We start from the raw sequence: 68,303 nt of genomic DNA, 5'->3' as shown, positions 1-68,303 counted from the left end.
CTAAAAGGGTAGGAATCCCCCAAACCTCTGGCAGGAGTCTGTTTTGAAAGCTGGGGTAGCTACAGAGATGGAGTCTCTCTGATACCTCATCAAGATGAGAGCATTAAAGGGGAGGGATCTGGAGTGCCACCATCCTAACTGCCTAGTGGGACAGGCTGATATTCATGGAGAGAGACAATCCCACAATTAATCTAGCCCTGCACCATGTATAGTTTAAAGGTGATAAGCAGCACCTTGAATTGCACCCAGAAGCAACAGAGAGCCAGTGTAGTTCACACAATAGCAGTGTAACTTGGACAAACTTTAACGGAGAGAGGGAGGCAAAAAGGATTGTGTGGCTGTATTCTGCAATGGTTGCATGTTATGGATGATTTTTCAGGGCAACCCCATGTAGAATGGATTGCAGTATTCGAGTCAGGATTTCTCCTCTCATCCGGACATTATTTAAAGGCAGCCTCAATAAGTATAATATCTGTTTGTCACCTATTCCCATGAAGCAAAATCAGGGACTTCAATGACTGGAAATGAAGGTGATAGGATGGGGATGAGTAAATGAGGGCTGCAATTTTTATGCTGGTATATGGGTTTTGGTTTTTGTGGGTTTTTTTTTTTTTTTGCTGAGTTTAGAATGGGTGGAGAGCGCTTAAATTCAGCTGTGGGGAAAGGCATGAAGACAAAACTGAGCAAAATCAGAGACTGAAAATAATGTGACTTATCCCACCAATCAGATTTGCGGTATTCCCAGAAAAATAAGGAAACTAAAAGGAAGGTCACTCAGAACTGTACAACTAACTGCAACCCAAATTATTTGGCAGATTAATTTCTGGCTCATGCTTTCTTGCTTACTAAAGTCAAAGATGATCTCACTACATACCCACTTTGCTTCTGGGCAAATGGACTTGGTTTCTCAGGCCTTGTTGATGAGAAGGCCAACAAAAAGCAACAAAGATGATCAGGGGACTGGAGGCTAAAACATATAAGGAATGGTTGCTGAAATTGGGTATGTCTAGTGAGTCTAATGAAGAGAAGGAAGAGAGGTGACATGATAGCAGTGTTCCAATATCTCAGGGGCTGCTATAAAGAAGAGGGAGTCAAGCTATTCTCCAAAGCATTTGAAGGCAGGACAAGAAGCAACGGATGGAAACTAACCAAAGAAAGAAGCAACCTAGAACTAAGGAATAATTTTCTGACAGTTAGAATAATTAATCAGTGGAACAACCTGCTTCCAGAAGCTATGAATGCTCCAACACTGGAAGTTTTTAAGAAGAGACTGGACAACCATTTGTCTGAAATGGTATAGGGTTTCCTGTCTGAGCAGGGAGTTGGACTAGATGACCTCCAAGGTCCCTTCCAACATCATCATCATCATCACCACCACCACCACCACCACAACCACCACCACCACCACCACCACCACCACCACCACCACCACCACCACCACTACTATTGTCAGATCTGGCATATTTCCAAATGTACCTTGCTTCCTAGAATCACATCAGCCATTTAGGCCATCTACTCCAACACCATCTAAGAAATTCAAATGAAAGCATGCTAGATAAATGCCTTCCTATCCTCTTGTTTTAAGGGTAACCAAGAAGGTAGGAAACAACTTTTGCAAATCTTTCTGTTCCTTTACCTCAAAGATTGAAGACTTTTTGTTCTCGAGCAATAGAGTTGGAAATATGCATTATTCTTGTATTGGTGAAATGGTCTGCAACTGAACAGTCTGATTGCTCATTTGGACAATTGTAATATAGATAGTCCTCAACTTACAGCAATCTATTTAATGACTCTTCAAAGTTACAATGGCCCTGAAAAAAGTGACTTATGACCAATTTTCACACTTAGTATCATTGCAGAATTCCGATGGTCACATGATTAGAATGTGGGTGTTTGGCAACTGGCATGTATTTATGATAGTTGCATTGTCCTCTGATCAGGTGATCACCATTTGTAGGCTTCCTTGCAGGCTTTCGACAAGCAAAATCAATAGAGGAAGCCACATTTGCTTAATGACCGCATGATACACTTAACAAATGCACTGCTTCACTTAAGAACTGTGCCAAAATTGGTTGTAAAATGGGGCACAACTCACTTAACAACTGCCCTGCTTAGCAATGGAAATTTTGGGCTCAATTGTGGTTGTAAGTTGAGGACTACCTGTACATTTTCCAGAATGGAATCTACACTGCTTGTGCTGGCTTTGGAAAAACAAAGGTATATATGTAATCTGTTATTGCAGTTGGCAAATAGGTGATAGGCAAGAAGAGGAATTTTGCATCCCAGCCAGCAATGTAATGGGTATGATGTTAGAGAGAGGTCGAAGCATGTTCTATGCAATTGATGACCAAGCAGAGGCTCTTGTGGCTTTTCTTCACAAGGCTACATGTAAATCTGTAATCTAAGAAATATGAAGAAAAAGTCAGTCAATGGATTATCTGTCTATAATAGTTCTATATTTTATGTAGAAAAAAATATCAGGATTCCAACTCTCTGTTCTGAGAGAATGGCACAGTGAGATAGAAGGTGCCAGATACCCTTGTTGTGTACAAACAATGAAGAGCAAATAATAAAAACTCTCTCTTCAGCCCAAAGAGGTAGCTGAAAATATTTCTGATACTTTAATAGTGGAAAGGCTAGGGTAAGGACTATCAACTCAAGGCTTGGCCCTATCATGAAGTGAACTGAGATAATCACATCAACATGATTATTTATCATGTTATTGTATTTGTACTGTGCAAAAAAGGCTCCCTCTTAGGCCCAGTACTCTTCAATATCTTTATAAATGACTTAGATGAGGGAATAGAAGGGGAACTCATCAAATTTGCAGATGACACTAAACTGGCAGGAATAGCCAACTCCCAGAAGACAAGCTCAGGATCCAAAAAGATCTTGACAAACTTGAACAATGGGCCCTGTCCAATAAAATGAATTATAATGAGGAGAAAAGCAAAGTTTTACATTTAGGCAGGAAAAATCAAAGGTTTAAGTACAGATTAGACAAGACCTGGCTCAAAAATAGTGGTTGTGAGCGGGACCTTGAAGTCCTAGTAGATGATTAATTGAATATGATCCAGCAGTGTGCAACAGCAGCTAAAAAAGCTAATACAATCCTGGATTGTATAAACAGAGGCATAGAATCAAAATCATGCAAAGTATTAGAACCTCTTTATAAACTTCCTAACAGTGAGGACAATTAACCAGTGGAACAGCTTGCCTTCAGAAGTTGTGGGTGCTCCATCACTGGAAGTTTTTAAGAAGAGACTAGACAGTCACTTATCTGAAATGGTATAGGTTCTCCTGCTTGAGCAGGGGACTGGACTGTAAGACACTAAGAAAAAGACACAAGCATATCTTGAGCAGAGGTTTGAAGCTGCAGGACACAGCTTGACAAACTCTGAGTTTATTGCTTCTTATATACTTGTTACATACATAGGCTTTACCATTAAATGCTGACAAAGGTTTCTTCATTGGAATATGTCTTCATGTAAGCAACTATTTTCTAGTAACACATTACATGGTCAAAGACCAGGTAAGAACAAATACAGGGAAATGAAAGCAGAAGGAACTAACAAAGACAGGAAGAGATAGGAAGGAACTTAAGCATATTATCTGTTTAGGTAGGTGAGGCATAAAGTCAAAAGAGTATGACCTTCTGGCTGCTTCACTGGGACAAAGGGTATCAAAAGGTTATGAGATTTGTGGGGGGGGGGGGGGAAGCACGGCAGTTTGCTGCGCATGCATTTTTCCCCACATCTCACTCTTCTCTATTTTATTAGTGAGGACATTATCCTAAGCTGGAGTAGTTAGTGGGTCTTAGTCAGGGGACATATAATTTGGCATTTGTTTATACATAACATAACTTGTTCCTGAGGTAAGTTAATGGTAGTTTAGTATGGAAAATTGAAAGTAGAGAAAAAAAGACATTGAATAACCATATATGTGCATTATTAAAGGATACCTCTTGAAAAGAGGTACAATTTAAAATTCTTTGACTGACATGTATGCAATGAGGTTTTTTAGGTGAAGTAGTACAATTGACAATTTTTGCACAAGTAAGATTTGTAGGAACAGCTATAGTTGGTGTATGCAAAACAATAGCATCAAGGGGTAACATGTAAGAAGCATGTTACCCCTTGATAACATGATAACATGTACAGGAACTTGATAAAAGCTTGACATAGTTGCATAATGAAATTCATTGTCTGATAGAAAATTGCTTAAACCAGTATAATTTTTTTAAAAACTGAAGCTGGAACACACAAAGGTATAAGACAGGTAGAGAGTAGATTTTCCATATCATATGATTCAGAAATACAAAAGTCTGTCACTTGTGTTACATTAGCTAATTGCACCCAAATATTACATTTCATCTGTGATTCTAAAGGATGAGGTGGGAGAGCTTGAGCCCCCACACAACAATTAAGAAGGAAAGAGAGGCAAAGAATGACTAAGGAATTTGCAGTCAAAACCACAAATATGGCAGCGCATAAATTCTCTGGTGTAGGTTCTTTTCCCTGTTGCCGCAGAACCTCCTGCACTTTGGATATTAGGTTCTTCACATCACCCCAGGTTGTTGGTCAACTGCGATGGCGAGAGCGAAAGGGACGTTGTGCTGTCTGAAGAGTCACCTGCTTCATTTCTAGTATTGGGTTCTGGACTTGATGCCGTGACATCTTTGGCTGGTTGCGCACACTGGGCTGGAATCCAGAGAGGGCCTGTAGGAGTAAGCACAGCAGCATAGCCTGGCCCCCAAGTTAGTAAGGGAAATGGACCTAACCAGGTTTTATCAGGCAATTGCCGATAACATACCAATGGATTAGGAAGCGCAGCTTTCTGCTGAAAGTGACGCTGGTGGGCAGTAGTTTTTTTAAAAGAAATATTTAGCTGATTTAAAATTATTAGGACTTTATTGATTTGATGAATTATCCATGCCAAATTAGGTACCCTTGATCCCTCCTTTTTTATTTGTTTGTGAAGGCAGTCCTTAAAGGACTGATGCGTATGCGAGAAACAAAGGATAGCTGCTGTAAAGTTAAAAACAAAGCCATAAGATTGGGGTTGATCCTGGGCATGATATAAGCACCTGGAAAATTAAAAATAAGTTGGCACACATAATGAGAATGAGAGATTAAGTTAAAAGTCTGTTGAGAAAAGGTGTGGAAAGCTAAAATAGCAGCAGATAATTCTGAGCATTGTGGTGAGGATTGCACTGCAGTGTAGGCAGATGATATGAAATACAGCCTATATAGTCAGCTCTGAAGAGATAAGTTATTCTGAAAATAAAATTGAAAATCAAATTTTGGGATAGGAAGGACAATATTAATTAAATCAGTCCCATTTCAAGGACAAGCTCGATTGTGTCCTAAGGTTATTATTTCAGCAACAGCCTGGATAAAAGATAAAACATTTTGGGATGGGATAAGTAAAGCCATTCAATACAATATACTTTTTGCGCTTCTAACACAGTTAATACTCCTGTAAGTAGCTTACTAGTAAGAAATATCAAAAGTGTTAAGTGACAATTTTTTTGTGGAATTCGGTCCACAAATTGAGTACTCAAGTACTTAATTTGCTCAACTGTGGTAAATGCTGAAAGTGGAACTACAATGAGATATCCAGGTTGTTTTCCTTTGGTCAATAAGTCAAATTCCAAGTTAATCAAATACCATTCAGATGAAAACAAATTTCTATTAAGTATGTTAAACATTTACAAAGCTAAGCAAAACAATTTCTTTTGGTTGATAGATATATAAGTCTAACTAAACAATTTAAACTCAACACTCCCCCCCCCAAAAATGTCCAACAATTACTGTCTCCTCTTTCGAGTAAAACTTTGTAATCTAAAACTGCAAGAGTGGGCATTAAAGTTCATCTTCATTCTCAAACCAGAATTCTAAGCAGAGAGGAAAAAAAGTTTAAAACAAACAGTCCCCCGCCTCTTCTTTCTGTCTCTCTTGCTCTTAAAGCAACACATCCAGTTGAAAAACAAAAGAGACAGGAAAAGTTTTTCTTACAAACTTCTCACCACTAATAAATAGTTTTCTCTCCTTCACATGCATTTTCCATAAATTCTCTCACACATTCTCCATGGGACTCTTCTCATGCAAACACTTACTATTACTTTTCAATTTACTTTTACAACAATAAAATATTTCTCTCACAGCCTGGGAGAGAGTGGGTGGGGGGGGGGGTGGGGTTTGAGGGCTAACACACACACTTAGGTATCAACAAATTAATTCATTCATTTTCATTCTAACTGCTTGTATAAACAATTCCACATACAAATATTTCATTTCATACTTTCTCCAGGCAAACTATTTATTTTTAAATAAGGCTTTTTTGTGTGATGTTATCAGAGAGGGTTTTGACCCTCTTCCAAGTCTTGGAAATAACACAGAACACAGACAAACGTATATATACACAAATACATAAACAAAACACATATCAATTTGGGGTTTGAGGCTACAACAGGCCTCCTCTTTTAATTAAAAAGGAGGGGAACATTTATGGTTACTTCCAATTTATCCCAGCAACTTCAAAAGACATTGGGGAAAGACTAAAAGGAATATTGAAAGCATGAAGGGTGAGGGGAAAGTAGCAGCCTCCTCTCCTCACCTCTGATAAAGGGGAATTGAATAGAGCCAGATTAAAAGGGGGAAAAGGAAAGAAAAAAAACTTGCTTTCAGTTCTTTGAATTTTCTTTTCTTTTTCTTCCATGGCTTTAGTTGTTATCAGATAAACTAGCCAACTGGAGGTTTACAAAGTTTTTCAATGTTGTCTTCTTAAAGATTATTTATACTTCTACACATCAACACAAAGCACTACCAGACATTGTCTGACAGGGTTAAACTTAACAGCTACTTGAAGTTTCAAAACATCCCAATTGTTCAAAACACATTGCAGAGGAGTACATTTTGATTTAATTTGTTTCTTTAAATTCCTCTGACAATTCCCCATATATATTTTTTCTACTTCAAGATTGTTCCTCTAATATTTTCCTTATGGGGGTGTATGGTGGCTGTAAGGAGGCAAAAGAATTAGCCTCTTCAGAAGGAGCTGAAAATCCAATTAAAGATGCTTTCGAAGGCACAGTTTTTACTTGATCCTAATCAGATGTGGGGCTTGTAGTTAATTGTTGCCCTGAGCCAAATTTTTCCACTGCTTGATGGCACTGATGCCATTGATGTAATACCTATACTGGAGTCCAAGATTCAAGATGTAAAGTATGCCTTATCTTTTCCCAATCTTGTAACCTAAGCGTCCAGCACTTAGGATATCAAGGGGAATGTTTCCCTACCTCATCCACCAGCTTCCTTATGTCTGCCTCAGGTGCTTTCACGCCTGATTTGTGTAACAGGAATCTGAGTTCCTGTACATGTTTCTGCTGATGCTGAGATAGATTGCAACCCTTACTTACCACTGAGGGGTCCCATAGGCCGAAAGTGCACTTAGGGGTCTATTCCAGACACTGGTAAGTATGTTGGCTGTTGCTCCCTCGGAAGGGGGGGGGGCTGTCCCAGTTGCTCCATGGGGGGCTGTCCCTGTTCAGGCGCCAGATGTAAGACGCTAAGAAAAAGACACAGGCATGTCTTGAGCAGAGGTTTGCAGGACACAGCTTGACAAACCTTGAGTTTATTGCTTCTGATATACTTGTTACATACATAGGCTTTACCATTAAATGCTGACAAAGGTTTCTTCATTGGAAAATGTCTTCATGTAAGCAACTATTTTCTAGTAACACATTACATGGTCAAAGACCAGGTAAGAACAAATACAGGGAAATGAAAGCAGAAGGAACTAACAAAGACAGGAAGAGATAGGAAGGAACTTAAGCATATTATCTGTTTAGGTAGGTGAGGCATAAAGTCAAAAGGGTATGACCTTCTGGCTGCTTCACTGGGACAAAGGGTATCAAAAGGTTATGAGATTTGTGTGTGGGGGGGAAACCATGGCAGTTTGCTGCGTGTGCATTTCCCCCCCCCACTGGACTAGAAGACCTCCAAAGTCCCTTCCAGCTCTATTCTATTCTAAAAAGGAGAAATATGGGATTTTCTACCAATATGGGAAAATACCCTGGCTATTTTGCACCCTGACCATCAGTGAGGGGATGAAAGGCAACCGTTCATGACTTATTTCAAATAACCAAATGTCTTGTGTTGACTTGGGTTACCTTTATGATTCCTGCTCCTGCTGCTTCTGGATAACTGATACCCAGACAAAAACCCTTCTAGGGTTCTCCTTTTACTCACAGGCATCCAGGTATGGTTGTCCATAACACTCTCTGACATGTGGAAGCATTTGGTTGAAGGCATCCTGTAAGTGCTGTTCTTGGTTATTAAGGATATTTGTGGCAAAGCCTCCAGGCTCAATGACGCCGGTTCTGATTTTGAAAGGAGAAAGCTCTCTCCTGTATTGGAACAAAAGGATTACCTTTGCATAAGGAGAGCCTGTGAGGTGGAGGGATTAAGGTTCTGGACTAGGAGCAGGGAGACTGAGCTCTTATTCTACTCAACCACAAATGCTCCTTGAGTGACTTGGGTTGCTTACTCCCTCTCATCCAAATTTTCTCATAAAGTATTGTGGGGAAAATAGGAGATTTTAGCAATATGTGCTCTGCCTTGAGTTCCATTGTGGGTATTTCATTCTTTTCATTTTTGTGCATGTAACAGCTCACAGCAGTTATCATATATAAAAACAATCTTCCACAACTCTTTTCTAATTATCTATCCAATTCTAGTTTCAACTGGATATTGATTTTTATAATTGCTTGTATCTTTGTGTGTATTTGAACCCAAAATTTTCTGGCTTTTTTGCAAATCCACCAAGCATGATAAAATGACCCTTCATGTTGCCCACATTTCCAACATAGATTTGAAGTACCTTTAGACATTTTTTAGAAAGTTTTTCCAGAGTCATATGTCAACATTATATTGTTTTATAAAAAATTCTTTTAAGGTATAACCTAAAGGGGATTTCAGTCCTTTTTAACCACATATTTTCCCATTGTAGCATCAATGATGTCCAAAGATTCTAGCCCATTTTATCATGTATGTTTTCATTAATGTTTTAGCCATTAAGTGTTCATTTGGCATAGTGGTTAAAGTAACAGGCTAAAAATGGAGAGCCACTGAGTTCTAATCTTCTCTTAAGCATCAAAGATAGCTAAGTGATATTGAACCAATCTTTCTCTCGGCCCAACTTGACTCACAGGCAGTGGTGGGATTCAGCCAGTTCGCACCACTTCAGCAGAACCAATAGCTAATTTTTTGTTGCCCAAGCCCAGAATGGACTTCCAGAAGTGGCATCCACACAGAGAATTGGTTGTTCACGTATTTGAATCCCACCACTGCTCACAGGATTGTTGTTGCGTGTTCAATTCTAAATGTCCTGTTATTTATCAAAAATCTTACTTTTACCTGTGCATATACAACTGCTTGATCATTTTGATAGCTTCTGGTATCAGAGTGTAAGGCAGGGCTGCACTAGACAGGCCAAAGGTCTATCTCAAACACATTCCCACTAAATTTAGGCCAGAAGGATTAAGTGCTTCACTGCTTCAAATGTAATGCTAAACAATATTGGCTGCTAAACAAGAAAAATAGCTATTGAATTTACATTTTACCTCAAAGTGTCTGAGAAGGCTTCCACAGCAAACTTGGAGAGGACATATCCACCTCCGTAGACTGCCAATCTTCCTGCCAAATTGGACACGTTGACCACTCTCCCTCTGGCTCTCCTCACCATGGGCAGTGTTATGTTTGGTGTTCGGTGAGGCATCGATGAGGCAGTAGATGAACAAACAGCTCTTTATTGCAGGTTTAAAACAGAATAAATAAATATTTCTAACAACAATAAATTATATTTAAAAGCTCAGGAGGGAAGGCAGGATATGTGTGTGGGGGGGGAGGTGCAATCTATTGGTCCATTAACCATCTCCATGTGATACTCCACCATTAGGGCCCCAGCCAACTGGCAGGGCCAGGTCTTCAGGTCCTTATGAAAGATCAGGAGGGTGGAGCTCTCACCCCAGAAGGAAGATGTTCCAAAGATCAGAAGCCATGGCAGAGAAGGCTTTTCTCCTGAGCCCCATCAGCCAGAATTCCTTGGCCTCTTCTGCCAGGATGGGTGGGGTGGGCCAGTCCCATTGGGATGGGATAGCTCCAAGTAACCTGGATTCATGCCATTCAGGGTTTTAAAGGTAATAATAAACACCTTGAATTGCACCTGAAAGCAAATTGGCAGGCAGTGCAGCAGTGTAACACGGGCCTTCTACCCCCAAGGATGCCCAAGCTGCTGCACTGGGCACCAGTCATAACTTCTGAACTCTCTTCAAGTTTAGCGCCATGTAGAGTTTATTGCAGTAGTCCAAGCATGACATGACCAGGGACTGAGTGGGGCTCCTGATCCAGGAAAGGGTGCAACTGGTGCACAATTCAAAGTTGTGCAAAGGCTCTCCTAGCTCTCCTAGCCATCTGCTCTTTGTGTAGGAGTTGTGAGTCCAGGAAAACCCCCAAATTGCAGACTGGCTCTATCTAGAGTAGTGTTACTCCATCCAGAATTAAGGATGTTAAAGTTGCAGATCTAGAAGTTTCATGCAGCCAAAGCCATTTGGGTATTCCTAGGTTCAGCTGAATTCTGTTGTCCCCCATCCAGGTCCCCACAGCAACCAGGCACCATACTATGTCAACAACAGCTTCACTTGGATCATCTGGATGAAGATATAAAGTTGAGTATCATCAGCATACTAATGATATGCAAGCCATGGTGATGAATGATCTCACTCAATGGCTTCATGAAGATATTATTCTTAGGAATAATCTTAACTGGGTCTCCAACTCCTTCAATTACCCTTTTATGCTACTTTTAACTCTCAAAGATAAAATACTATAATAACAAAATACTATCAAAGTCAGCACAAGGGAGATTTGGCCTACTAGCTTTTTATTCAAAAGACTGGAAGTGAGACTTACTCAAATATTTGCCACCGTTCTCTGAAAGGAAGGAACGTCCTCCCTTTAGACAAGAATGTTTAGGAAGTGTGCATTCCACAGGCATGGACAATCAGGTATGGTCTAGTGTTGACAGTGCTGGCATAGAAACAGGACACTGTGAGTTCTAGTCCTGCCTTAGGTGCAATAGCAGGCTGGGTGACCTTGGGCCAGTCATTCTCTCTCAGCCCAACCCACCTCATAGGGTTGTTGTTGTGGGGAAAATAAGAGGAGGAAGAAGAAGTATTATGTATCTTTGCTGCCTTGACTTACTTATAAAATAATAAAGACAAGGTAAAAATCTAATACGATGGCCCTTTTATGACTTGTGGACTTCAACTCTCAGCCATGCTAGCTCAAGAATTCTGGGAGTTGAAGTCCACAAGTCATAAAGGGGCCCTTGTTCCTCACCTCTGATCTAATAAATAATAAATAAACTTTCAGGGCCCAGTGAAATATAAAGGTAGGCCTTAAGTGGCAAATTCTGAAAAGCAGGTAGCTTTTTAAAATACTTTTGGATTTTGAAGCTGTCTCAAGCAGGAGACAAAAAACAGGATCAGAAGTAGGAACAAAAAGGGCCATGCATAAAATGAAAAATGGAGTGTGCTTCAAGCTGAAAGCAAAGCTCTTCTAGGAATTTTCAATCCTAACAGCATTCCTTCAAACAGCTGGTTTGTCAGAACAATACCTGAAACATTTCAACTGTTGCTTCAGCTCTAAGGAAACAGTTAGGGCTCAGCCCAAGAATCTTGACCCCTTGTTGTTTGACCTCAGGGCCACAAAAATACATAGAGTAGCAGTTCATGCTAAATGCAAATTCCCAACCAACAGCCCCACACCCCTCCAAAAGCTCTGAAGTGTGACCATTTTAAATGAGGCCATCGTGACACACATTTTACCTTGGATACAATCTTGTTCTCTCTTTCCCTCAACCTTGGGTTTCTGCCATGGTAGGGTTTGCTGTCTCCTAACACCTATTGGCTACCATGATGCTGAGGGCATGTCCATTCTGTTTTGGCTCCTGGGCACTGATTTCCAAGATCACTTTAGCTTGGCAGCAAGGGAGATGGGATGCACGATTTCTGCAGAGACATCTTCCTGGATAATGCATTTTCACAAATGGGGGTCCTTCAAATTTTCCACTAATTCTGCTGATATTTTATGTGCCTTTTTAATACTTTTTATTGGTCCTATTATTTTATGTGTCTTTTTAATACTTTTTATTGGTCCTATTATTTTTATGATCTCTGACAAGATGAAGATGGGACCAGTCTCATGCAGCTGTGCAAGGCATTGTGGTGATTTAGGTCCTCCTCGAGGTGTACATAGTTTTGGTGTAAGAGGGTCTGTAGGGATGATTGTTATTAGTATGTACATGCCAATCACAACTGCCCCATTCTGGAAAGCTTCTTTAGTGTGTCTATTGCCTTGAATATTTGCTTTGTTCACAGAGGCTTGAAAATAGATGAAAAGGAAACTTTTACCTACAATATATAGAATGCATTTCTGCCAGTTATGGTTCCTAAAAGGAAGGCTTTTCTTGAAGGTTAAGGCTTATGGCAAATGATTGGCAATACATTTGAAAAAGGAAAATTTAAAATACAAGAAAACCCATGTTGCTTAGCCAGTGCAATAGTACTACAAAAACTATATTTCAAGTACTAAAAGGTCAATACTGTGTGGTCCCCAAGAGAATATTTTTTTTTTGCCAAAGTCATTCAGAACTGTAAAACTGACTCTAGCCCAAATGGTTTGGCAGACTCATTTAGCCACTGAATTCTGCCTGGCCCATGCTTTCTTCCTTGCTAAGCTCAAAGATTATCTCACCACACTTCACTTGGCTTCTGGGCAAAAGGACTTGTTTTCTCAGGTGGTTCCTGGCCTTGTTGATGATGTAACAATCTGGAATATTACTGCAAAAGGTACCTCCCTTCCTAGAATCAAATGGGACATTTAGGCCATCTATTCCAACTCCTGCACTCTGTCCAGAAATCCAAATGAAAGCATATACAGTAGATGCTCCTTGTTTTAATAAACAAAGAAACAAATTTTTGCAAATCTTTCCTTTATTACAGAGCTTGAAGACTTTTTAGTTCTTAAACAATGGGACTGAAAATATGGATTATTCTTGCATTGGTGAAATGATCTTACCAGTTTTCACTACAATTGAAACTAGTTTATTTGCTCATTTGAACGACTGTAATACATTTTCTACAATGGAATCTAGACTGCTTGTGCTGGCTTTGGAAGAGCAATCCTAAATATGTAATCTATTATTGCAGATGGCAAATAAGAGGCAGGCAGGAAGAGGAATTTTGCATCCCAGCCGGCAGAGTAACGGGTACGAGGATAGCAAGACGTCAAAGCATGTTCTATGCAATTGGTGACCAAGCAGATGTTCTTGTTGCTAAACTTCCCGACATAGCAGATATATTTGTGATCTAAGAAATATGAAGCAAAAAATCAGTCAATGGATTATCTTTCTATAGAAGTTTCTATGCTATATTTTATATAAAAAATATGAGTATTCCAACTCTCTATTCTGGGAGAAAGGGATAGTGGGAGATAAGGTGTCAAGTACCCTTGTTGCATGTGAACAATGAAGAGCAATATAAAAGGTTCTCTTCAGTTCTCAGCCCAAAGAGCTAATAGAAAATGTGATGCTTCAAAAGTGGAATGGCTTTGGGATTGGTAGGGACTCTCCACTCAAAGCCAGGGCCGGTCATGAGGTGAACTGAGATAGTCACTTCAAGCAGAATGAATTAAGCATCTAGAAAGTGTCGTTGTTGACAAGCCATTCAGTGGTTATTTATTGTGTTATTTTATTTGTAATACCCAAGATGGAGAAACATGGGATTTTCTATCTGATGTGGGAAAATAACTTGACTAGTTAGCATCTTCACTCCAAATGAGGACATGAAGGGCAAGTGTTGCTGATTTACTTCAAGTAGCCAAATGTGTTTTGTTGGCTTTGGTTACCTTTATGATTCCTGCCCCTGCTGTTTCTAGATAACTCATATGCAGACAAAAGTCTTTCTAGGGTTCCCCTTTTACTCACAAGCATCCAGGTATGACTGTCCATAATATTCTTTGACGTGTGGAGTGATTCGGCTGAACACACCCTGTAAGTGCTGTTCCGGGTTATTGAGCATATTTGTGGCAAAGCCCCCAGGCTCAATGATGCTGACTCTGATTCCGAAAGGAGAAAGCTCTCGCCTGTATTGGAATAAAAGGATTACCTTTGCATAAAGAGGGCCAGAGGGGGGGAGGGATTAAGGTCTTGGACTAGAAGCAGGGAGACTAACTTTTACTCTACTCTAGTCACAAACACTCCTTGGGTGACTGGATTTGCTTACTCCTTCTCAGTCAACCTAACTCAGGAAGTTATTTTTGTTGGAAAAATAGGAGGTTGAAGCAATATATACTCTGCTTTGAGCTGCATTGTGGGTATTTCAGTCTTTTCCTTTTTGTGCATGTAAAAAAATTACAGCAGTTATCATATATGAAACAATGTTCCACAACTCTTTTCTAATTGTCTATCCAAGGGTTCCCCAACCTATGGTACAAGGCCCGGTACTGGGCCATGGCCTCTTAGCCACCAGGCCCCAGGAATAGCTGGTGAGCCCCCCCACTCGTGGTAGCACTGCTGCACCGGTGCTAGCGGCCCCATTTACATATGCACAAGGATGCTAGCAACACTGCTAGTGTCACACAGGCGCTAGCTGCCTGTTTGCGCATGAGTGCCCAGGGCCGCCTGCGCACACATTTCCCTGCTCCTCCCTTTCCTTCTGGGCTGCCAACGCAGAAACGTTGGGGAGCTCTGCTCTATCCAGTTGTCAGCACTGCGACAATTGAGAAAACTGTAACCATTTTACCTTTTGCTTTCATTGTGTTTCTTTCTGCTTTCTGGGATTTTAGATGTAGAAGGGGGGCAGGGGGGAATGTTTGAGCATTTTCAGTTAGCCATAAAAACTGCAGTTGTGGGTGAACTCAAGGCCAGTGTTAGATAAAGTTTTGGTGGGCTGAGAAGTTGGGAGGAGAGCCCACGTTTTGGATTAACTGGTAAATGTAATTTATGACAGCTTTTCTGGGATGGGAATTGCAACTTGTTACTTTGTATCTGGGGGAGGGAACTTTAATCTTGGGTTCAACTATGTAAGCGCTGATACTTTTTTTCCTGAATAAAATGTTCTTTAAGAAAGAAATCTTTGCCTTGAAGTTTTTTTCATTGGTTTCATCTATCGGAACCATGACACCAGTTCTAGTTTCAATTGAATATTGATCTTTAAAATTCTTTGTATCTTTGTGTGTATTTGAACTCAAAATGTTCAGGCACTTTTGCAAGTCCAGCAGGTATGATAAAATGACCCTTTGGGTTGCCCACATTTCCAACATAGATTTGAAGTACCTTTAGACATATTTTAGATAATTTTTCTGCAGTTATATGCCAAAATTACATCATTTTATAATATTTTTAAAGGTATAACCTGATGGGAATTTCAGTCCTTTTTAACCATATATTTTCCTACTGTTGCATCAATTATGTCCAATGATCCTAGCCCATTTTATCATGTATGCTTTCACTTCTTCTTCCATTTCAAATTTCATGAAAAGTGTATATATTTTAGCCATTATATTTTTATTTGGCATAATTGTTAAAGTAACTGGATAAAAATAGAGAGGCTCTGAGTTCTAGTCCTCACATAGGCATGAAAACTGGCTGAGTGACCTTGGGTTAGTCTCTCTGTTCTCCCAACTCTCCTGATTGGGTTGTTCTTGTGTATTCAATGTTCTATTATCTATCATAAATCTTACTCTTACCTATGCACATGTAACTGCATGAACATTTTGAAAGCTGCAGGACTGCCACAAGCAGGCCAAATGTCTATCTCAAACATGTTCCCATTAAATATAGGCCAGAAAGACTAAGTGCTTTGCTGCTTCAAATGTAGCAGGGGAAAATAATTTGCTGCTAAACATGAAAAAGTAGCTATTAAGTTTACATTTTACCTCAGAGAGTCTGAGAAGGCTTCCACAGCAAACTTGGAGAGGCAATACCCACCTCCGGATATTGCCAGTCTTCCCAGCACACTAGACAAGTTGACCACTCTCCCTCTGGCTCGCCTCACCAGGGGTAGCATGTGGAGTGTCACATCAATCAGCCCAAGCAAGTTGACTTCCAGCACTTTGGCAAAGTCCTCCTTCCTCAGGCACTCATTAAGACCAACTGGATAACCAATGCCTGCATTGTTTACTAACCCCCAAAGTCCTGTGAAGGGAAAAAAAGTGGGATTTGGGAGAATCTTCATAATTTTGTCTTTGAATAATCTTAGCTGGAACCCCAATTTCCTCTGACCTAGAAACCAGGATGCTGAGAATTCTAGTCCTACTTTAGGCACAAAAGGTGGCTGGGTGACCTTGGGCCAGTTACTCTCTTAGCCCAACCTACCTCACAAGTTTATTTTTGTGGGGAAAATAGGAGGAGGAAGAAGTACAGGTAGTCCTTACCTTATGACTACAATTGAACCCAAGACATTTGTTAAGTAAGTTTTGTCCAATTTTACGACCTTTCTTCAGTTGTTAAGTGTTTTAAGCTACTTATAAAGTAATAAAAGTAAAGGTTTCCCCTGTCCAGTCATGTCCGACTCTTGGGGATCAGTGCTCATCTCCATTTCTTAGCTGAGGGAGCCAGCCTTGTCCAAAGATACTTCCATGGTAATGTGGTCAGCATGACTAATATGCCGAGGCACAGAGAATGCTATTTCCTTCCCATCAAAGTGGTACCTATTTATCTACTCACGTTTGCATGCTTTTGAAGTGCTAGTGGGCAGGAGCTGGGGCAGGAAAAGGAGCTCACCCCGTCTTGTGGCAATTGGGTCTCATCCCTGGGTTGTCAGCTTTCCAGCTGACAAGCTTAGCATCTTTAACCACTGAGCCATCGCACACACCCTCTCATAAAGTAAAAAGACAAATAACTGGGCGTCTGTGAAATATGAAGGAAGGCCTTAACTCTCCTACGAATTTTCTACTCTGGCAGCATCCCTTCAAACTTGTTTTATTGATAAGAAATGCGTGTTGGCAAAATATCTGCTTGTTGGTTCTAATTTCTAAGACTACCTGATGTTTGCTTATTATTTGTGACCTTGTGTATAAATGTTTGTTTGTGGTGGCTTGTTCTGGGAATAATTTCCAAATGATCTTATTCTGCAGAATAAAATTTAAATATATAAAAACTTCCAAGATCATTTTAGCTTGGCAGCAAGCAAGATGGGATGCATGTTTTCTGCATCTACCTGGATAATACATTTTCCCAAATGGCTGTCCTTCATATTTTGCACTGATTCTGCTGGTATTTCATGTGGCTATTCTTTTTCTTGTTCCAATTATATTTATGCCCTCTGAGAAGATTAAGACAGGACCAGTTTCATGAAGCTGCACTTTTATGACTGTTTGTGCAAGGCATTGTGGTGATTTAGGTCCACCTTGAGGTGTACATGGTTTTGAGGGTCTGTAGGGATGATTGTTATTAGTATGTACATGCCAGTCACAACTGCCCCATTCTGGAAAACTTCTTTAGTGTGTCTATTGCCTTCCCTGGCTACTTCCAGGCATGAGTTGAGAATTGGTCTCTGTGTTAATTCACTGCCCCCACCTCTATTCCCCTTGCTGGGTTAATTGGAGACTAAGTTGCTCTTCATCAGTCACCTATATTATCTACTTAAACTATATTAGCCAGCATTCCCTTCTTTTTTAAAGAGCTAATTCTTTTTTAAAAAACAACAACAAGTTTTATTAATTTTCCAATTTTACAAAGCTCCAGGTATTAAGGAACCAACATGTTGATTGGGTAATCCATAGTCCAATAACAAGCTCTTTCATACATATGTCAGGTTACATCATTAAAAATTTCCTCTCTGTTTCCCTTGGTTATTATATCATATTCAAATTAATACATTGCTAGTTATAACTCAATTAGTTAAAACATTTATCAATATCTTTTGACTTATACGCCTCCATGTCCTGTTTTTAACTTTTATCTAATTTCAGTTACAGTATTCCAATTAGCTTAATGTCCTTAGCATTTAGGTTTCGGATAACCCACGGTTTCCTTAGTTCATTACAAAATAGTTATCATATCTAAGATATACTTATTATTTACTCAAGTAAATTCTTACTTATTTTCACAATCATATTCTATTTCTCATCCTAATATCATCACTTACTAATAAAATAACCTTTATCATCTCAATCCATCTTCTATATTATAATTCAAAACTATTATTCTAGTAGCTAGTTTTTAGTTCCCTTATAGGTCTAAAATCCTAAATATTAAATCAGTTAATGTCTTTTAAAATCTCCTTAGCCCATTAAATGAGATTTTAGACCCTTCCATTAAAGGTCACATAAAGAAATTCCTTTTTTTAAGTATGACTCTGGCTTTCCTTTTGTGCCAAACAGGCTTCCATAGCAGTGCCTTTACATCCTCAGGTGGATCTCCTTTCATTCCTACACATGTCGTTTGAATCAGGGGAGACCATCCAGTTATCAATTTTTCAAGGAAGCTGGTCCCTTCATAGTCATAAGATTGTTGGCCTAATAATTTGAGTCTCCATGTTTGGCTTAGTATATTTGTCATCAGTTCAGACTGGTCTTCTTCTTCTTCTTCTTCCAGTTTCAGCTGATTTAAATAAAAATTCATATTCAATGTTGTAGTTGTTGTTTGGTTGTCTGGGTTATCTAAATTCTCAATGTGCTGGGTATGTAGGTCTTCAGCACCTTCCATCTTAGTGTTGCTTTCTTCAGTTTCTGTTGCTGTTAGAATTGCAGATTTTTTAGTTGAAAGGTTTGGTTATCAGGGTTCTCAGTAGGTTGTGGCTGGTATTCTTTAAAGTCCACTTTAGTGTTAATGCCTCCTTCTTCTGTTGCCTTTTGAGTTGTAAGTTTGTCAGTTGAAATCTGGGCTGCAATTTTGTAGCTTTAAGGTGGTGCCTTTATCTTTCAATCTGGAATTCATTAGCTCAGTAGCCTCTAGGATTTTTTCAAGTATAAGTTTGTAATTAAGTTGTGGGTAGTATTCCTCCATTTCTGTGGTGTTTACAAATAGTCCTTTAGTGGAGGCTATTTTTGATAAATGTCAATAAATGTCCACCTCCACTATAGAGAGTTGTTTTCACCACCCAGCTGTTTCAAGTTCTTATCTTTTTTGATAGTGTCAAGGACAAATTTTAGTCTCACAGATCTCCCAGTCAGAAAAAAAATCACTTTCTGTACCAAATTTTGCCACAAGATGTCCCCAGTAACATGTAAAATCTTTTCCCAAACTCAAGTTAGGCTTTTATCGGGTTTAAAAAAAAGAAATATTCTTTTTTTTCCAGCTTAACAGATAGGTAAGATAATAAGTCTCTGTAGGAATAGAAACCTTTTGGGACCCCAGGTATTCAAAAATTACAAGTCCAATTATTTAGTCGTTTATTTTAGTTGTTCTTTTTTTCCCCATAGCTTTATATTCCCAGAGTAGGCAGAAGCCGCCAAATTAAGAAGGGGGAAAAAAGAATTCCCAAAGGCTTTTACAGGAAAGTAGTTGGAAAGCAAGAACGGTAAGGTAAGGTCTCACCCAATTCCTCCACGATGCTTTCATTGTGCTTGGTAGTGCTTTTGGCTTTTGACTGGAACGGCTTAGTGATCAGCCATGTTAATGGCCTATCTTTTCTTCATCGGTCCAAAGGAGCTGCCTTGGATGAAACAGAAGGGTTGCCACCCTTCTGCGATCTGTCAGTGGTGGTCACCCCTCCAGGGCGACTTTCAACCCTTTCCAGGGTCTTCCGACGAAGGGAAACTGGACGGCGGAGAGAGTGCTCTCTTTGCTCGTCCACTGGCACTGCAATCGCAAACCGGAAGCCATTGCTGAGCTAATTCTGAATGTGAATTAACAAATTCTGTTGTCTATGGATTCTGTATATCTTGTCTTAAGTCCTAAGCTCTTAAATACCACATTCTATATCCTGTAAATATTTGAGAAGCATTAGAAAGAATTTGACTCCCTCAAGCCTTTTTTTTTTTGTCTCTGTGTGCTGAATCCACAGAAATGCAAGGACATTTCCTTCATGAGACAGTTCTTATTTCTATCTCTATTCTTATTGCCCAAATGACAAGGAAAAAATAAATGTGTGTATAAAATCAATTTAAGAAACAAACTAAACAAGTACATAATTAACGAATCAAGAGTTTGGTTTAAATGTGCACTTGACTAATTAATGAAATCAATAATGCATAAAGAGAAAATGTACTATGTCTCCTGGAGAGGTAAAACCTGATAGCTTGAAAGAAGCCCATTCTTTTTTTGCACTGCTTCCGCATAAAAATACCACATAAGATAATAAACAGAGTCCATTACCTTTGTTCCCCACGCAGGTTTTCACCCACTCAGTTGCTGCTGCAACATTCTCAGTATTGGTGACATCCAGCAGAGTGGTTTTTAACCGGTCCGATGTGACCTTTTCCAGCTGTTCTGCCCCTTCTGGAGTTAGACAAGCAGCCAACACCCGCAGACCCTGAGCATCCAGCTGCCTGGCCAGCTGGTTCCCAAAGCCAGAATCACAGCCTGTGATGAAGACATATTTCTCTGTCAGATTCTCCACCATTTGTCTTTCCAGGTACCAACGGCGAAGGAGGAAAAGGACAGCCACTAGGACAGGCAGAAAGAGCCACATAGCTGAAACGTGCCTGGAAGAATGAGAGAGAATGGAAAACTAGCTGTCCTTAAATCCAGGTACAGGTCAAATATAATAGCTACCCTGTTCCAAAGATGAACATCAGCCAAGATGATTAAGATCAGAACAACTGCATGTTGCAAGGAATCATGACCTTCAGAGTATATAACAAAATGACCATCAAATAGTCCACTTGTATAGTCATGGTAACCAATTGATCGATTCCATTAGATTAGTTCAATGAACTACCATATCAGTACAGCACAGTATCACATAGTCAAAAGGAAGCATGAACATTTTCATTTGTGCTAGCAGAGGGCTATTGAATAAAAAGACAATCATTAGCCACAAATACATTGAGTTCTTTTTCCACCAATATACATGAAGTGTTCTACTCAGTGGGGCTTAATACTTCTCAAGCTTTCACTTTTCTTGTTCCTCTCTTTATCCAAACTTCCAACATAGGCAAAACTTTTCTGTCTACAACTTGTTGCTTGATCTGGAGGGAGGGGCGCTGCTCTTTGCTACTCATGGGATAGCTATCACCCTATGGAGATTTCATTGATTTAATTGAAAATTTTCTCCCCCAGCTTTTATATTCAGGTCTGGGTTTCCAAGAGTCAGTAGGGGAGCATTTTTAATTCTCTTTGATAATCAGGGTTTTGAAAACTCCCCACCCCACCCCCTTGGCTTACATCCATGCCTTCAGTACCTGTGCAGATCAGGGATACATTTGCCCTTACATATCTAGGAACACTTCTACTCCCAGCTTCAGTTGCATTAGTGTCATTTGCCCTCGTTGTTCAGTGATTTTAAAGGGGATCAGGTCCTCATGCTGGCTCCTGTGGAGCCATACACTGCTACCACAGACAAGGAGCATCAGTTCTAGTTTCCATACATGGAATGCTTTGAGATTTATCTCTTTTTCCAGATTCCTTGTGAGCCAAGTTCCAGAATGAAACCTTCCCAGTAGTTTGGGCTTACCCAAGTGTTTGGAGTTGTATTTTTCTGATGGCTTTAAGTGTTCTGGAGCAATTTTTTTCTTTTTAAATAATTTTATTAAAGGTTTTTAAGTAGAACAATAAAAGATACAAACTAGAAAGAAAGAAAAGAATGCAAGGAAAAAAAATATAAAAAGACCTCCCCCCCAATGAAAGCAAATTCCCACTACCACCATGGCAAGAATAAACAATTCTGTGATCTTTTCACTTCCTCATAGCTAATAAATGCAAAAGCCTTCATCTAATAACCCATCTTTTAACAATAGGCATATTGAATAAGTAACACTTTTCTTCAGTCAGTAACAGGTGGTTCTCAATTTATGGTTACAATTGGGACCAGACTTTGTGTTGCTAAACAAAGCAGTTGTTAAATGAGTTTGCCTTATTTCATAAACTGTTTTGCCACAGTTGTTAAGTGAATAACTCCAGTTGTTAAGTAAATTATGTGGTCATCTGGTCTCCCCCATTGACTTTGCTTGCTGGAAGCTGATATGACCACAGGATGCTACAGCTATTGTAAATACATGATGGTTGCAAAGCACCTGAGTTTTGATTATGTGGCTTTAGGGATGCTTTGACAGTTGTAAGTGTGAGGAGTGATTGTAAGTCACTTTTTAAGTGCTGTTGCAACTTTGAACAGTTGCTAAGTAAATGATCGTGATGTGAGGACTACCTCTACCAACAAAAGATCCAAACAAAGCTGTAGGAGGTGAACAGGCAAGGGCAGAGTTAAATGCATCATCGGATTGGAATCCTTGCGCAGCCACAAGAGAACCAAATCCAGTTCCCCCACGTATTCTGTGTACCCTTATCTTGCTTTACTGCTGGCAGGCGGTGCCGTTACAGAGAACCCAAGGCTGATTACTCAAGAGCAAGGCTTTTCAACCAGTGGTACGGGTACCACCTGTGGTACATTGGCACCTGGCAGATGGTACGCGACCATCCTAGAAAAGTGATAGTGGGGGAGGGGAATGAGCTGAACTGATGGCAGCACCACACAATCCTGAGCAAGAGATGGTTGGAGTTGCAGGACTGTCAGGGCTCAGCGGAAGCGCCAGGATCAGAACCAGGCTCCAGCTGGAGCTCGGCGCTGATTCTGGTGTTTTTTTGCTGAGCCCAGAAGAAGCACTGATCAGCTGGAAAGTTGCAACATCTCCAGGCTCTTGTGATCTACATTCAGATGCTTGGCAACTGATTCATATTTATGACGGTCAAAGTGTCCCAGGGTCATGTGAAGTGACCAAAACCTGCTGCAACCACCCAGCGGACAGGGGAATAAAAACTAAACACTCACCCCCACCCCACTCCCACTGCCAATCCTCAACAGAAATTCTCACAACCTTGGACAGGAGGAAGAGCGCCGTCGGGTGGGCAGGCAGGTGTCTTGCTCTGTGGCTTGGCTGGTGGCACTTTTTCAGTACCATTGTAACTTCAAACAGTCACTAAGCAAACTGTTGTAAGTTGAGGACTACCTGTACTTCACTTTTTTCCTTTTTTTTTTTGGGTCATCAAATTTTTGACATCTTGCTAGGCGACTGGTGGTACTCGGATATTGCCATATCCTAAAAGTGGTACAATGGATGAAAAGGTTGAGAAGCCCTGCTCAAGAGGTTTGCAGGAGAGTCAGACAAAATGAGAACATTTCTTTCCCAATGAGACTTATTCATCAGCACCAGACCAGTGGAATTTCCGATGATCAGATCACGAATGTCTTCTATTCTCAGCCTCCTCCCAATATCAGCCACCAGATGGGTGCACCCTATAATTGAACACAATGACCGATCAAAGATAGCTATCAAAACCTTATAGCAAACACTGAAACTTTATAGCAAAACTTTATAGCAATCACATCCAACCCACCAAGGAATATTGTTACAGATTGATGCTATTTTACATCACCCAGGGACCCAGGTGGTTGGGAAGAAATGGTTACTGCTTTACTAGGTTCAGGAGAAACAGCTAACTTTATAAACCTTGCAAAAGTAAAAGTGCTTAAAATTCTCATTGTCCCTTTCAATTCTCCCATGCAAGTGAAAATTATTGATGGTCTACTCTTGAAAGCGGGTCCACATTCCACAGTGTCTTTACAATTAACTGTAGCCAAGTACTCTGAGCTGTAAAGCATTTTCATGACTAATCACCTGGACCACACAGTCATTTTGGGGCCAGGATGACTGCAGCTTCACAGCCCCTCTCCCCACTCAATAAAGCAGAGGAAACGTGCTATTTCTTTTGATGACCCAGGACTCACTTCAGCCAGGTGGGCGTGATCGGGTAGGCGTGGCCATCTGAGTGCCGCCAGGTGGGTGTGGGTGATTGGATGTGGCTGGGTCTACATGAAGGATTAGGTGAAGCCCATTGGGGCAGATGACTAGGGCGGATAGGTTGGTGTGGCCAAGGGAGGGACTGGATTCCCTCCCCAATTTGGTGAAACGGAGCATTTTTGGTCTGCTATCTCTGGCAGGGAAGGGGGGGGCTGGATCCCCCCAATTTGGTGAAATGGAGCATTTTTTCTTGCTGCTTTCTGAGCAGAGATTTCTTAGCTATGTTTGGTTGGCTAGTTCACTACATGGAGCACGTGAGGATGATCAGCGCTGGATGTAACTTCTACATTTCTTTAGAGTTATAAATCCAGATATTTCACTGAAGCAAGGAAGGGATTCATCATTCTCCATTTGGTTAAATCCACAGAAATGAGGAAGGAGAGGGTGGAAAAGGAGAAGGAGGAGATAAACAAAAGGAGGGTAGAGTGGATATTTTATATTTTCAGTAGTTTGGTATAGTTCTGTTGTCCCTAATTCTGGTCTGAGCCTGGTGCTGAGGCCAATGAAGAACATCAGGTTTTGTTTTATTGAAGCACTGCATGTTCTGTTCCAGACAGAACACATGGCACTGAGTTCAATCTAAAACAGACAGATGATTCGATAGAAATGATTTTAGCAAATATTTATTGTCCAGGAATTCTAAGCAAAGACTTACTATGCTGTAGATGCTTCTGGTTTTCATATCTGTTCATTCCTATAGGTAAATTGATGTTGAATTTTCCCCTCTCCTTCTGCTGAGCGTCACATGTTGGCAAAAGACATGAGGCTGGCTGGACAAAGGATTCCCATCTGGCTAGTGTCCAGGAAGTCTCTCAATGACCAATGACCCTTTTAAACTCCTTCCACTTACCCATCAACATACCTAGCATTTAATGCAATAACTGCCAGATATTCTAACATTACATAGAGCTATGCTAAGTCCAGAACACTCCCCGCTTGGAAATTTATATTTCCACTACTAACTAACTGGAATAGCAAAAAAAACATAGCAATAAGGCATGCAATACTCATTGTTAACTAACTTGTGACTAAATAGGTAAAAACTTCGTATCAAACATGCATAACTATTGGTAAATATAAAACATGCACAATTATGCAAAAAAGCAAGTGTTACATCAAACAATGCATAAGACAACACATCATTTGAGGTTTGATCTTCTGGTTCAGTCTTCATCAGCAACAGGAACGAATTAATGATCAGCCTGGTACAAGTGTCTTTGAGTCACGACCTGACTCACGTGGCTTCACGATCTGAACCTCAGCTGAGCAAACTAGTACATCAAGTGGATGGGCCCGGTGCATAAGTCCCATGAGTCAATAGTTCTGGTATGCATTCTTGTCTCCCAGCGAGACAAGGTCTTCTTCCTGTGAAGGAAACTGGAACCAAATCTGGAACAGAAAACCTGGAACTGAAAGTTTCTCAGGAACAAAGGGAACTGGATTCACAGGATACTCAGGAACTGAAGAACCTGGAAAAACATGAACAGCTGGGTCTGGAAACACAGGAACAACCAGAGCTGAAGAATCAGGATCAGGAACATCTGGAAACTCAGGAACAGCTGGAGCTGGAAACTCAGGAACAGCTGGGGCTGAAGAATCAAGATCAGGAACATCTGGAAACTCAGGAACAGCTGGAAGTGGAGAATCAGGAACAACAGCTTGAGCAGAAGACTCAGGATACTCAAGAACCGAAGGGTCTGGAACCACTGGTGGAGTATTGAAGAGGGCTGCTACTGTTGTCGTCAGGGTAGTGAGGACTTCATGTGTGGGTGTGGGTGTCTTTATTTATTTATTTATTTATTTTTATTGAAAATTTTTAGGTTTTACCAAAAAAATTTCCCTCCCCCACACCCTCCCACCCCTCCCCTACCCTCCCCTGATCTTCCCAGAGCTGAATACAGGCTTAATTAAAAAAAATTTAAAAGAATCTTAAAACACATATAAACCATAAACAAATCTAAATACATTAATTAAACAAATTATAAAATAATTAACAACAATATGTAAAAAAAAATACAAGAAGAAAGAAAAGAAAAAACAGAAAAAGAAAAAAGAAAAAATATATCTATGAAATATCTTAAACTTTAATTATGAATTATTCAAAAACTAAATAATATTTTTTTATATCCAACTTATATTGTATAAAATCTATCCGTCTTTTCCATACCAGGAGGTACTTCTCCTGCGATTGATCTTTCAAGAAAGCCGAAATCTTTGCCATTTCCGCCAAATAAGAAACTTTAAAAAACCATTCTTGCAAAGTAGGCAAAGATTCCTTCTTCCAACATTGCCCTACTAACAACCTGGCCGCTGTAATTAAATTTAACATCAATATAGTCTCTTTACTGTCGCAATCAGAAACAATACCTAACAAAAACAATTGTGGGGTAAATTTTATCCTTCTTCTAAAAATTCTTTGAATATTCCACCATATCTTAATCCAAAAAGCTTTTATATTTTTACATGACCACCAGATATGGTAATAAGTAGCATCCAAACATCCACATCTCCAACATTTAGGCTGCAAGTCAGGATACATACGAGACATTTTTTGTGGATCAAGGTGCCATCTGTAAAACATTTTATAAAAATTTTCCCTTAGATTTTGGGCTTGTGTAAATTTAACATTCCTCACCCAAATAATCTCCCAGGTATCTAATAAAACCGGTTCATCAAAATTTTGTGCCCATTTAACCATACATTCTTTAACTAATTCTGCTTCTGAATCCAATTCTACTAACACCCCATAGATTCTCTTAATATGAGTTCGTCTTTGATCTTTTATTTGTTTTAACAAATTCTCATCTTCTCTAAGCAAACCCAAATTTGGTGTGGGTGTCTTTAATGACATGGAGTCTGTGAAAGTCAGTAAGTCCTTGCAGGCTCCTACAAGGCTAATTCTTGGGGTGCTGAGACAAGTGATCAAGACGATGAAAAGTATGCCGAATTTCAGGTGTCTCCACTTAGACAGGGTTTTGAAGTGGATTGGTTGATATTTACTGGGTGTCTGAGGTTGAAGGTTGGCACGTTGATCTGAAGCTTGAAGTGCATAATGTTTTGGTCTCAGTGGCATCTCTCTATTTGGACAGGCCAAGAACTCAAGATTTTCTAGCCAAATCAATTCTGTTAACTGTGTGACAAGGTTGGGCCACTTAACTTGGTGAACAAAGTTCTTATTTGTTGGCACATGTTGCCATTGTTCAGGGCTTAAAGCTGTTTCAATCCTTTTCTCTCTGTTGCTTTCATAGACGTAGAAGTGTCTGCTTTGTTTGCAGATGTAGCTTGACATCACCTTGCTGTCTGCGTAGAAGGTGGTAGAATGTAGTTCAAGGTACAATGTCTTCGCTGTCAAGTTGGTGAGCTTTACAGCCAAAGTGGTACCACATAGTTCTAACCTTGGTACTGTGTGGCCTTCTTGCATTGTTAGTCTCGCTTCCCCAAATAAGACACCGAGACTGCAGCTCTCCCTGCTGTAGACTCTGATGCATCTTATGGTTGCAAACAAGATGACACAAGTGTGGCTCTCCCCGCTGTAGAGTGAGACGTATCTTGAGACTGCATTCACCTTCGTAGGCACATCTAAGGAAGCGTACCATTCTTTCTTCTGCACTGTGGTGGGTGAGCTGGAGATATACATACGCTGCACTTGCATGCTTTGGAGACATCTTGGGAGTACTCTCCATGACTCCCAGTCTTGGAAACATTGTTTGTCTTGTTTGTCCTTTATGGACAAGGCTAAGTTGTTGTAATTGTTGCTTGTCTGGAACACTGTTGCTTCCAAAACAGGTTTGGTTGTCACAAGTGTGCAGTATTCTAGGTGTGGTTTAAGGTGAGATGCTGTTCCATTACTGGGAATGGAGATTTTTTTTTTTTTTTATTAAAAGTTTTATAAATTTTACAAAAAGACAAAAACAATACAAAACAAAAAACAACATATACAAAAAAAACCCTAAACATTACATATAAAAAAACCCCCCATCCCCCACCCCTCACAAACACCCTCCCTTCCCCCCCCCTGAGCTTCCCAGAGCAGAATATAGGCTTAGTTAAAAATTAACAAATAAAAATAAAAAATTAAATTAAAAAATTTATATTTATATATATATAAAAAATATCTATATATAACATTCTCTATATATGAAAATAAAACTTATGAGAAAGCTATGTGATATTTTTTTATACCCAATCTGAATTGTATAAATTTTATCCATTTGTCCCAAACGGCAAGAAACTTCTCTTGCGTTTGTTGCTTTAAGAAAGCCGAAATCTTTGCCATTTCCGCCAGATAAGCTACTTTAAGAAACCATTCCTGCAATGTAGGCAAAGATTCCTTCTTCCAGTATTGTCCTACTAACAGCCTGGCGGCTGTAATCAAATTTAACATCAATACAACCTCCTTTGTATCACAATCTGTAACAATGCCCAACAAAAATAATTGCGGAGTAAATTTTACCCTCCTTCTAAAAATTCTCTGGATATTCCACCATATTTTAATCCAAAATGCTTTTATCTCTCTGCATGACCACCAAATATGATAATAGGAAGCATCCGTATAACCACATCTCCAACATTTGGGTTGTACGTCAGGGTACATAAGAGACATTTTTTGTGGATCAAGGTGCCATCTATAAAACATTTTATAAAAATTCTCCCTAAGGTTCTGTGCTTGTGTAAATTTGACATTTCTCACCCAAATGGTTTCCCAGATGTCCAATGAGACTGGGACACCAAAATTCTGCGCCCATCTAATCATACAGTCTTTAATTAATTCCGTTTCTGAGTCCATTTCAACTAATACCCCATAGACTCTCTTGATGTGGGTTTGTCTTTGATCCTTGACTTGCTTAATAAGATTTCCATCTTCTCTAAGAAAACCCAATTTACAATCCACCTTCCATTTATCTACTAGTTGCCTATATTGGAACCAAGAATAAATAATATTTTCTTGCGCTAAATCTTCCCGTAATCTTAACTGCCAGTTTTGCCCATCCCATCTAAGTAGCTGACTATAAGACACCATATCCATTTTTACACCTCTTTTTATTCCTTCTATCGCATGCCAAGGTATGGCCCATAATGGAACTTTAAAATCACTTTTATAATATTTTCTCCAAGTCCTAAGTAAAGAGATTCTTAAAATATGAGATTTAAAGACCCAATCCATTTTTTTATTAAATATTAAATAGGCATGCCACCCATAAAGTAAATCCCATCCCTCTAAATCAGCGGTTCTTAACCTTTGTGTGACGGCGACCCCGTCACACAAAGGTTATGCGCATGCACGGCGGTGGCGCGCATGGGGGCGGGGCCCCGCCCGCGGTGCGCATGCGCGGCGCGGCCCCCCCCGCGCGCGGCGCGCATGGGGGTGGGGCCCCCGCGTGCGGCACGCATGCGCGGTGGCGCCCCCGCGTGCGGCGCGCATGGGGGCGGGGCCCCGCGCGCGGTGCGCATGCGCGGTGGCGTTCCCGGAGGCACGCCGCCGCCCCCACGCGCAGCGCGCATGCGCGGCGGCGCCCCCCGGAGGCGTGCCGGCGCCCCCACGCGCGGCGCGCGTGCGCGGCACCGCCCCCCCGGAGGCGCAGCGCGCCCCCGGAGGGGACAAAATGGCGGATCGCCACCTTTGGCGACCCCATAAAAGAGATCGATCGACCCCAAATGGGGTCGCGACCCATAGGTTGAGAACCGCTGCTCTAAATGAAGTATCTCAAGATTTGTCAAATTTACCCAGGGAATGGAGATTTTTGAGATGCTCACCTGGGTTGGGGTTTGCGATTGATCAACACAAACCATCCCTCCTATGGCCCATCCGAGTTCCGTCTTAATGGCTACTGGGGTTCCTGGTGGACCTTTGATTCTTTCATCAGAGCCAATGGACTCTGGGGTATCTCTTCCCACCATGAGTAGGATTTCAGCTTCAGGATCTAGAGGAGGGATTAAATCGGCTATATGTGCTAAGTGAGGTATTTTTCTTGCTGCCTCTGGTGTTGAGAATTCGCTGCGAACATCTGGTAAGGTCTCCCATTCTAATACTGATGGTAACCAGAAATTTAAACTTCCATCTATCGCTTCTATGCGTAGACCAGTGATTTTCCTCCCCGCCGTGTGCATTGGTACTGTGCACGTATTTATTGCAAAATGCTTCAGTTCACTCGGAAGGTCAAAGAAGTCAAAAAAGGCGGGCTTAGCTATAGTAACTCTGCTGTGTGGGTCTAGTATGGCATACATCTTTACGGCCCTTTCAGGTTGCCCGTTGGGGTAGACTTTTGTAAGACGGACGGGCGAGCATGAAGGAGGGCATGGTGAGTTGCAGCATATATCTGTGTAGTACGTCCTGTACTGTTGTGGGTGCTCTTCAGAGTCAGTTTGAGTTTTCATCGTTGAAGTCGCTTGTTGTGTCCCTTAAGAGGGCTTCTTAGTTTCTAGATGCAAGGCTGCTGGGTGCTTGTTACTATCACACAGGTGGCATTTCATCCTGACTACGCAATCTTTTGCTATGTGATCTGTAGACTCACAGCACTTGTAGCATATCCTGTGTTCCTGGAGTAGGGACTTTTGCTCGTCCATCGTCTTCCTTCCAAATTCTCTGCATTCGTTTAAAGAGTGTGAAGACTTATGGAGTGGACAAGTCATGCCCTTTTTAGCTGGACTAGGATTTGACAGATCACTTCTCGATGTTCGTTTGTCTGGAGACTTCTTTGGGCGAGGTGTGATCTCTATTTTGAACACTGAAACAGTGGTTCTGTCCTTTGTGGCTTGGGAAGAACCTCGGTTAGGGCTGAAGTTGTCTTTTGTTGGCTCGAAGTTGCTGGCATTACGACGTAGTTTTGCTTGGTTGGTCACAAATTCAGCGAGGACAGCGAAGGCGGGTGGTGTGTCAGGGTCTTGGCTCCTGTGAGTTTCTGATATTTTGGCCCATTCGTCCCTTGACTGCTTTGGTAGTTTTCTAACTATAATCCTTTGCTTCTCGAACTGATCGAGGCAGGTGAGTTTCGGCATGTTGGGTTGCGCACGAACTGAATGTAGCATCGAGAGCGTGTCTGCGAATTCCAACATCTGAGTGTGATCATTGATATTGATGTTAGGGAAGGTGTAAATGCAATCCAAGAGCGACTTTTCTGTCACTTCATGCTCGTTGTACTGCTCGTTGAGCCTTTCCGAAGCTTTGGGAAGGGCGGTAGCTGGGTCGCCTAGGTGGGCTAGTTGAGTGTTCTCTACTAATCATGCGGAAGCTGGTCCCAGCCATGTTTTCATGTGTCTGAGCGCTTCGCTTGATGTTATAGCTTCATCTTGGATAGCAGCCTGGAACGTGAGCTTCCACAATACGTAGTCCTTCCCCAGTTTATCGGAGAATTTGTGTAAATCCTTGGATGCCAGATCTAGTTTGCTTCTGTAAAGTCTCATAGGGGCATAGCTGGGTGGGGATGGTACATCACCTCCAGGAGCAGGGGCGTGTGCCATGTTTGGCTGGTAACTTCCTTTGGCGTATTGTTGGCTGAGGGAATTTTGCCGTGTCACATGCAAGGGACCTTGTTGGCTTGGTCTGAACTCCTCTGCTCTGGCGTTGAGCTGAGGGAACCCAGGCTCCTGCTTGCTTACATGTTGGAGGGTCTGTCTTTCTGGTAGAGCGTATCTCGTTCCCTGGTAGGTTGGGATGGCTGGTGTTCGAGACTCTCCTCTGTGGTCAGGTCTGATGGTGGTTCCTTGGGACGCCGCCTCCTGTTGGTGCAGCAGGGATTCTAGTGTGGCTCGAACTCTTTCAATCTCGTCCCCGAGCGATGGCTGGTTCTGCTGTAGGGCCATTGGCACTGCAGGTGTAACCATCTGGTTGCCATCAAGGGTATGGTTTGGTGGGTTCGATGGGGTAGCAGTAGTGGGCAGATCTTGTGGCAGTGCCCACTGTGTAGCCGTTGCCATTGCTGGTGGTCCCATCTGATTGTCATCAAGGGTGTGGTTCAATGGGTCAATGGGACAGCAACGGTGGGAAGATCTCGTGACCTAGGTGCCACGACATCAACTCTGTGGCTGACCGGCGCATCTGGTCGTTGAGGTTCTTCTGTTCGTCTACTCAGTCTTGGGGGGGGGGCTTGTGACTGGCTGTGGCGCTCTCACCTGCACATTCTGGAATGCGCTTTGGTTGTCTATGTAGGCCTGTACGCAGCTACAATGCTCTTTATTTTCCAATTGTTGCCTGTTTGGCAAGAAAATGGTGTTTTCTGAAGGCCTTCCGCTCTTGCCACTTTGTCTGCCACATCTCGTTGGCTTCTTATGAACTCAAGCTCGTCTTGAGTTGCCTTCATTTTAGCCTTCCTTATATCTGCTTCGGCTTCCGCTTCAGCCTCTGCTTCGGCTTCACTTTTGGCTGCTTCAGCTTCTCTTTTGGCTGCATCAGCCTTCCTTTTAGCTGCCTCAGCCTTTCTTTTGGCCTTCATTCAAGCTTCCTCTATTTCCATCATTTCTAATTCCTTCTTCTTCAGCTGCTACTCTTGTGCTATGCGAAAGACAGCTTCAGCAGCTTTAGCATCTATGATCGTTTGCTCTTCATGTGAAATTCTGGATACTCAGCTTTCGAAAGGCAGGAGGCGCCTGTGACATGCGATTGTTGGGACATGCTGGAATATGCCTTGGATATGTGATGAAAAGATGAGGCCTTTCCAGACACATGGCATGCAATCGTTGGGATGGTGCATGTGAATGGCGTGAAACTTCGGACTTGGCTCTGTTGACCGGTCTGCCTCTCTGGTGAGGCTTGGACTGTGGGGAACCATGTGAGCTCTCTAGAAGCTTCTTCTGCTCCTCATTTAGTAGCTTGAGTCTTTACATCTCGCTATCGACTCTTGAGTCTCTTAATTGTTCCTGAATGTCCTTGAGTTGCTGTTCAGAGTCCGTACATTGCACATAGGTGTCTTCCTTATCTCCTTCCACTGTGTGTGCACGTTCTGGGGTGACTTCCTCCTTCTGTTTGTGGTAGAGTTTGTACAATCTCTCCCAGCCTCTTTCATGGTGCCTGTGGATGGTGTCCCATTTCTCCATCAGATGTGAGTGCATGGCTTCTGTGGGCTTTCTTCATTGTCTCAGATCATACTGACCCTGAGACGTTTTTGGCTTTATTGAGGCTTGAGCTTCAGCCTCTCTGTGCAGGTCAAGGTTGGCTGTTGGCAGCATTTTTCCTTGGCCGGCTGGTTGGTGTATCTCAATTAGGCTGGTTGGTTGAACCTCTTCATCTAAATCACTAAGACACTCTGCCATGGCTAGGACGGGTTCAGTACACTTCCTAGCTATTTTAAAGCAAATTTGAAGAACTTCTCTTTTTGACCACTAGGGGTCGCTACTTGTAGATCAACTTCAGAGGTGCTGTTTGTGGGTGGAGATGCCACTGGGTTTGTGGGTACTTCAGTGCAGTTCATCCCTTCACCACTAGGGGTCGCTTCCTGCAGGTCAGCTACCAGGGTGCTCTTCCTTCGAGATTCACCCTTTGTCCACTAGAGGGCCTTCTCTGGGTGCGCTTAAAGGCTTGCACGTAGTTCCTCCTTTAACCACTAGCGGGTGTCTGAAGAAAGGCTAATCAAATTCTTCCTATTACCACGTTACTGCTAGTGGCCACTGAGAGAGTCTAGAGGTACAAACTCCCACCTGGCGACTGTTAAGCTGCAGGCTGGAACCCTGGGTCATCAGCTGTGATAATAAGCTGGACACTTGGCTTGCCTTCTTCTACCTAAATTCTCTCGAACTGGAACCACTTGGTCTTCAGCTTGAGTGAGTGAGTACTTTGGCAAAGTTCACTCTGTGCCCTCTAGGGGGTGTTGGTAGCCTGGGATAAATTCAAGTAACTTGCACTTTAACTAACAGATTCACTGCAATGCTATTGGGGTTGATTCTGCCTCTGTAACCAGATGCCTTGTCCCATAACATTGGCTGAAATTCCAGGCTGTGGCTGGGAGAAGAGGTTAATTGCTTTCCTTAGTGACTTGTTGCTAGGGCACGTGGACTAATAAAACAGCATTCAGCGGAGTTAATTGCCCTTTTATAGCCCTCTTTTAGTGTTAGAAATCAGGCTTTACAAGAAATAAGAAATAAGAGTTCAATCTAAAACAGACAGATGACTCGATAGAAATCATTTTAGCAAATATTTATTGTCCAGGAATTCTAAGCAAAGACTTACTATGCTGTAGATGCTTCTGGTTTTCATATCTGTTCATTCCTATAGGTAAATTGATGTTGAATTTTCCCCTCTCCTTCTGCTGAGCGTCACATGTTGGCAAAAGACATGAGGCTGGCTGGACAAAGGATTCCCATCTGGCTAGTGTCCAGGAAGTCTCTCAATGACCAATGACCCTTTTAGACTCCTCCCACTGACCCATCAACATACCTAGCATTTAACCCAATAACTGCCAGATATTCTAACGTTACATAAAGCTATGCTAAGTCCAGAACATCTGCAAGAAAAGGTCAAAATACCAAGGAACCTCAAAATACCAAGGAACCTCAAACCACAGAATTAAGAATTAAGGTAGATTCTCTCTTTCCCCCTCCCCTCCCCAAGAAAACCTCATAACCAAGTACTTCTTCACATACTGTGCATAGTAAGACAATGAAACTTGGTAACATAAAATGTGGCAAATCCTATCTGCAAACAGCTATATAAGGGGCTAGCCAGCTTCACATAAGATAGGTTTTTGTTCATGTTTGTTAGTAAGGATGGTTAAACATTCAGCCATGTAATGGGCTGGCCTTCAACTCCCAGAATTCCTCAGCCAGCAAAGCTGGCTGAGGAATTCTGAGAGTTGAAGTCCACAAGTCTTAAAGTTGCCAAGGTTGAGGACCCCTGCCCTAGACCATTTAAGACAAGTGACTGTCCAGTCCTTGCAATGGAGGATAGGACAAGGCTTGGGCTATCACTGTGTTTTTTCATATTCTTATGATTTATGCTCTTATGCTACTCTTGCTTGTAATCTTAGAATTTCTTGCCTGATAGGTGCAAAGGAATGATATGCATAGAAAGACATAGATCAGTAAAGTCAGGAAATCAAAGAAAACAAACTGGTACATCTCCTATGCACTGTGACTTTTCCAATACTACATGTGGAAGCAGGGCAAGAAAAATAAATAGGTGGAATGAGAAACAGGAAAAACTTGTTCTGCGCCTAGCCAGCCACACCAACATGATTGGGTCCATTTGGCCACGCCCACCCACCCCAAGTCATCCGCCCTGAGTCATCCGCCCCCAATGGACTGCACCTAGTCCTTCGTGTTGACCCAGCCATGTCCATGCACCCATGCCCACCTGGCAGCACTCAGATGGCCACACCTAGCCGGTCACACCCACCTGGCTGCAGTGAGTTGTCATAGACCCCACCCAGCAGGGTGATTCCCAACCTACCAAGAAAATACACTGTGTTTGCAAATATTTAGGGGGAGGAAGAAACATCAGTCTTTCCCCCACACAGAAACAACAACTGTGCCATAGACCTGATCCCAGGTGCAAAAATGTCTTCCAAGAGACAGTATCCCATGTCAGCTAAGGAGTTAGCAACTTAGCAGTATTGAAGTAATATTTGGACTCTAACTTGTTAAAGGGCCTCTACTCTGTTATGTGCTCCTGGCCACTTTCCTTCATGACCAGGGGCAAGCTTGCCTGACCAATAACCTGCCAAGACACAGTGAAGGCCTTTTGTTTCATTTATTGCAATAAGTGGGGAGATAAGCTATCAAAGCTTGGTTCTCTCCAAAGTTTCAACCCAAAATATTCCCTTCTTTATACAGCCCTGTCCTGGCCATCACACCCCTCTTCTTTCTCCATTGGCTGAGGTATATGAGGTTACACTCTTTCCAACCACCTCCTACCTATTTTCTGCTACATACTAAATCATACATCACATGTACATTAATAATATAAAATATTGTTGTTGTTGTTAATTGCGAAGTCGTGTCCGACCCATCGCGACCCCATGGACAACATTCCTCCAGGTCTTCCTGTCCTTTACCATCTTCTGGAGTCCATTTAAGTTCACACCTACTGCTTCAGTGACTCCATCCAGTCATCTCATTCTCTGTCGTCCTGTTCTTCTATTGCCCTCAATCTTTCCCAGCATTAGGCCCTTCTCCAGTGAGTCCTTCCTTCTCATTAGGTGGCCAAAGTATTTGAGTTTCAACTTCAGGATCTGGCCTTCTAAAGAGCAGTCGGGGTTGATCTCCTCTAGGACTGACCAGTTTGAACGCCTTGCAGTCCAAGGGATTCACAGGAGTCTTCTCCAGCACCATAGTTCAAAGGCCTCAATTCTTTGGCTCTCAGCCTTTCTTATGGTCCAACTTTCACAGCTATACATTGCAACTGGGAAAACCATGGCCTGGACTATACGCACTTTTGTTGGCAGGGTGATATCTCTACTTTTTAGTATGCTGTCTAGATTTGCCATAGCTTTCCTCCCCAGGAGCAAGTGTCTTTTAATTTCTTGGCTGCAGTCCCCATCTGAGGTGATCTTTGAGCTCAGAGAAATAAAATCTGTCACTACCTCCATTTCTTGCCCATCCATTTGCCAGGAATTGAGAGGGCCAGATGCCATGATTTTGGTTTTCTTAATGTTGAGTTTCAAGCCAACTTTTGCACTCTCCTTCTTCACCCGCATCAAGAGGCTCTTTAGTTCCTCTTCACTTTGTGCCATTAGAGTGGTATCATCTGCATATCTTAGGTTGTTGATATTTCTCCCGGCAATCTTAATTCCAACTTTTGTTTCATCTAGCCTTGCCTTTCTCATGATGTGCTCATATAAAATATTAGACATATTCAATTGTTGGTTTTGAGTTCTGGGCCCCTTAGAACAATAGGTTCTTTCCTGTTTTTCAGTTTAGTTAAGTTTTCCTGGCTAGCCATTTCCTCTTACAGATGTTTTTATAGCTTGTCTTCTTCCTTTCCCACTCTAGGACCCTGCTAATTTTTGCCTACGTATTTATCTTACATCCTGCCTTTATGCTACCCTTTCCTGTTTCCCAGCCATTATCGTTTTTGGTAAGCTTGTTTGTCCAGGCAGTAAGTTTCCACTGCAGCAAATTCAATTTTAAATTTCTCTTTCAATATTAAATTTTGAAGACCTTTCCTTTACTTCTATCAAATCCCCTCCTTTAATTTTTATTACACTGAAAGGTCTTCATTATCATGCTTAGAAAATCTTATAACATTAACTGGATAACTTCTTTTTTTCCTAAGCTTTCCTAAAAGCTTTTCCTACAGCTTTCATTAAAGTAGATGCTCATAGAGAAATAATTGCGAGCATGCACAACACATAAGTCATACAAATATTTTTTTAGCCATCCAAAATTGAGGAGCCAATTAGCTAACCAACTCCAATCACTCCACATATTTTCATACTTTTGTTCAGGAGCTTTAGCCACTTTCCTGATTCCTTTTGCAATATCCATTACTGCTTCATGATTGTCATCTATCTTTAAATCCCACAAACAAATTTTTAGCTTTATTTCCCAGGCTGCTCTGGTGTGTTGTCTTCAGTAATATTTGAATTAGAATCCACCCCTCATGATTATTTCACACTATTTCACACCCACAAATTGATCCACAATCACAACAGCAATAACAGCAACAACAATCACACTGACAATAACAAAAAATATACATTTACCACCTAACTCTTACAATTTACAATTTTACGTTTTCAGTTTCTAATGGTGTGATGTCTGTCTCATTTATTGATTTTATTTGTAACAAACCACTTTTACTTCTCTCATGATCATCACCAACACCTTTGTTCTTTGGGGTCACCTGGAATTCTAATAGAGATGTTTAAAACAGGGGTTTTGGTCCACTATCCATTCAAGTCCTTTTAAACATGGCTTTCAGTCCTTGTCCTGGAATGACCGTCCAGCCTCTTTCAAATCCACTCACCACCTTTGCTCATGTGTAGTGAATCCAACCCTTCTCAGCCCTCCGGACAGCAGACTCAATATAGTAAGGAACTTCCCTTCTTTAGTTGTAGAAGTTCCTCCTTCCATTTACAAATCAACACCCACTGTCTTGGCTGGATCTTATGGACTGGAAATTCCAAAGGAGCTCTTTGTGCTATCAAGCCTTCCTGTCAAGGAGAAGACAGAGACCCCTACCACACCTACCGGAAAAAGAGAGGAAACATTTGATGGTGTAATATTGGATCTAGATTGAAGAAGTTAATATATACCACTGAATTACTAATGGACCCAGACAACATGTTGTCTATTAAATACTTGACTGTAAAACTAGAAAATTAATAATATATATAAAGATCTGCGGCATTCCCAGAAATATAAGGAAACCAAAGGGAAGGGTGATGGCCAAATCTGACCCTAAGTTCTGCCTCGGTTTACTTATTCCAATAAGCTATTGAGTTGGAAGATCACTTAAAAGCAATTTATTAGAGTATTCTGATAAAGTGGGGTCTCCTTATGAAAAAGGGAAACCTGGAAAAATGGCTTACATTTAATTTTTATACAATTTCAAAGTTTATTGTTTTATAAATAATCATCTGTCCAGTTACATCATGAATATTAATATGTGAGCATTTAGGACCGAAAAGAGCATTGTATTCTGAATAAAAATAAAAGGAATATTGGCAAGAGAAAAATGTGAGAATGGGTAAGGGTAAGATACGTTCTCAGTGCTTTCCTAACTTGGGCTTGAATATTTGCTTTGTTCACAGAGGCTTGAAAATAGATGAAAAGGAAACTTTTATCTACAATGTATGGAATGCTTTCCTGCCAGTAATGGTTCCTAAAAGGGAGGCTTTTCTTGAAGGTTAAGACTTATGGCAAATGATTGGCAATACATTTGAAGAAGGAAAATTTAAAATACAAGAAAACCCATGTTGCTTAACCAGTACAACAGTACTACAAACACTATATTTCAACTTCGCGCTGCTTCTAGTCGCACGAAGAGACTTGTCTCCTTGTCAGCTAGTTTCCCTCCGCTGGTAGACTCTTATGCGGGTTGAAAGTTGCCCTGGAGGGTGCAACTTCCATCGAAGAGGCTTCACTCAGCTGTGGAGGAGCAGCCTCCAGCTGTCCAGGCCAACTCTGAGGGCCGACGGAGAAGAAGACCATCCAGTAAAATGGCCGATCACCTAGCCACTAGAAACCGCAAGTCAAAAAACATCCGGGGTGTCACTAGAAAGGGAGGGGTTCCTTTTTATCCTACGGACTATCAGCTTCAGTCACTGAGTCAGTTGATGGCTCGCTGTCCACTGGGCAAGGGCTGCCATTTAACTCGGGACCAATGGATCCATGATTTGATTTCAGCCACCTTAATAGCAAGGGGAGAACATATAACAACAGTATACGGCCCTTTCCACTTTGGGCTCAATACTTCCCTTTTCCAGTCCTTCACCCAGACCTCCTGTCCTGGTTGTATATCATGTGTGGGTATAACCAAGACATGGGGTCTTTGGGTTAAGACATACTGTTGTAACCACTGGACTACTGTGTTAAGAGCCTGCAGCTGTTTTAATTTGAAGTATCTGCCACCTGTCCAGAGTTCTGGACATTTGGCCTGAGCAGGTTAGGGACTCTACCATACAATAATTCAAAGGGTGACACAAGTAGCCCCCATTGTGGGGCACACCGCACTGCAACCAGGGCCATGTTTAAAGTGTCTGGCCACTTAAGTTGGGTTTCCTGACATATTTTTGCCAATTTTTCCTTAATGGTTCTATTCATTCTCTCCACCTTTCCTCCCAATTGAGCATGGAAACTACAATGAAGCTTCCATGTGATCCCTAACATAGCAGCTATCTTTTGGGTGGCTCTATGGATAAATTCAGGACCATTGTCTGAAGAGATTCTAGATGGCAACCCATACCTGGGAATAACAATGTGAAGCAAGGCTTTTGCGACCTCAGTTGCCTTTTTCGTCCTTGTTGGGATGCATTCCGGCCATCCAGTGTATGTGCATACTAGAACTAGCATTGCTCTATAGGGACCTGAACGTGGCATGTCAGTAAAATCAATCATCAGAGAGTCAAAGGGGTAATTTCCCCTGGGCTGGTGTCCTTGAGGCAGTTGGGGTCCTTGCCGGGGGTTGTTGGCTGCACAAATCTCACACCTAGCATAAACATTTGCTGCGATGCTGTGTATTTTGTCAATATAGACCTCCTACTGCAAGGCATGTGCTAATGCAGTTTTCCCCAGGTGTAGTTGCTTATGAATCTGTTGCACTACATCTCATGCCATATGTGCTGGAATAAAGACTCATTGGTCCGGTAGGATCCACCATCTATCTTCCTGCTGTGCTTTGAGCACCTAAACTTGCTTCAAGTCTTCCAGGGAGTAGTTTGGTTTAACTTGATCTTGCTCTTTTGGGACCCACACAGCTAGATAGTTTGCCTGCATGGCTAATGTCTTTTGAGCTGCCATACGAGCTTCCCGGTCTGCCTTATTATTTCCTTGCTGAATTTCTGAGACTCCCTTCTGATGCCCCTTACAGTGAATCACAGACACTTTTCTGGGTGCCCACACGCTGTCCAGTAGACACAATATCTGAGATCCATACTTAATGTCCTTTCCTCCTGCAGTTATAAGACCTCTTTCTTTATATAGTACTCCATGGACTTGCACTGTCAGAAATGCGTATTTGGAGTCAGTATAAATGTTAACGCATTTTCCTTTCGCCAGCTCCAGGGCTCTAGTTAATGCATGCAATTCAGACAGCTGAGCACTTGTGCCTGTGGGGAGGGGCTCAGCTTCCCAGACATCCTCCAAAGTCACCACAGCATATCCTGCCTTCCGAGTTCCTCCTTGCATAAAACTAGCTCCATCTGTATATATTGTAAAATCTGGATTAGGAAGGGGAACGTCCTTCATATTCGGGCGGCTAGCATAAGTCTCTTCGATGGCTTGTATGCAACTATGTGTGGTTTCCAAGTCTGGTTCAGGCAGTAATGTGGCTGGATTCAGTGTATTTGATTGTGTTAATGTAATCATTGGGTTATGTGTTATCAGAGCTTGATACTTTAACATGCGTGGGTTGGTCAGCCACAAATGTCCTTTTGCTTCCAAAACAGCTTTGAGGGCATGTGGCATATAAATATCTAGTTCCTGCCCAAAAATTAATTTATTAGCTTCCTGTGTTAACAATGCTGTTCCAGCAATCACTTTAAGGCAAGCAGGCCAACCCTTTGCTACATTATCAAGCTGTTTAGACAGATAAGCGACAGGTCGATGCCAGGTCCCTACTTTCTGGGTGAGAATTCCTACTGCCACATTTTGCTTTGTATGGCTGAAATGGCTTTTCCAAATCCGGTAGCCCTAAACTAGGGGCACGCATTAAGGCCTCCTTGAGAGCAGTGAAACTATTATTTTCCTGCTTTTCCCATCTTTAACACCCCCCTTTGTTGCCTCATACAGGGGTTTTGCTATTAAACTATAATTAGGGATCCATATTCAGCAAAAGCCAGAAGCACCCAAAAATCCTCTTAACTCTTTCCTATTCTTTGGTACAGGCAGCTGGCACATGGCCCCCTTCCTTTCATGTCAGAGCATTCTCTTTCCTTCCTCTATGTCATATCCCAAATATCTAACCTTCATCGCTACCAATTGTGCTTTCTTCCGGGATGCCTTGTAACCCCAGTCTTGTAGGAGGTGAAGCAACTCATAGGTATTCTGTCAACAGTTATATTCCGTCTGGCCTGTGACTAATAAATCATCAACATACTGCAACACAACATCTGGGTAAGGGATGTCCAGGTCCTCCAAATCTTTTCCCAATGCAGCTCCAAAAAGGGTTGGAGAGTTCTTAAATCCCTGAGGCAATACTGGTGTTTTCTTCCTGACACTGGATTTTCCCACTCAAAAGCAAACAAGTGGTGGCTCTCCTCATGTATAGGTATTATGAAGAAAGCATCTTTTAGATCTATCACTGAGAACCACTTAGCCATTTGGGGAATTAGTCCTAAAATAATGTAGGGGTTTGGTACCACCGGATGTATTGTGACTGTGGCCTCATTGACGACACAGAGGTCCTGTACGGGGCGGTATTTACCTTCTCCCTTCGGTATTGGTAAGATTGGAGTATTCCATTTTGATTCTGTGGGGATTAGAATGTGATGGGCTAAATATAAGTCTATCGCATCCTGGATAGCTTGTGCCACGGGTCTAGAATATGTGCATTGCCTGATTCTAATTGGCAATTTTGATGAAATTTCTTCTACTATGATTGGGGGATGATGCCAGGCAAAACCAAGGGGGTTGTCTTCTGCCCACAGGTATGGTATGACAAATTCCTCCCATCTGGCATTCTGCCCTACCGTTCATGCCAGCATCACCATTCTCCATTCCTCTTCACGGGGTACTTCCATCATTACTTTTCCATATTTCATTGCCATGGCGCCATCTTTTTCAAAGGAGATCTGCGCTCTTAGTTTACATAGCAGATTCCTTCCCAATAAAGGGATGAGACAGTCTGGCATATATACAAACTGATGAGTTATGGTTCTTCCTCCCATAGTGCAACTTAAGGGATCCAAAAATGGTCGCTGCAATATTCTTCCTGTTGCTCCTTGTATATTGATAGAGTGGGGGGAAGCTTGACTCAGGGGTTGAGTTAGGACTGATTGGGTGGCTCCATTATCCACAAGGAAGGGAACAGGTTTGCCTCCTACTGTTAGACTGACCACAGCTTCCGGGAGGCGGGCTGAACCCAGTCAGTCTCAGTCCCATTCCTCCACTTCTGCCAGACCTATGAGGGGAGTTCTTGAAAATCCTTCTCTTCTTCCTCTCCCTCCCTGGCTTCTCCCTGGCCACCTCTGTAGATTCTTGCAAACCTGTCTCTTTCCCCTCCTTATGCTTCATCCTTATCCCTTTCTGGACATTCACCCTTCCAGTGCCCTTCCTTTTTACATATGGCACACTGATTTTGTCCTAAAGTCATTCCATATCCCCTACTTCTGCCACCTCCCCTTCCTTTTGGCACCCCCATCATAGCCAGCAATTCAGCCTTTCTCTGCATTTTCTGATCCTTCTTCCTCTCCTCCTCCTTTTCCCTATTAACAAAAGTCTTTCGGGCCACTTCCATCAGTTCACTCATAGACTTTCCCAGGGCTCCCTCCAATCTTTGCAAATTTCTACAGATATCAGGGACACTTTGTGAGATAAAGGCCATAGCAAGCATTCAAGCATTGACGGGCTCTGTTGGATCAATAGGAGTATACATTTGGTAGGCTTCAAGCAGCTGAGCATAAAATGCTTCCAGGCTCTCGGTGGCTTCTTGCACCACCAAGGATGGTTTGGACATATTAACAGACGGTTTCCCTGCTGCATGAACTGCCTTCACCACTAACTGTTGATAAGCCTGCAGATCCTGGAGGTCATAATAGGGATTCCATGAGGGGTCTTTGGAAGGGAATTCGTGGTCAACGTGCTCTTCAAGAGTACGAGTCACTGGTTGGGAGGGCTTCACTATCTTTGTCATGGCGATCCTAATCTTTTCCCTTTCCTCAGGATTAAACAAAGTCCCCATGAGCTGCTGCATATCCATCCAGGTAGGTTGTGGGTGTCCACAATGGTCTTCACCAAATCTGTCACTTTGTGTGGTTTCTCACTAAAGGGGCCATAATGGAATTTCCAATTAAGAAGGTCTGATATAATAAAAGGCACATGTTGGAATAGAGGAGCTGTAGCTGTGTCTGCTGGATTGTCCTTACTGACAACCAATTGATCAACCTGTCTAAGGGGGGCGTTCAGAGACGCTTGCTCGGTCTTTGCCCTTGCTCATTCGGCTATCGGCTCCTCTAATTCCCTGTCCTCTGTTTGTGGCCTTGCCTGCTCCTCTTCTGCCTCATCCCCAGGGCTCCCTTCAACTCCTTTTGGCGAAGGTCCAGCTTGGGTCCATTGATCCTGGACATCTTGTTGAGTTATGGCTGGGCCCCGGCTCACCCTATCTTTAGAAAATTTTAGCATAGGGGACATCTGGTCCAAATGCCACATGGACCCTGAGGATGATGAGGATGGAGTTCCCCTTAGTCCTTGCGGGGGTACATATGGTGGTGGATGCAGAAGCTCTTCTGGGCAACTTGGGATAACTTGGATGGCCCTCTTAGCCTTTTGGGGTAGTAAGGTACGTGATACTAAAAGTCTACACTGTTCTATTTTGCATTTCTGAATCCACGGTGGAGGTCTTTGCAGCAAGCCTAGCCAGACATCGATATAGGGGGCTTGGTCTGAGTGTTCTAACGTGGGGTGGAACACTAGCTGATGTACTTTTAAAGCAATAGAGGGGTCTAATGTCCCCGTGTCAGGCCAGCCTACATTAAAGCCTACATTAAGTGCCTGCTCCACTTAATACCATAATCCTGGGTCCCATAGGCAGAACTAAAATGCCTTAACATATACCCCAACGGAGTAAGGGGCACACTTTCACCAACCCACATGACCCTCCCAGGTCACCAGACAAGACAACCAAGGAAAAAGGGATGAGAGGAAGGTAAGGGGTCCTTCCACTCGGAATGACACTGGGGGGGTTACACTTGTGCACGCTCGACCCAGGGAGCCAGAAGATCATGGTCTCCAATGGGAACTGCAAACGCCACTTATTCTCTACTGGCCCAGGGTGCTGGACACTCACAGTCACCTTTGGGAACCATAGTAGCCTTTCACATCAAGCACTCACAACAGGCCTCCCACCTTATTTCAAAGAGAGGGTGATCAGTCCTCTCCTCCGTCCCTGCTTACAGGGAGGGATTTGTCCCCATCCAATACTTGCCTGCAGGTGAATCTCCCGTCCTCTGGCCAGCTGGAAAGTTGCCTGGTCTCCTTTCCCTACACCTGTGGTTCTTGGAGATGCCAACCACCACTGCAGGAGCTCTGCGCCACAGGGAAGCCCCTCAGAGTAAAAGGTCCGATGGTGCCTGCAATGTTCCCCCTAACACTACAGACCCCTGGCACTGGGGTGGGCCCTCCAGAGAGCCCCAAGACTCCTTATCTCCTGCCTGGCTCGCCAGATAATTGTAGTAGAAATCTTCTTATTAATTCAGATGATAAGACCACGAAGGGTTGGAGAAAACAGGTTTATTTGTGCAAAGGTTCAGAGCATTAGAATGACAAATTCTGAACCCCGGGCTACTCCCAGGGCATTGCTTTTTATACAGGTTGTCAACACCACTTTGCCAAGGGGTGACTCTTATCTACTTTTAACACAGTAAAAGGGAGAAGTTTATATCTAGCGTGCACATAAGGAAAAGGAGAAGTTCATAGAATAGGCTATCTTACCACATTGCCTTACACGGGTATTATCTTACACCATCTGTGACTTTCAGTTGGCATTTCTTGTAATATGTTTGCTAACAGGGTTTCACACAGGTCATCACACCCAGCCACTTCCTAGTCTTTGTCTAAAGCTTGTAACACATAATGTCTGCTATTTAAAATTATTTTCCTATAGTATTTTTCCATCTGTCTTACGAGGAGAAAGAGGGTGATGGTAAGGTGGAGGAAATTCTTCCTCTTCCTAAACTTTGATTTTCCAAGATCGGGGTTTTAAATTTATAATTGGACAAACTTTTGGAGTTTTGGCCCAGAGGCCATAAGCCTTTTGGATGTCCGTCCAAAGGGCCAAATTAGAGAAAAAGCCTACATAAAGTTCTTCTTTGATCTTTCTTCCGTTGCGAATACAGTTAGGAGATTTTACAAAATTTCTGGATTCACCGTTCCCATGGCAGGCCATGGAGGTTGAAGAGATCCAAGAAAATAGGTTGGCCAAACGGAAGTACAATCCCTATATAAGTATTAAAAAGTCAATACTGTGTGGCCCTCAGGGGGAAGAAAATGTTGCCAAAGTCATTCAGAACTGTAAAACTGACTCTAGCCCAAATGGTTTGGCAGACTCATTTAGCCATTGAACTGCTGTCCTGCAGCCTCTGCCTGGCCCATGCTTTCTTCCTTGCTAAGGCTATCTTACTACACCCCACTTGGCTTCTGGACAAATGGACTTGTTTTCTCAGGAGGTTCCTGGCCTTGTTGATGATGTAACAGTCTGGAATATTATTGCAAATGTACCTACCTTCCTAGAATCAATGGGCCATTTAGGCCATCTATTCCAACTCCTGCACTCCGTCCAGAAATCCAAATGAAAGCATATTAGATATTCCTATGTTTTAAGTAGAATAAACAAAGAAACATTTTTTTGCAAATCTTTCCTTTACTAGAAAGTTTGAAGACTTTTTAGTTCTTAAACAATGGGGCTGAAAATATGGATTATTCTTGCATTGGTGAAATGACCTTACCAGTTTTTACTACAACTGAAATCAGTTTGTTTGCTCATTTGAACGACTGTAATATATTTTCTGTAATGGAATCTAGATTGCTTGTGCTGGCTTTGGAAGAAAAATCCTCAATATGTAATCTGTTATTACAGTTGGCAAATAAGAGATAGGCAGGAAGAAGAATTTTGCATCCCAGCCGGCAGAGTAACGGGTACGAGGATAGCAAGACGTCAAAGCATGTTCTATGCAATTGGTGACCAAGCAGAAGTTCTTGCTGCTAATCTTCCCGATACAGCAGATATATTTGTGATCTAAGAAATATGAAGCAAAAAATCAGTCAATGGATTATCTTTCTATAGAAGTTTCTATGCTATATTTTATATAAAAAATATGAGTATTCCAACTCTCTATTCTGGAAGAAAGGTATAGTGGGAGATAAGGTGTCAAGTACCCTTGTTGCATGTGAACAATGAAGAGCAATATAAAAGGTTCTCTTCAGTTCTCAGCCCAAAGAGCTAATTGAAAATGTGATGCTTCAAAAGTGGAATGGCTTTGGGATTGGTAGGGAAAGTCAAGATGTCAAGACTTGCACATGGATTGGATTTAAGTGAGGGAGAGGTGCGCATAGTCAGCCTCACTCTCTCTTCCCAGATTCCATCTTATTCCAATGGCAGGACAAAAGTCGAGACAATTGGAGATGGGCTGGGTGCAGTGGTTGACCAGGGCATCTTTCGTGTCTTGCCGTGCTCTCAGCATACCACGTCGCTTGCAGAAACTGCCTTCATTGTTTGGTTCTATTTTAATAGATCTCATCTGCTCACTCCACCAGAGTCTGTCTTCACATGCTTGGGATAGACAAATCCTTTGCTCACCGAGTGTTGAAGACACAACGGCTATTCTCAACCTGGTTTGGCCAGCCTGTCGAAGCTGTTGCCCGGGGTACGGCCGCTGTGCATGTTATAGCTACTAGGAGCCACAGGTGAGAGCTGAATGTCAGGTGTATGAGCTGCCCTAAAAGGCACGACATGCCCTACACCAGAGGTACTACCCCTCCCTGAACACCTCATACACCCCAGGGTGTATTGGTAGGGACTCTCCACTCAAAGCCAGGGCCTGTCATGAGGTGAACTGAGATAGTCACTTCAAGCAGAATGAATTAAGCATTTTGAAAGTGTTGTTGTTGACAAGCCATTCAGTGGTTATTTATTGTGTTATTTTATTTGTAATACCCCAAGATGGAGAAACATGGGGTTTTCTATCTGATGTGGGAAAATAACTTGACTAGTTAGCATCTTCACTCCAAATAAGGACATGAAGGGCAACTGTTACTGATTTACTTCAAGTAGCCAAATGTCTCTGTTGGCTTTGGTTACCTTTATGATTCCTGCCCCTGCTGTTTCTAGATAACTCATATGCAGACAAAAGTCTTTCTAGGGTTCCCCTTTTACTCACAAGCATCCAGGTATGGCTGTCCATAATATTCTTTGACGTGTGGAGGCATTCGGCTGAACACACCCTGTAAGTGCTGTTCCGGGTTATTGAGCATATTTGTGGCAAAGCCTCCAGGCTCAATGATGCTGACTCTGATTCCGAAAGGAGAAAGCTCTCGCCTGTATTGGAATAAAAGGATTACCTTTGCATAAAGAGAGTCAGAGGGGTGGAGGGATTAAGGTCTTGGACTAGGAACTGAGCTTTTACTCTATTCTAGATACAAACACTCCTTGGGTGACTGGGTTTGCTGGGTTTGCTTACTTCCTCTAAGACAACCCAATTCACATGGTTATTGTGGTGGAAGAAATAAGAGGTTGAAGCAATATATACTCTTCATTGAGCTGCATTGTGGGTATTTCAGAATCTTTGTGTTTTTGTGCATGTAAAAATTTGCAGCAGTTATCACATAAAAAACAATGTTCCACAACTCTTTTCTAATTTTCTATCCAGTTCTGGTTTCAATCAAATATTGATATTTAAAATTCTTTGTATCTTTGTGTTTTTAAAACAAAAATTTTCTGGTTTTTTTTCCAAGTCCACCAGGCATGATAAAATGACTCTTGGTTTTGTCCACATTTCCAACATAGATTTGAAGGACCTTTAGACATATTTTCTGGAGTCATATGCTAACATTAAGTCATATAATGAAAGTATAAAAATTTCTATTAAATGATAAACCTAATGTGAATTTCAGTCCTTCCCACTGTTGCATCAATTATGTGCAAAGTTCCTAGCCCATTTTATCATATATTCTTTCAATCTGTTCTTCCATTTCAAATTTCAAGAAAATTATATACATTTTAGCCATTACATGTTCATTTGGTATAATGTTAAAGTAACAGGCTAAAAATGGAGAGATTCTGAGTTCTAGTCCTCCTATAGGCATGAAGGCCAGTATCTGTCTTGTCCCAACTTGCTTCACATTATTGTTCTTGTGTGTTCAATGTCCTATTATCTACCATAAATCTTCTTACCTGTGCATATACAATTGCTTGAACATTTTGAGAGCTTCAGGACTGCAACTTGCAGGCCAAATTTCTATCTCAAACATGTGCCCACTCATTGTAGACCAGAAGGACTAAGTGCCCCGCTACTTCACATTTAATGCTAAACAACATTTGCTGCTAAACAAGAAAAATAGCTCACGAATGAAGGCAAATATATGTGTCCCAGGATAATGTTGCAGGATCCAATCTTGGTCAATGACCGGAACTAGAGTTTTTGACTTCTGAGCTTTGGAATTCATGCTGGAGCCCATCCTCAGGGAACTTCTGTTTAGTAGAGTGTATGCTTTGGGGTGTTCTGTGTGTGGTATTTGTATGGTGCTTGTTGTATATCATTTTTATATATTGATTGGGATGTTGATGGCTTGCTATTAAATCGTTGGCTGTTGTTTGCTTGTACTGTCAAGCCCTCAACTCTTAAGTACTTGATAAGCTGGTGGTAAATCAGAGACTGAAAATAATGTACCTAGATTTAATAATATATCTAGATTTTAGTAAGGCAACCTATTTATTGCTAAGCTAGAAAAATTTGGGATAGACAGCATCACCACCAGATGGATTTGTAACTGGCTGACAAATGTACTCAACAAGTAGTTCTTAATGGTACTAAATCTACATGCAGGGAAGTAAGCAGTGGAGTACCATAAGGTTCCATTTTAGTCTCAGTACTCTTTAATATCTTCATAAATGATTTAGAACAGAAGGAGAACTCATCAAATTTGCAGATGACACTAAGCTGGCAGGAGTACCTGAAGAAAAGCTCAGGATCCAAAAAGATCTTGATAGACTTAAACAAAGGGCCCTATCCAACAAAATGAAAGTTAATGTGGAGAAAAGCAAGGTTTTACACTCAGGCAGGAAAAACCAAAGATACAAGTACAGATTAGGTGAAACCTGGCTCAAAAACAGTATGTCATGGTTCCGATAGATGAGACTAGTAAAAGCAGTACTCCAAGGCCAGAGGTTTCCTTAAAGAACATGTTTATTGGCTACAAAGTATCAGCACAATCAAAAGTGAAACCAAGTCTGGAGTTCCCTCCCAAGCATTACAATGTTACAAAGTTGAACTTCCCACCCCAGCACTATGTAATTATCCATGTTCCCCAATAGAACACTTTGGCAGGCTTTCTAATGGAAGGCTCATTCTGCCAAAAGTCAGGCAGCTATGACCTTGGTTCCCACGGGATGAATTATTGTTTAGTTTAATCTTAAAACCACTCATCCCCCCTCCCAGTACTGTGGCAACTGAAAACAAAGAAAAAATGGCTTCAGTTAAGATCATGGCAGTGTTGACAGTTGGATCTCCTAGAGAGAGAACAAATCCTGCAGATGAAGAAAAGTTAGAGTTAGGAATCTTCCCGAGGCTTATGAGGGTGTTTATCTACATATTAGCCTATCTGCCTTGATGTCAGTACTTTTTACCCAAGTAGCTTCTGATAATGGGTATCCCTTCCACTGTACTAAATACTGTAATTTTCCTTTGCACGACCTAGAATCAAGAATTCGTTTTATTTCATAATGGGTCTCTCCCTCTACCAAAAGGGGACCAGGTGCTTTTTTGGGAACAGGTCTTAAGGAGGATTCCCTGACAGGTTTTAGTAAACTGCAGCGTAAAACAGGGTGGACCTTTCCCAAGAGACGAGGGAGTTTTAATTCTACCTTAACAGAGTTTATAATTCAAACTATGGGGAAGGAACCAAGGAATTTTGGTCCTAATTTTTTACTTGGCAATTTGAGTCTTAAATACTTTGTAGAGTGATAGACTTTCTCCCCAATATGAAATGGCTTCTGAGGAGCCCATTTCTTGTCTGCCTACTCTTTGTAAATTTTTGAGGTTTTCAATAAAGCTTGTTTTACATTGTCCCAAACAGTTTTCCAGGAGGTCACCCACTGATCTAGGGTTTGAGAGATAGGAGGCTCCTGCGGGTACTTAGGCATAAGAATGAATTCTCGACCAGTAGCTATTTTAAAAGAAGTAAGTCCAGTGCTGCTATGCACGGTGTTATTATAAGCTACTTCAGCAAAAGGGAGGTCAGCCCAGGTCTGTTGGTAAGCAACATAGCATCTAATGTATTGTTCCACCATTGAGTTCACTTTCTTAGCCGCTCCATTTGTATTTGGATGAAAAGCTGACAATAGTCCTTATTTTTCTCATTATTTTAAAGATTTTCCTTTGAGGGAGTTATGATTTTCTTTTGAAGGAATTTTTGTAATTTTTAAGAAGGAGTAAAGTTTTTTTTTTTTTAAGATGGCTCCAAAGCGTCCAGTGAATTTCACAGTTCCTAAATCTTCTGTGGCCCAGCCAACAACTGTGAAGGATATGCAACAAATGATGGGAAATTTTACAATTCAAATTAGGGCAGAAATGAAAAAGATTTTGGAAGAAAATAATAAGATTTTGAGGCAAGACATAGTTTTGGCTCTAAAAGGAGTTGCTTCTGTTCTTGAAAAGTTGAATTCCCATGTGGAAGAAGTAGCTGAAAAAGTGGAATTAATGGAGGGGAAAATTGAAAGTATGGAAAAAGAAATGGAAAACGAGATTCTTATGCTTCAATATGGTCAAATGGAATACGCCTTAAGAATTAGGGGCTTGGAAGAGTCCTTGCAGGAAGATTTGAAAGAGATGGTTGCAAAAGACTTTGCTGTAATTTTGAATAAAGAAAAAGAAGGAATACTTAGTGAAATTGAAAAACTATTTAGAGTTAATTCTGCGGTGGCAGTACAAAAGAATTTGCCAAGAGATGTGGTAATTTACTTTGGGAAGAAATCTTTACGCAATGAAATTATACAAGCTTTTTATAAGAAGAGATTTCAAATTGCTTCACAAGATGTTATAATTTTAAAGGAGATCCCATCTAAAATTTTAAGAAGAAGAAAGGAGTTTGCCTTTTTAGCAAATGAACTTAAAATGAGACGAATTTCGTTTAGATGGGATGTTCCGATTGGAATGGTGGTGAATTACCTGGGAATATGTTACAGACTTAATACTGTTTCTCAAGCAAAAGATTTTTATACTTCAGTATTGGGGGCATGTTCATCTCCATCTATTAAGTTCAAGACTTTGGAAGAAATGGATGTAGAATTACAGTTTGAAGACTCTAAAATTGGGCAACCCCTGTTTAAGAGATCTCAACATGTTCAGATTGAGGAGCAGGAGACAACTTGTGTAGCACAAAACTGTAAAGAAAAGCAGCAACTGAAGAAGAGTAATGAAATTTCACACCTAGTGATTGCTGAATCTGCGGGAGAAGCAAGACCTATAAATCCTTTGGAGCAACTTTCAAGGATGGAAGGGTCATCTGAGATGAAAAAGGGGAAATTTCAGCCTGAGGGGCGTCAACAAGTTGAGAGGAAGGGGCAGAGGAAAATCTGTGCAACATATAATTGTAAAGAAAAAGACCAACAGAATAAGGAGCTTAAGGAATCCCCACATGTACTGGCTTCTGAGTCGTTGGGAGACTCAGAAAATTTGGAGCAGCTTTTGAGGACAGATCCTAAAGCATTTGTTTTAAGCTTTATAACGAAAATGGATAATCGAGGCTGACAATAATAGTATCAGTATGATAATGAATGGAGAATGAAAATGGACAATTGAGATTGATAAGGACTGGGTTTTTTGTGGTTGCAACTTGTTATTGATGAAGATTTGAATATCTATTGTGTTTATGGTGGATGGAATTTGCTATAGTGTTTTTGGGTGGAATTTGCTATAAACTGTCTACTTTGGATGGAATCTGATAAGATTTAAATGAGTATAAAGGTGTTTTGTTTTTTTTTTTCTCTTTTTTTAAGTTTTAAGTAATGTATAAATTTGTGTTTTGGGGGAGCTTATGAAAATGATAAAAATATTTATGATATTAGAAGGATTGGAGTATGTTACAATGTGTTTAGTGTTTGGGTGGGGTTTTTAATGTTTAAAGTTTTAAGTAATGTTTAGATTTGTGTTTTTGATTGACTATAATTTGTTTGTTCTAATGTTTCAAGTTCTGATTGTTTAAATTTGTGTTTTGGAGGGACTATAACTTGTTTAACTAAATGTATTTAGATTTGCTTATGATTTATGCTAGACTTTATATGGTAGTTATAGATGTTTAAAGAAAGCAGTGCTTAAAATTGTGTCTTGGAAGAAACTTATGTAGAAGGATGGATAATATTATAAGTAAGATTAGAAGATTTTTAGAGTATATTATAATGTGTTTATTATTATTTTCTAGAAATAATTCATTTAATTTAAGGTACTTAGGATTGTTTAGGATTTATAGGTGTCTTAAGTTTTATATGTGTTTTAAGTTCTTTTTTTTTTTTTTCTTTTGAAACATTTTGGATAAGCCTGTAATCAACTCTGGGAGGTTCAGGGGAGGGTTAGGGAGGTTTGGGGAGTTGGGGGAGGGTATGGGTGGGTGGGCGGGTTTGGGGAGGGGATTTATTTTGTAAAATGTTAAAAATTCTCAATAAAAAAAAAAAAAGCTGACAATAGTCCTTGTGTGGATCCAATCAGCTTAAGGAAGTCCCTCCAAAATTTTGCAGTAAATTGAACTCCACTATCTGAAATAATCTGTTTTGGTTCTCTGTGAAGATGGTATATGTGCTTAAGGAAAAGTTTGGCTAGCTTCTTTGCAGAGGGGAGACCGGAACAGGCTATGAAGTGAGCTTGCTTTGAAAAAAGATCAATGACAGTCCATATTACCATATTTCCCCTACTTCCTGGTAATTCCACAATAAATCCATGGCAATCTCCTCCCAGGGTTGGGAGGGGTCTGCTACTTGCTGCAATAATCCAGGAGGCTTACCAGGGCATTTTTTTCATGGATACACAAGTTGCACAGCTCTTCACATAACTTTCAACATCCTTTTTTTATACCAAAATTGCCTTCTGACCAGATGTAAAGTCTTTAGAAACCCAAAGTGGCCAGCCTGTTTGATATCGTGGCTGCGCTAAAGTGCTTGAACTCTAAATATTCCTGGCAAATATAGTTTTGATCCCTTCCAGGCTAGCCCATCTTGATAAGTTAGTATCGTTTCATTTTCCTGGAACCAGGAATCAGTTTTTAACTCCTCAAGTTTTTTCCTCAGTGGGCTATCTGGTTCAGATGGTTTCACCTGCACCTGGCCTCCAGGGGTTATCTGAGAGATTGACTGTGGTAGTGGAATGATGGAGTTCACACTCTCCTCATGGCGACTTTTATACTGGGGCATTCTGGACAAGTCATCAGCCAAAAAAAGTTTCCCCCCTGGAAAATATTTTAAAGTAAAATTGAAACAGTTAAAATACTGTGCCCAACAAACTTGTCTGGGAGATAACTTACAAGAGGTTTTTAATGCCTCTAAATTATTATGATCAGTCCATACTTCAGAAGACACCTTGCCCCCCCTGAGGAAATGACACCAAGTCAGCAGGGCCCACCTTACTACAAAAGCTTCCTTCACCCAAACAACCCACCTTCGGTTAGTGTCTGTTAATTTCCTGGAGGTGTAGGCACAGGGTTGTAAGTCTTCCCTTTGGTTTCTTTGCAGAAGGACTGCCATCACAGCTATGTCACTAGCATCGGCTCGGATGATGAATTGTTCATCCGGGTTGGGGTGTTTGAGAACAGGTTCAGCTGCAAACAGTGTTTTTCAGTTCTCAAATGCAGCTTGGCATTCTATGGACCATGGCAGGGGTTGACAAGGTCATGGCTCCCCCCTCTCCCACCCATTTTTTTCCCAGTCTTTAATAGCTCAGTAATTGGAAAGCTATCTCAGCAAAAGAGGGGATGAATTGCCGGTAGAAATTTGTGAATCACAAAAAACTTTGAAGCTGTTTATAGGTCTGTGGAGGTTGCCATTCTATTATGGCTTTAACCTTGGCTGGATCCATCTCCACCCCTTCACTGGAAAGTCTGTATCCTAGGTAGTCTAAATGCATTCAATGGAATTCACATTTTGAGAGTTTTGCGTAAAGCTTGGCGTTCAGCAGTTTTTTTTAGTACTTCACATACTAATTTAATATGCTCTGCCATGGTCTCTGTGTAAATGAGGATGTCATCAAGGTAGACTAGAACCCCTTTGTACAGGTGATTATGCAGCACTTGATTGATCAATTGAATGAATACAGCAGGGGCCCCTTGAAGACCAAAAGGCATAACTTTGAACTGAAAACTCCCCAGGGGGCTGTTAAAAGCCGTCTTCCACTCATCTCCTTCTTTAATCCTCACTTGATAGTATGCCTCTCGTAGGTCTAATTTGGTAAAAAAAAAACCTTTCCTTTTGCTAAATGGGCTAACATGTCTTTCATTAAAGGGAGGGGATACATATTCTCCATGCTGACAGCGTTTAACCCTTTAAAATCCATGCACAGCCTCAGTGACCCATCCTTCTTCTCTTTGAAGAGCACAGGGGCAGCTATACGGGATTTAGCTGGCTGAATGAATCCCCTGGCTAAACTTTTATCAATGTACTCTCTCAGCTCTTTCAACTCTTGGGAGTACATTTTGGGAAGTTTGGCTCCGGCAAAATTTCAATGGTGCAGTCAATTGTTTGGTGGGGGGAGAGGATGTCACATTCTTTCTCGCTGAATGCATCAGCTAAGTCTCGATATTTGCTTGGGATGAGCTGTGTCCCAGGCAGGGAGTCTACGATGGATTTCAGAGTCTCAAGGGACTGCCCCTGGTCCTCATTTGTTGTAACTCCTCACATACTGCTGGCCGGAGTAGGAGGCAAGGGTCCCATTGCCAATCTTAAAGTCCTCACTCTATTTTCCCACCAGATCATAGGGCACCATTTATCAAGCCAGGCTAATCCCAAAATTACAACCTCAGTCATTTTTGGGACCACTACCAAATGGATGAGTTCCCAATGCTCCCCCATCTCCAGATGTACTGGTTCAGTTAGGTGAATGGCAGGAGCCCCTCCTATAGGAGATCCATCTGCTTGTTCAAACCTCATAGCTATGGGCAATAATTCGGCATGAATGCTTAGCTTAAGTACCGTGGGGAGGTTGATTAGGCATCTGGTGTAGCCTGAGTCAATTAAAACATGCAAGACCATCTGGACTCCTCTCTTAGGGACTAAGAGCTTCGCAGAGATGGCAAAAGGTGGGACAGGCTGACTCACCATTGGGTCATCTTCTCCCTCGTCATCACTGTCATAAGGGGCAGGTGTAGGCAAGCGCTCTGCCGAGGTCTCATGTTTCCCCTGGGAAGGAGAAGTAATTTACACAGCTTGCTCCTGGCTAACCCAATTTGACTTCTCTTGCACTGCACGAGGTTTCCTCTTAGGTTTTGTGGAGGCAGTAGGCATGTTTTTAGTTGAAGGAAATAGGACTGGACAATCAGCTGCTCGGTGTCCAAGCTACCCACATCTGAAACACTTGATTGGAGGTCCAGTAGGTACTCTAGAAAAGCCAGAGGCTGTGGCAGGTGTGGGGTGTTGGGACACCTGACGTCTTTCTTGGGCTTGTTTTGGTCTGGACTCTTATGCTGTGGGTCTCTAGTAATGATCCAGCTTGATGTCTAAGGTTATAGCTAGGCGGTACCATTCATGGAGCTGGTCCCCCTGTAGTTGCACGCATGGAATAATTCACGCTCTAAGCCTGCCTTGAAGTGGTGAATCAGTGATTGTTCAGGCCACTGCTTGATTCATCGGGCCACCTTTTAGAATTCTCTTACATATTCTTTCACTGGCCGGTCCGTCTGCTTCAAATTATGGATGTCCTTTTCAGCTTGCAGGGCTTGAGATTCATCTTCAGATCTGGCTTTCAGTTCACCCATAAATAGATTTATGTCTCACAGTTCTGGTGCCCGCTCATCATGTAGGCGAGTCACCCATTCAGCAGCTTCCCCTTCCAGGTTCGCTGCTATGGCATCAACCATTCCGGCCCTGTCCGGATAAGCATTTGCTTAAAAATTCAGGTGAGCCCACACCTGATTCAGGAAGAAAGACAGTTTCTTGGGGTCCCCATCAAATGCAGGTTTCATAGGGGATGAGTCCACAGGCCATTGCCCCCAATAAATTGCTGTATACCTGGCCGCTGATGCTGAGGTCACAGAAAGGCCTATCCCTGGTAACCTCTTGGCTGGGAACCTGGGCTGGCAGGGTGTCGATCTCAGTTTGGGCTTAATGTTAAGGTTGGTCTAGGCAATGGGGAGGCAGCATGAACCATCACTATGGGACTGGGGCTTCGCTGAGGAGGTGGAAGGGTTGGGGAGTGCCTGTCACCTTGTCCATTGGAAATCACCTGGCGGGCAATCAGCTCCACTTCTCCCATCTTCAGTCAGTCAAACTTCTCCCTCAGCCGCTCGACGGAGTGGCTGTGGATGGCAGTCAGGTACTTCCACTCCCCTGATTCATCCCACCCAGCTGGCCGCTTCATCTTCCTCAGCACTGGTGAATGAGAGCAGTGGGATGAGATCAATGGGAATTCAACCTCAGCAACTTTAAAGGTGTTTCTCCGCTGCAGGGCAGCATCCAATTGTCAATTCCTCCGAGTGTCAGTACTGCTTCTTGCTGCATCAGCCTCTCCGATGGGATTGCCTGGGCTTTTGGTCTCACTCCAGCTGCAAGTACTACACTCTCCACCTGGGCTGTAGCCTGCATTCCATCAGCTGATGTTGCACCGAAACCAGTGGCTGACTCCTCCTTCTTCTCCATCTCGATCTCTTCCCTGTGTCTTTTTCATCCTCCTAAAAGCGTTAGGTAGGCGATCGGGGCTCAGGACCCCAAGTTTTAAAATTTTAAGGAGACTTGGTTTAATGACATGGTTCTGATAGATGAGACCAGTAAAAGCAGAACTCCAAAGCAAGAGGTTTTCTTAAAGAATATGATTATTGGCTACAAAGTATCAGCACAGTCAAAAGTGAAACCAAGTCTGGAGTTCTCTCTCAAGCGTTACAATGTTACAAAGTTGAACTTCTCACCCCAACACTATGTAATTATCCATGTTCCCCAATAGAATATTTTGGTGGGCTTTCTAACAGAAGGCTCAGCCCACCAAAAATCAGGCAGCTATGACCTTGGTTCCCACGGGACAAATTATTGTTTAGTCTAACTGTCAATGCTGCTAACATTGGATGTTGTTGCTTTGACAATATACGAAGATGCAGACATTTTCTATTTAACTTGTGTATTACTTTTAGAGTTAGAATTAGATGGTGCTGGAGGGGAGGGGAAAGAATGTGCATGGGGATAAGTAGCCATAACAATATCTCAGTAGAGTATTCTTCAAGGTTGTTTGTAATAAGAGAAGATAAGAAATGGTGGGTTATGGAACAGGAAGGAAAGTTTGTACTTCAAACTAATGGAGAATGTGATTAATGACTGTTAAATGGAGGAGCGAATTATGCTTCAATACTATGTGTTTAGGGAAGGAGAATTCAGATTTTGGCTTCGCCTATGTATGTGCCAAAGCTATGTTGCTCAATTAAAGATTCTTTAAGATAAACAATGCCTCAAAGTTCTTTGAAGACCCCATCTAGGGGTCCCGAACCCAGTCGCTGTTCCTAAACTAAGGGAATAGGCTGACGAAGACTCGGGGAAGATTTCATCATGGAAGAAGTAAAACTGCCTGAGGCCAGCACCCCGCCAGCACTCCTCTCAGTACTGTGGCAACTAAAAACAAAGAAAAAATGGCTTCAGCCAAGATCATTGTAGTGTTGACATAGTAACAGAGAGGGACCTTGGAGTCCTAGTGGATGATCACTTAAATATGAGCCAGCAGTGTGTGGCAGCAGCCAAAAAAGCTAATACAATCTTTGGTTGTATAAGAAGCATAGAATCAAAATTACGTGAGGTATTAGTACCACTTTATAAAACATTAGTAAGACTACACATGGAATACTGCATCCAATTTTGGTCATTACATTACAAAAATGATGATAAGAGTGGAAAAAGTGCAGAGAAAAGCAACTAACATGATTAAAGGCTGTAGACTAAAACATATGAAGAATGGTTGCAGGAACTGGGTATGGTTAGTCTGGAGAAAAGAAGAACTGGAGTGACATGATAATAGTATTCCAGTATTTGAAGGACTGTCACAAAGAAGACGGGGTCAACTTATTTTCCAAAGCACCAGAGGGCAGGACAAGAAACAATGGATGGAAACTAATCAAGAAGATAAGCAACCTGGAATTAAGGAGAAACTTCCTAACAGTGAGAACAATTAACCAGTGGAACAATTTGACTTCAGAAGTTGAGGGTGCTTCATCACTGGAGGTTTTTAAGAAGAGACTGGACAGCCACTTGTCTGAAATTGGTGTAGGGCAGTGGTAGTGAACCTTTTAGAGACCGAGTGCCCAAACTGCAACCCAAAACCCACTTATGTATTGCCGGGTGCCGGGTGGGCATGGCCTGCTGGGTGGGTGTGGCCCGCTGGGTGGGCATGGCTACAGTGGTCATGGCAGACGATGGACGTGGCCAGGGTGGGAGTGGCCAGCTTGATGTTGCTCCTGGGGAGGGATGCCTATGGGGGCATATAAATACCACACACAGAACAGAGAGAAGTTCCCTGAGGATGGGCTCCAGCACAAGTCCAAAAGCTCAGAAGACAAAACCTCTGGTCCTGGTGACAACCCAGATTGGATCCTGAAAGAAAAAAAGCTACTAGGTTTACATTTTACCTCAGAGTGTCTGAGAAGGCTTCCACAGCAAACTTGGAGAGGCAATATCCACCTCCGGGGTGTGCCAGTCTTCCCACCACACTAGACAAGTTGACCACTCTCCCTCTGGCTCTCCTCACCAGGGGTAGCATGTGAAGCGTCACATCAATTAGCCCAAGTAAGTTGACTTCCAGCACCTTGGCAAAATCTTCCTTCTTCAGCCACTCATTGGGAGCAACCGGATAATTAATGCCTGCGTTGTTTACTAACCCCCAAAGTCCTGTGAGGGGAAAAAATGGGATTCAGCAGGATCTTCATGATTCTGTCTTGGAATAATCTTATCTGGAATCCCAGTTCCTTCAGTTCTGCTTTTTTGTCACTCATAACTCCCAAAAATAAAATTCCCTAACCCACTCACAGGGTTGTTGTTGAGGGGAAAATAGGAGGAGGAAGAAGTATAGGTAGTCTTTGACCTATGACAACAATTGAGCTGAAAACTTCTGTTGCTAAGTGAGACATTTGTTAAGTGAGCTTTGCCCCATTTTACCATATTTCTTGCCACAATTGTTAAGTGAATCACTGCAGTTATTAAATTAGTAACGTGTGAATAAGATAAAATAAAATAAGATAACCTTTATTACCACTTTTTCTTTGTATATACTGGCACATATTAAAATGAAATTCTGATGCCCAAAAGAATGTATGTATGTGTATAATACTGTACATACATACTTACATGAACATAACGTTATAGACACATCTTGGTTATCAGCTGGCCAATTAGGGCCAGTAACACGGTCTAGGAGCCGTTACTTGAACCTACTTAAACCACCTTTATTGCAATGGCCTTTTAGCCCTGACGATGCTGGGGAGTTCCCCCAGCGAAAGCTTGGCAACTTTTTAGTATAAGTATAGTATATTTTTAGTAAAGTATTCTTACTTCAACCCTCCTGGTGATCGTGTTTTATTCTTTTATTCATACCTACATACATATATACAAGGAAGTGAACTTCCAATAATCTTTTCTGCCATTCTCACCACTCTCTGCATAGCCTTCCTGTGCAAACCAAACAGTAATACAATATACAACAGTAATACAATCTAAGGACAGGAGAAGGAAAATGTTCTCTTCTCATATGACACAGAAAGCAACCAAGCTATCCTACCCATTTTCTGCACACTAGAAACTTAAGAGTACTAACTACCCCCACAAAGGTGTATGCCTTTTCTAAAAACAACAATGATCTCTTTGTTTTCCCTACATTTAGAACTAAGCTCTTCTTATTACACCAGTTCACCAAACCCTCTACCTCTTCCCTGTAAGCACCTTCATTGTCATCATTGAATAAGTCCAATTGACAATGGGATGATTGAACACGGCTGCCTAGCCATGCCCATTCCACCACAGACCCCTGCAACACTAGCCCATTTAACTATGCTTCCCTTTAACTACTTGACCAGGCAAGGACCAGTCAAATTTCTGCAGTATCTTCTCTTGGGAGCAATGAATGGTGCAGCAGAGAGAGAAAACATTTCCCAATCAGCAGTAATATTCTGTATTGGTTTTCCCAGCTAGCCAGCTACATTCTGCACAGGTGCTCACTGGCAGGAGGGAAATTCATCAGGCAAACCATGGCCCTATGCACTTTCAGCTTCTCCCGGTAGCTGATTGTCTGCCAGGACAGGTGGCTATTTGCCCTGTACAGCCAATTGGCTGGGAAAAAATTGTCCCTCTGTGAATCAATTGCCCAGGAGGAAGGGATGGGGGACTAGTGGCAAAGTTTAGTTCCCCACTAGTGGTGGGGGAAAAATGCCAGCAGGGGGTCAACCAATGATAAATGCCCATGATGGGTCGCTGTGGTGGGGGCCCTGCAATGAAGCGGGCATGGCCAGGTAACCATGCTCAATTGTTCTAGACTTCTACTATTGGCTTTCTCCTTGACTTGGCTTGTCAGAAGGTTACAAAAGGTGATCATGTGAACATGGGACTGCAACTGTCCTAAATATAAGTCCTGTGCCAAGAGTTTGAATTTTGATCTCGTTACCAAGAGTTGTAAGTGTGAAAAATGGTCATAAGTCACTTTTTTCAGTCCCGTTGTAACATCGAACATTTATTAGATCAATTGTTGTAAAGTTGACAACTACAGTAGCTGTATTGTGTTTGCTGCTTTGAGTTGCTTATAAAATAATAAAGGTAAAAGTAAAGGTTTCCCCTGTCCAGTTATATTCAACTCTAGGGGGCAGTGTTCATCTGTTTCTTAGCTGAGGGAGCCAGCATTGTCCAAATCTACTTCCATGATCATGTAGCCAGCATGACTATATGCCGAGGCACAGAGAACGCTGTTACCTTCCCATCAAAGTGGTACCTATTTATCTACTCATATTCTCATGCTTTCGAACTGCTAGGTGGGTAGGAGCTGGGGCAAGGATGGGAGCTCACCCTGTCGCATGGCACTTTGGTCTCATACGTGGCCTGTCAGCTTTCTTTAACTACTGAGCCATCATGCTTCATCATAAAGTAATAAAGGCAGGATAAAAATCTAATCAATAAATAATTGGGGCCCCATGAAATATGAAGGAAGACCTTAAGCTCCCCTAGGAATTTTCTACTCTGGCAGCATTTTCTACCTTCAAACAGCTGGTTTGTCAGAACAATACCTGAAACGATTCAACTGTTGCTTTACCCTAAGGCAGGGGTAGGCAACCTTGGCTCTTTTATGACCCGTGGACTTCAACTCCCAGAATTCCTGAGGCAGCCATGCTGAGGGGAAAGGGAGAGGTTTCCAAGTTGAGCCATGCTGGCTCAGGAATTCTGGGAGTTGAAGTCCACTAGTCATAAAAGAGCCAAGGTAGCCTACCCCTGCCATAAGGAAACAGGAACTCAGCCCAAGGCTCTTGCCCCCCTGTTGTTTGACCTCAGGGCCACAAGAATACATAGGGTTGTAGTTCATGCTGAATTCAATTTGCTAACTAAAAATAGACGTAATTTTGGTAAACTTTCTGTTTCCATGGTATTAATTTTCATCTGATAATTATATGTCCTGATTTTGGACAGGGAGAAAAGAAAAAGCATAGTGAACTTGCTTTGGAAATCTAGATGATTGGATTTAAAGATACAGTGCAGTATACTGTAATACTGTATACTGCATATTAAAATTGGTTATAGGCACAAAACTTTATTAAAGACATAAATATGATATATTATAGAGGCAGTTAATTGGCCATCTGAATTGTTGGCTATGGCAATTTAATATGTTTTAATTAAAAATTAGTCAAATATATTTAAGGATTATATTAAAAACTAAGATCCTGTGATAATTTGCTGATAGTATATTTATTTTACTCTGAAACCTACTGAACACTGATAGTAATGTATATGTAATCTGTAAAAGTTAACTAGTAATGTCAAATATTTAGGACCTGTTCTCAACAGAGGCTTAAAAGAATTATGGAAGAAAAATAATACCCCCCCCCCAGCCAAGATCAGCTTTAGATATTTTTTTTCATTACGTATCCATTTCCACAAAGGTAAGAATAAAATATATTTTAAGGATTACATTAAAAACAGAGAGCCTGTGATAATTTGCTGACAGTTTATTAGTTTTATTCTGAAACTTACCCAACACTGATAATAATATATTTAGAACTGTTCTCATCAAAAGTTTCAATGAATTATGGGAAAAAGTTATATTACTTCCCCCTCCCCAGCATCAGCTTTTCTTTTCATTACATATCCATTTTCCCAAAGGTTCTGTATTTCTTTAGGCAGCAGATATCTTATACAGTATTTAGACTCTTTAAGAAGAAAAAGAGAAATATGCATAAAATAGCCCCTCCCCTTTCATTTCTGTAATGCCTTCCCTATTCACTTCAGATCACTGCTTTAGAGTTGATAGTCATTGGCTCTGCTTTTCTCTTCCCTGTTCCTGAATAATGAATGAAAAGGTGTAAGAGAATCCACAGATCCTAATTACTAAGTTCAGTACTGAACATTTGCCATCAATCAGTTCAATGAGAAGGAATAGCCCTCTGGGTCAAAATCTGATTTCTCCTAAAGTGGGCACAATAATCCCTTCGCCTCATAGCTGTGTTTTTAATACAGCTGTTAGATCATGCACACTTTAAATTCCATGGAATGCTTCATTTGCAAATGTGTCAAATCAAACTGCTCTAAAGATTTAATGGAACCCTTTATTTCTTTTTTAGTTAGCACTTTTCGACTTCCAGTCCCATATTGTGGCCATTTAGCTTTAAAATATCTGTTCCTTGTTTTCATGTCATTTGCTTAACAGAATAACAGAGTTAGAAGTGACCCTAGAGGTCTTCTAGTCCAGCCCCCTGATCAAGTGGGAGACCCTATACCATTTCAGACAAACTGTTGTCAAATTGCTTCTTAGAAACCTCCAGTGATGGTGCAACCACAACTTCTGAAGGCACGCCATTCCACTGATTAATTGTTCTAACTTTCAAGAAATTTCTCCTTATTGGTTGGTTTTCTCCTTGATCACTTTCCATCCATTGCTTCTTGTTCTGCCTTCAGGTGCTGCTCTGCTCTGCCAGCGTGATGCAATGGTTAGAATGCAGTGTTGCAGGCTAATTCTACTGACTGCCAGGGTTATGATGGTTACTTGCTCAAGGTTGACTCAACTTTCCATCTTTCGAAGGTCGATGAAATGAGGACCCAGATTGTTGGGGGCAATATGCTGACTCTGTAAACCGCTTAGAGAGGGCTATAAAGCACTGTGACATGGCATATAAGTGCCGTGCTATTGCTATCTTGCTGAGTCATTCTTAACTTAAATCCTTAAATCTATATTTCATAAGATAAATTACAAATAGGAGATACAAGTTTGATCCACTTTAGAACCTGCTGTTCCTGTTCTTTTCCTTTTATGTTTTATTTCCTCTAATATCATGATCAAATCACATGTAATTTAATTAATATGTATTGGACCTTTTCATTTTAAATTATTGTATGGATCATACAATCTTTTAGCGTAAATCATTGCATAGGGGCACAAAAGAGATTCAACCTGTCCCCTAGCTCCTTTACTTCCATGACGCTAAGGGCATGTCCATTCTGTGTTGGCTCCTGGGCACTGACTTCCAAGATCATTTTAGCTGGGCAGCAAGAAAGATGGGATGCATGATTTCTGCATCTGCCTGGTAATGCATTTTCACAAATGGGTGCCCTTCAGATTTTCCACTGATTCTGCTGATATCTCATGCAGCTATACTTTTTTATTGTTCCTATTATTTTTATGCCCCCTGAGAAGATGAAGACAGGACAAGTCTCATGCAGCTGCAATTTTATGACCATTTATGCAAAGCATTGTGGTGATTTAGATCCTCCTTGAGTATATGGTTTTGATGTACAAGGGTCTGTAGGGATGATTGTTATTACTATGGACATGCCAATACAACTGCCCAATTCTGGAAAATTTCTTTAGCACAGTTGTCTATTGCCTTCCCTGGCAACTTCCAGCTCCTGTCACCACCTCTATTCCCCTTGCGGGATTAGTTGGAAACTGAACTTGCTCATTATCAGTCATCTATATTATCTATTTAAACTATATTATCCAGTATTCCCTTCAAGAATATTGCTGAGCTAATTCTGAATATGAGTTTAACAAATTCTGTTGTCTATGGATTCTGTACATCTTGTCTTAAGTCCTAAGCTCTTAAGTACCACATTCTATATCCTGTAAATATTTGAGACGCATTGGAAAGAATTTGACTCCCTCAAGTCTTTTTTGTTTTGTCTCTGTGTGCTGAACGCACAGAAATGCAAAGACATTTCTTTCATAAGAGAGTTCTTATTTCTATGTCTCTTCTTATTGACCAAATTACAAGGGAAAAAACCCTCTATGCAGTGGTGGGATTCAGCCAGTTCGCACCACTTCGGCAGAACCAGTAGCTAATTTTTTGTTGCCCGGGCCCAGAATGGACTTCCGGAAGTGGCATCCACACAGAGAACTGGTTGTTCACGTATTTGAATCCCACCACTGCCTCTATGTATAAAATCAACTTAAGAAACAAACTAAATAAGTACATAATTAATGAATCAAGAGTTTGGTTTAAATGTGCACTTGACTAATTAATGAAATCAATAATGCATAATGAGAAAATGTACTATGTCTCCTAGAGAGGTAAAACCTGATAGCTTGAAAGAAGCCCCCTTTTTTTTTTGCACAGCTTCTGGATAAAAATACCACCTAGGACAGCGTTTCTCAACGTTTGTGTGACGGCGACCCCCGTCACACAAACGTGCCGCGCATGCGCCGCGTGCCGCGCATGCGCAGCGCGGTGCACATGCGCAGCACGCCCCCCATGCGTGGCACGCATGCGCGGCGCCGCCCCCTGAGGGGGGAAAATGGCGGATCGCATTGTTTGGCGACCCCCGTAAAATGGTCGATCGACCCCAAATGGGGTCGCGACCCATAGGTTGAGAACCGCTGACCTAGGATAATAAACAGAGTCCATTACCTTTGTTCCCCACGCAGGTTTTCACCCACTCAGTTGCTGCTGCAACGTTCTCAGCATTGGTGACATCCAGCAGAGTGGTTTTTAACCGGTCCGATGTGACCTTTTCCAGCTGTTCTGCTGCTTCTGGAGTGAGACAAGAGGCCAACACCCGCAGACCCTGAGCATCCAGCTGCCTGGCCAGCTGGTTCCCAAAGCCAGAATCACAGCCAGTGATGAAGACATATTTTTCCGTCAGGTTCTCCACCATTTGTCTTTCCAGGTACCAACGGCAAAGGAGGAAAAGGACAGCCACCAGGACAGGCAGAAAGAGCCACATAGCTGAAACGTACCTGGAAGAATGAGAGAGAATGGAGAAACTAGCTGTCCTTAAATCCAGGTACAGGTCAAATATAATACTGATCCTGTTCCAGAGCTGAACATCAGGTAAGATGATTAAGATAAAAACAACTGCATGTTGCAAGGCATCATGATGTTCAGAGTAGATACACCCACTATCCATTTCTGATTTACCATTGTAGAGAGGCAGGACTTGGTTTCCAGTGTGATTAGATTTAGAGGACATCTGCCCCCCTTCCCCTTTGAGCAACAGTAAAAAAAACCACACAGCATATTTCCTCAGAGAGGTAATTCTGTTCTCCTTGGAAAATATTATGGGGTGTTGTTGTGCAACAATCCACCTTAGAGTGATCTACATGGAGCAATCAGCAAGGGATGTTGGTATTGCTTTCTTGTAGAACCATAATATTTGCACATCCCATAGCGGCTTAGTCACTTTATATATATTAAAAACTAAAATGCATGTAAGAATTATTTACATATGCTGTTGTAAATAACAGAATAACCATCAAATAGAGTTCACTTGTGTAGTCATGGTAACCAATTGATTCCATTAGATTAGTTCAGTGAGCTACCATATCAGTACAGCACAGGTACAGGTCAAATAAAGTAACCTATCCTGTTCCAGAGTACAACATGATGTAATATTTCATCAGCTCAGATTTATCTCAAGATCATTGGTTGCTCAGTCTTAGAACATTGTGATATCTTCATTGCCCAATTTTTTAGCCACTAGCACTTTAATTAAATCAGTGAAGAAGACTATAACTGCATTACTAACATTGTTTTTGATCTGAGAAACCAACTTGATACACCTATAAATCTTTCTTCTGTGAAGGACTCCAAATGAAATCACCAATAAAAGAGCACCAAATCTAAATTAATATTTAAATGTGTGCTGTTCATATGTTTACATATTAGTGTGCTAAATGCTGATGATTTATAAACCTGTACAACATTATTTACAACTTACTCTTAAGTCATTTCTTTCATCTGAAGGTCTTTGTCAATACAGTAAGTGGGTAGTAGATTATCTCATTTGCCTATTTTTTTAAAATGTTTTCTCATGGTTCCTCCTTACAGCCTACTAACTATGCACACTGATGCTTTCCTAACCAATGTTAAGAAACATCTTCTCATAACATTGTCCCCTTTTCATCTCCAGCCCACCATAGAGGCAGCCTAAAGTGGCATTCAGGTCTTTGTTAAAGCACTGATTGAAACATAAGTATTGCATAGAGACAAATTGTGATGCTTCCTAATACTGCTGAGGATGATGCTTAGGGCAGGGCTTTTCAACCTTTTCACCAATTGTACCACTTTTAGGATATGGCAATATTCGAGTACCACCTAGCAAGGTGTCAAAAACTTGATGACCAAAAAAAACCAAAAACCTGTTGAAAGTTGCAATTGCACTGAAATGACTTATGACCATTTTTCACATTTATGACCATTGCAGCATGCCCAGAGTCATGTGATTTATATTTGGATGCTTGGCAACTGATTCATATTTATGATGGTCACAGTGTTCCAGAGTCATGTGGTCCCCTTTTGCAACCTTTTGACAAGCAAAGTCAATGGCAGGGCTGCTGGTGGCCAAGTGCTAAGGCAGGACTTCCCTCCCTCCCTCTTTCTCATTCCCATCTCCTTCTGAAGGAAGAAATTTGAACCCCCCCCATATTTTCTCTCTTCCATATATTCATCAAACAAGGAAAAGCCTCCAGAGACAGAAAAGACAAGCTGCTGAGTGAACTAGCTTAGAAAGGCACATTTCCCTTTAAGAATTAGCTACTGGGAGTTTATTTGTATGAAAATTATTATATAATGGATGAAGAAAAATGAAGAGATGTTCTAGTTTTGTTTGATACTATGGATATTATTAGGTTTGATAATAAATTGGACAAAATTAGAACTTTGTTTAACGGATTCAAATGATTTAAGGTTGATAGTATTTTGTTTAGCTAGATATGTATAGATAAATATTTTATCAATTGGGAGATATTAGTGGAAGAAGGAATAAACAAGATTTATCTTTTTTTTTTTTTTTTTTTTTAAGTTTTATAAATTTTACAAAAAGACAAAAACAATACAAAAAACAACATATACAAAAAGAACACTAAACATTAAATATTAAAAAAAAAAAAAAAAAAAAAAAACAAA

At 41.5% G+C, this 68,303-nt stretch overlaps 2 protein-coding genes across 3 annotated transcripts; both read right to left on the bottom strand.

Annotated features, from left to right (window-relative positions):
- Positions 1-13,039: 13,039 nt before the first annotated feature.
- Positions 13,040-20,749, bottom strand: LOC120302977 (retinol dehydrogenase 7-like). 2 transcript variants are annotated; one of them, XM_039332024.1, is made up of 4 exons: positions 20,386-20,749; positions 16,002-16,260; positions 14,050-14,207; positions 13,040-13,432 (listed from the first exon to the last, which is right to left on the bottom strand). In XM_039332024.1, the coding sequence occupies exons 1-4, from the start codon at positions 20,699-20,701 to the stop codon at positions 13,215-13,217; spliced, it is 951 nt and encodes a 316-aa protein (XP_039187958.1). In that variant the 5' UTR covers positions 20,702-20,749; the 3' UTR covers positions 13,040-13,214. The 2 variants fall into 2 exon arrangements, with proteins under 2 accessions (XP_039187958.1, XP_039187959.1); XM_039332025.1 differs by having other exon boundaries at positions 13,229-13,432; positions 16,054-16,260.
- A 24,297-nt stretch (positions 20,750-45,046) lies between these two features.
- Positions 45,047-66,369, bottom strand: LOC120302966 (retinol dehydrogenase 7-like). The gene is made up of 4 exons (XM_039332004.1): positions 65,808-66,369; positions 59,343-59,601; positions 47,708-47,865; positions 45,047-46,566 (listed from the first exon to the last, which is right to left on the bottom strand). The coding sequence occupies exons 1-4, from the start codon at positions 66,367-66,369 to the stop codon at positions 46,349-46,351; spliced, it is 1,197 nt and encodes a 398-aa protein (XP_039187938.1). The 3' UTR covers positions 45,047-46,348.
- Positions 66,370-68,303: the final 1,934 nt, after the last annotated feature.

This window comes from Crotalus tigris, unplaced genomic scaffold (assembly GCF_016545835.1).
Source record: "Crotalus tigris isolate CLP2741 ecotype Arizona unplaced genomic scaffold, ASM1654583v1 scf7180000024441.2113493, whole genome shotgun sequence".
NCBI classification, from domain to species: Eukaryota; Metazoa; Chordata; class Lepidosauria; order Squamata; family Viperidae; genus Crotalus; species Crotalus tigris.
This window is presented reverse-complemented; position numbering and strand designations above follow the sequence as displayed.

What these genes read in the sequence shown, in the direction of transcription:
- LOC120302977 (XM_039332024.1), bottom strand. Translation starts at nt 20,701, where the DNA reads ATGTGGCTCTTTCTGCCTGTCCTAGTGGCTGTCCTTTTCCTCCTTCGC. An exon ending in AACCTGCGTGGGGAACAAAG is followed by an intron (nt 16,261 to 20,385) that starts GTAATGGACTCT and finishes TTCCCTTCACAG; the next exon opens with GACTTTGGGGGTTAGTAAAC. An exon ending in ACAGTCATACCTGGATGCTT is followed by an intron (nt 13,433 to 14,049) that starts GTGAGTAAAAGG and finishes CATATTTCTTAG; the next exon opens with ATCACAAATATATCTGCTAT.
- LOC120302966 (XM_039332004.1), bottom strand. Translation starts at nt 66,369, where the DNA reads ATGTCCTCTAAATCTAATCACACTGGAAACCAAGTCCTGCCTCTCTAC. An exon ending in AACCTGCGTGGGGAACAAAG is followed by an intron (nt 59,602 to 65,807) that starts GTAATGGACTCT and finishes TTCCCCTCACAG; the next exon opens with GACTTTGGGGGTTAGTAAAC. An exon ending in ACAGCCATACCTGGATGCTT is followed by an intron (nt 46,567 to 47,707) that starts GTGAGTAAAAGG and finishes CATATTTCTTAG; the next exon opens with ATCACAAATATATCTGCTGT.